Here is a 69,717-nt window from a genome sequence, read left to right on the forward strand (position 1 = left end):
TTACAAAACCTCCATAGGAACGACACCCTTCAAACTCGTTTACGGTAAGGCATGTCATCTACCAGTAGAATTGAAACACAAAGCCTACTGGGCCCTCAGAGTAGTAAATTTTGATCTAACATCCACCGGCATAAACCGGGAAGATCAAATCCGTGAGCTCGAGGAACTAAGAACATTGGCCTATGAAAATTCATTGTCCTACAAGGAAAAGACTAAACGCCTACACGACGCCCATTTAAAAGGAGACACAAAATTTCAAACCGGCGACCGTGTACTGTTATACAACGCTCGTCTACGTTTTTTTCTAGGAAAATTGAAATCTTGATGGACAGGTCCATACATAGTTGAATCAGTTTTTGACTATGGGACAATTAAAATTTCAAATTCAAATGGCCAAAAGTTCAAAGTAAATGGACATCGATTAAAACCATACATCGATGGTCCATTTGAAGAAGTTCTGGAGGTATTAACCCTCCAACTCCCTGAATAGAAAATCAAAGAAAACAAGGTTTGGCCAAGACCTTCACAAAACTCGGCCTTGTAAATAATTGTTTTTTAAAAAAAATTAAAAAACTAAAAAGCTAAAACCACGGGGGCGTGCTTCCAAAAGCACGGTCCCGTGCCACAAATCGCGGACCGGCATCTTTGCTGCAAAAATTTCAGTCAGACTTGTTTGTAACAGAATTGTCAGAACAAAAAACACGGGCCGTGCTTGGGATACTGGTTGGCTATAAAAGACACCTTGTGTCATTGCATTCCTTGCACCAACCAAAACCAAACCAATAGCCTCTGAAATTCAACATGCCAACTGAGATGAGTGAGGCAATCCCCGTTTCCCGACACCCGAGAAACGATGTCCACCATGTTTCCAAGACCGAGCTTCTCTTGAAACTTTAAGAACTCGTAAAGGAGCTCACTGAAATGAACGTCCTTGCTGAGATGCGCCTCGTTAAACTCACTGAATCGGTGGAAAATATGAAAATGGAACTTCGAGACATCAACGAGCAACTCCAGTTTCAAGTTCTCGGTTTCACGTACTTTCCACCACCTGGACCATTCGGAGGAGGAGAGCCTTTTGGAAACATCTAGGAAACTTAATTTTCTCTTTTTATGTGTAAACAAGTGCATTATGCACAATGTGTTAGGATTTCGGGCTTATCCCGTAATTGTTTTAGGACCTTTTTAATGGAAAGTAATTTTTAGATGACCAAACTTCTAAATTATCATTCTAAATGCCATTCTAAAAAATTCCAGCTCTCGCGTTTTGCTAAATTTTACAAGAAAAACATCTGTGACAATAAGCACGGGCCGTGCTTCTCTAAGCATGAGGCCGTGGTCACCCCAGAATCTTTAGCATGATACGCGCTGACTCCGTACAATTCTCTGAATCAGAAACATTTATTCCCCTAGCAGCACGGGGCCGTGCTTCTATAAGCACGGGGCCGTGTTCAACTTTCCAGTCTCTATATAATGCATGCATAAACTCACTATTCCATTCAAACCAAACACAATATTACTGAAATGGAAAGCAAGAAGGTTGAATGGAGACCGGTGAGGAAGGGCAAGCAACATGAATCTTCCTCAAATCTTGAGGAAGAGGACATGAGGCTACAATGCATCATGAGAGACCAAGTTGAAAGCAACATTCAGACCGAAACTCGCTTAATCGAGCTAATCAACAAAGTCGAACTACTGAGGTTCGAAAACTTCCATGTTGTGGATGGCCACCACAAAGATGTGGCCTCCAAGCTTAACTTTCTCAACCGAGAAATCGTTAAGCTCAACAACAAGCTCTCCGAGCTTTTGGAAGCAAAACGAGCACCACCACACATCCAGGACTTGTTCAGGAATGGTGGTCGTTGAAGTTCTAACTTTGTCTATTGTTGAAGTTGCTCCCGCTAGTGTTATGTTTTAGAATCAAGAATTGTTGTTATACTTTCATTTCCTCTATGCTTAATTATGTTTTTATGTTTTATGTTTTATGTTTTAATGAAGTTTAGAATTTTAATCACTATCTCAAACTAACCAGAAAATAAAACCAGTTAAAAAAACGAACCAGCTTTAAAAATAAACGAAAAATCAAAAGGATACTGTCTTCATCATGCAGCACGGTACCGTGCTTCCAAAAAGCACGGCGCCGTGCTTTTGGTCCCATTACAGTTACGAGTTTTAACTTATTAAAATAATCTTTTCCAACCACTAACCCTAACATTCACTACGTTTCTTGACAAAAAAAGCCGCTGACCATCAAATAATTCACTAGTTTCTTCATCCTAAGGTATGTTAATTTAACAATTGCCTTGTTCAAATTCATCATTATAGGTTTAGTTTAACCCTAAATCTCTCGAATCAATCAAATCGGGTCTAAACCAGAAAAGGATATGGGTTATTTTGCTAGTACAAGATAAATAGATTGTTTAATGTTTGATGGTTAAGGTTTAATTGAAAGGGACAATTCGGGTTTTGGGTTTTGGCATAAACACCCGACAACCCAATAAACCTAATTGTTATAACCGGTTAGAAACACGGGTTCAAATCAGAATAGGACGTATTAAAAACACGAGCCGTGCCCAAAACATCACGATCCGTGGTAAACCAAAAGTCAAAATCAAAATAAACTGAACCAGTGGCAACAGCACGGGGCCGTGATTTTTAAGAGCACACCGCCATGCTCTGCTCTCTGTTCCAGGAAATTGAGAATTTTTCAAAAATTTTGACTAATTCAGGTGTAAATTGCACATGGCTGAGTTTGGAGAGGATGTTCATGCGTTTCTAGTCTTTCCAAACCGCAAAACAAGGGACAGACAAGCTAATGCAAGATTAACTTATCTTAACCAAAGGTATCCAGAAGCTAACTTCTATGCATGCGAAGACACTCTAAGACACGTCAACCAATGGAACCGTTATGAGAACATTGTAAGAGGACCATGGAGACGGGTTTTTGGTCAAACGGGGGAAGTGGTGACAGAACTAACAAAGAAATTCTTGGCCTCATTTAATATAAAAAAGAAGTTCGACATGTGGGATGAAGAGGCAATTGAGTTTCGATGTGGAGGAACATGGCATACAACTTCTGTCACCCAACTAGGAGTTGATCTGGGCATTTACACGACCGAGGAAACTGACTCAGACATCTGGTTTGAAGCCAAAACAACATTTACAGATGAAGGTGATGATGATGAAGCTGAAGCAGGTGACACAAGGGCAGAGGCTTGGGAACAGTTGAGTTATGGTACAACAGAGTATAAGGCAAGCGTTTCAAAAAGCACAGCACTGCGTGACCCACTCATGAGGTACATCCACCATTTGTTCAGTCACACCATCACGGCTCGAGGTCAGAGTGAAGGGGTTGTCAATCTGAGGGATCTTTGGGCATTGTACTGCATGAAAAACAACATAGCATGCAATATCACGATGCTATTCTGCAAACTATTTGTGACAAATGCAAGTGCTCGAGGAAACACCCCAATCTTGGGTGGTCCTTGGATCCGCAACCTTTATGAGGCCTATGGTGTGGATACAGAAGGAACTCCAAGCCCAGGCCCGATAGCTCTCAACCTTGATTACTGTGAAAGCATGCAAATGGTTCAGCAAATTGACCCGAATGTGTGGAGATTTTGTGATAAGTACAACCAGGTTTGGGATCCGGAAGACCCAACAGAGATGATGATACAGGACGTGCCTGAGAGAAGAAGGACATCACCACCCCAGATAGAGCCGCCGCCGCACTTACCGTCAGAGATGAGGCCCATCTTCATCAGGGGCCGACCCCAACTCGTCACACAATAGCCGATACTCATTGGAGGGTATATATGGACTAATTGATCAATTCTCAGCTAACACTACCGCCTCATTTAACAGGGTTACAGAGCAGATGGCTGCTTCAGAAGCACAGCGAGCAGTCGAATACGCAGAGACGAGGCGAGAGATTGAACGATTAGGCTATCGCATGGATAGGCAGTGGGGACCATTTGACCCAGACACGGGTAACTGATGATTGGCAGCACAGGTAGGTTGGGCATGGGCATGGTTTGGTAGTACTTCAAGACATTATTATGTGTTTTTAAACAATTTACTTTCTGTCATATTTGTTTGTTTATTTATTTGCTGGTTCGGATACTTTTATGGCCATATGTGCCAAGACATTATGGTAGGAACTAATTTAACCCGATAGGGCAAGGGATGGATGATTTCATACCCAATTTTCAGCAGTTTATGCTTGTGGTTGTTTGCAATTTTATATTATACAGGTACAAAAACAGGTTAACGGACGATAAACAGGGGACGCTCTGTCGAAATTTCGTTAACCCGTAGGGAAGTAACTCTCCATTTTAACCCATAATACTCAATAGAATTTTTATATTTTCATGAATCTTTTCACATTGAGGACAATGTGAGATTCAAGTGTGGGGAGGGGAATTACTTGACCAATTGTTTGTTCAATTAATTTTTGCAGCAAACAAAGATTAATTTAAAACCTGAAGAGAAAACCAAGAAATTTTTTTCGCAAATAACCAATCATTACTAAAAAGTGAAAAAGTAAAAAGAAATTTTGTAATTGAGAATAATTTTATGCAAAATATGTCGTTAATACCCAATTCCTCCGTTACAGTGAGATAAACCTCATGCCATATAAATACTTTTTTCGGAAGCTTTGAGTGAGTCATATGTTTCATGTGATTTAAAACTTGTCACAATTATTCATTTCAAAACCGCACGAAGCGTTGTATAAGGAAGAAGGTAATATTATCACAATTCCATCAAACCATTCTCCAAATTACAAAACCCAAAAGCCTAAACCCTACCACTTTATTTATGTCACCGGTAAAATACAACACTGGTCTTTTACCAGCAGACCCTAAACAACTGGAAATGCATTATTTCGATTTCAATTTCCTTTGCTGCATACACTTCACAAAACCTAGGTTGCCTCCAGAACTTAGGGAGAGAATCTTTCTCTTTAGCAATGAGGTGAGGAAAAAGTGACGCCAAGATGAACAAAGGCCACCATTATGTGGAATCTCCAAAAACGCAATAAAGAGAAGAGCAAAAAGATATGAACGATGCTTAGGTTGCGGAAACTGGTCCCACGAAGGAAGATGTAGAAAAAGTCAAACTCAGTCTCAGCATGAATATACCGAACTAATGAGGGTGGGGGCTATTACGCTCAAAGCCGAACGATCCATTAGAATTGGGAGTTATGTTCATAACAGGATTGAGGAAGAACTGATCCACATCCTCGACAAAACCGGTCTTGACGATCTGACCTTAAAAGAGTCACTAGGTACATCTTAAAAAAAACCAATGAAGACATCTCAAGATTCCCGACAATCAGCAAAAGTTGTATTTACCATCCTCAATAACTCAAACCCTTGAACCACCACAAAATACCACATCCATACTCACACAAAAACCAACCCATTTTACCTTCTGATCTATACAACCCTTCAAAAAGGTGGAGATTTGAATTTGTTACAAGCTTATTTATCACAGGTTGCATTTTGACTAAGAGCGTTCACATACATACATCACAGGTATGATCAAATATAAAACCGAGTGTGAGTGAACATTGTGAGAACGTGACGTTTTGCATAAACAGGAGCTCATAGAAACAAAAATTCCTTCTTATTTATCACTAACACAAAATTGGTTACTTTGTTTCATCTTCTTGGAGCTCACTTGAGGAATGGTTATAATCTAAACTTACTGTTTTTAGAGGATATTTATAAGAAGATTGCTTGAGGACAAGCAATGTTTAAGTGTGGGGATGTTTGATGTACATAGAAATATACATCTTTTGGGCATCAAATAATCTCTAAAAACTGCAATTTCTATCAAATAACATAGCATAAAAGGCTACTTATCATAATAAAATATAATTTCAGGTGAAACCAAGCCCCAAACGAAGAAACAAGCGAAAAGACGAAGAAAAACAGAAGAAAACATAAGAAAAACAAGAAACACGCCCCCCATGCCTCAAGAAACATGCCCCCATGCTTCTAAACATAAGAAAAGACAAAATCTGGAAACAGAAGCACGGGGCCGTGCCTTTTAACCAAGGGGCCGTGGACGTCTACACAGAAAGACAAAAAGAATTAGCACATGTCACTAAAAACCACGGGGCTGTGTCTCTCAACCACAGGGCCGTGGTCACCTTTCAGAAAAGACAAAACAAATCTGGCACATGTCATAAAAATGCACAGGGGCGTGCCCACTAAGCACGGGGCCGTGCTTCATACTCCAGATTTCTTATAAATAGTGGCTCTTGTGCCATTTGAAGAGTGTGCCTTGAAAAGACTTCTATCCGATTCTCTCTTATAAAAACACATACTAACACTCACATAGAAGGTTTAGTAAAGAGTTTGAAGGTTTGAAGATCATCACCATCAACCATCATCATCATCCATCATCACCATCATTAAGAAGGAAGATTCATCTACATTTGGTTAGATCATTCTAAGTTTAATCATGTATTTGGTATCATCATTCATCTTAATGTTTATCATTATGCTCATTATGAGCTAAACTCCTTTTATCATCTAAAATCTATGAAGAAGCTTTGTTTTGCTTGATAAATATACAAAACATATGGGTTAGTCTAGTAAAGTACATGGTTATATTACAATTATCTTTTGACGAGAAATGTTTCACCATCTTAAATCACTAATTCAAAGTTGGTGGTTGTCAATTCTATTGGCAATCGTTCATGATCGATTCATGTTCTTGAAAGATAGAAATACTTTGATACATTATCTAAACACGGATCCTTATATTGTACTTAGAAATGATGAGATATAAGTTATGATGTATTTATCTAAATCTTGGTAATCTGAAAATGGCTTTACTTAGGATATCAAGCTAGTTAAAGAAATCATATGTTAATGGAATGTGTAATTATAACCTACACAAATCAACCAAGGGGAGGTTGTGTGATGAACTACAACCACTCGAAGTTGTTAGAATTGGTATTTGAGAAATCGAAGTCAATCCTAATCTTTCTACTTTACGAAACTACTTGCCAACTTAAATTGACATCATTGAGATGGCATGACATTAGGAAATGGTGGACTTTAAAATGCGTACGCTATCTCCTTAGTTCCAAAGATGCTCACTTAAGGTTTAAGGAGCTATCTATCATATATTACTACGACAAGTTTACCACATGTTTAAATATTATTTATCAATACTAAAATGGAGTGGATTCTTGATCTTAGATGGTAACCTTCGCATAATTGAACAACTCGTTTAGAATCTATTGTCTTGGTCACCTATATATTATATATAAGTATTTATATTTTATAAAAAGTTCAAAAATTAACCCCAAAATGATTAAAACCTCCGATTAAAGTAAAACATCGATTTATGATTAGAAACATTTGTGTCCATCGATCGATACTTGGTTCTTACCAATACTATTCTACATATACGATAGGTACACTTGCCTATTTTGTGTGTGTTTAGTCTTTGTAGAAATCACTTTTATAAATTTAAAACACGATCTTGTGCAAAAGCAAACCATTCAACCTTTCATATTTTACAAGCCGCACGCGCACGCATCACATACGCCTAGGCCCTAAGCTGAGGTGTGACATAGGTGGACGAGTATGAGGTTGTAAAGATGCAGTAGGAGTGGAAGAATAGTCGGTGGAACTAAAGGAACTGACGGTTTGGCAGATGTAGAGGCCGGGGCCATAGTTGTTGGTTCAGAAGTAGAGAGCTGATTTGGTATATGTTCAGGAGTGGCAGGTTGATTAGAGGGTTCGATTAAGGAGCTAGCCAAGGATTGTGGAACGGAGTTGGGTGTGGTGAGGTAAATAGGATACCATGAGAAATATGGAGATGGCTGTTCATTTAAAGTGGGGGTAGTGGTGGGGTAAACTGAAAAGGATGCTCATTAAGCGTACATGGCGTTCTACGTATACACGATCGGTTTGTAAGTCCAGACAACGATACCCATGATAAAGTGGGACGTACCCTAGGAAAACACACGAGGTAGATTGAAAGTCCATTTTGTGACGATTGTATGGACGCAAGTAATGGAAACATTGACATCCGAAGGCCCGGAGGAAAGAATAATCAGGAGGTTGTTTAAACACGTGTTCAAATGGTGATTTGTTGGAATAAGCTCTTAAGGGCATTCGATTTATTTATTAAACGGCTGTTTCGAAAGCAAAGTTCCAAACACGATGAGGAGTGTGGGAATGAGCAAGAAGGGCAAGACCCGTTTCAACCACATGATGGTTCATGCACTTAAAGATACCGTTTTGTTCACTTGTGTGGGGACACGAGCGCCTGTGAATAATGCCAAGTGAAGAGAAAATTGTTGTAAGATTACGAACTTCACCCCCACCCCCAATCAGATTGGGCGTTTTTAAGTTTAGTGTTAAATTGGCGTTCAACCGTTAAGAGAAATGATTTAATATTTGAGTAAAAATTATATTTCTGAGCTAAGGGTTAAATCCACATATATCATGAGTGATAATCAACACATAATAAGAAAACATGTGGCCATTGAAAGAAGGGGAAGGTGTTGGACCCCATACATCACAATAAATCAAATCCAAAATATTATTACTATGAAAATTTGAAACATTCAAAGACGATTTGGAGGATTTCCCCATTTGACAAGAAGAAAATAAAGATGGAAACAATTTTGATGAAACAGGTAAAGAACTATTAGAAATAATAGATTGGAAAACAAGTGCATGAGTATGCCCTAGACAGTGATATCAAGTTGTAGACGATGTTTGGGTTGGTATGAAGGATACATGTCGGAGAGACTTCAAGTGAGGAAGACGAAGCGAATAAAGACCTTGATTATTTGGACCCATGAGTAGGATGGAATGTGTAGACTCGTCCTTCACAACAAAATAAAAAAAGTGAAATTCAAAGAAAATGTTATTATCCATGCAAAACTGTTGAATAGATAAGAGATACTTTTTAATTTCAGATACGTGAAGAATATTAGATAAATTAAATGTTTTGGTAGGAGCATAGAATTTAAAAGATCCGACATGAAAAATAGGAAGAGGATTACCGTCGCCAACACGAAGTGAGTTGTTACTATGGTAGGCTTCAGAGTTATCCAAACTTGTTAGGTCAGGGATGACATGGTTGTTCGACCTTGTGTATAGGCACCACCTTGAGCCTACTGCTGATCTATTCTCAGAAAAGGCTGCAAAGTTTGCTTGAAGTGAGTCACGAGTGGAAGAACCAGGCTGATTGGGGCATTGCGCGGGTATATAACTTATACCATACTGGCCATAATGACCATAAACGGTGTTCTGAGTGGATGCCCAAGCAAATTATGGTTAACGGTTTTGTCCACCAGTATCATGGGAATTATCACGATTCATGGTATTAGTACCACGTGAGTGTCCACGACGATTGCCACGATAATTGTTTTGGAAGCGATTGGAATAGAACGCTTGAGGCTGAATATTATTTTGAGAAATAAGTGGGCAAGTTGGTACCCAAGTTGAGTCGCATGTTGTTGCAAGGATGTTATTAAAGCAGTGGAGGAAGGGACATGCTGATTTGTTGGACCTGCTGTAGAAACCATGAAAGCCTGAAGTGTAGGTGGAGCATGACGCTGAATCATGTAATCATGGTCGTTAATTAAACTGTGCAATTCATTGAAGGTGACTGGTGGTGAGCGGGCCACTAGGGTTGCTTTCAGACCATTATATTCATCCTGAAGGCTGAAGATAGCTAACACAGTCAAGTCCTTGTTTTTGAATGGTTCGCCAATATTGGCTAAAGCTATGGCATATTCTTGTGCACGGCTAAGCTATGGCATAACTGAGTTTTTAAGATATATTCCTTGGAGGAGTTGTTTGGTGCTAAGCATGCTCCAGCGAGAGCCATAATTCCCGAGAGGTTTCGCCTTGAACATGTTGAAAAGATGATTAAGAGATTGTGGAAACCATGCGTACACGATCATCATTAGCAATCCAATACAGGTAACATGTTTAAGTATACTTGTGCACTTTTGGGATTTCGTGGGGTATTCCATATGTTAAGGGTTAGTTTAGGCTAGAGATGAACAAATTCGGGACTGATATCGAAATCGGTATCGATTTGGTATCAAAGTTTTGAGTTTCGGTATCGGTACCGGCATTTTCTGATTTTTTTACCTTCAATACTGGTACCGGTACAAAAAATTTGCGATTTTCGAGACCGGACCCGGTACCGATCTCATCCCTAGTTTAGGCCATACAAACATTAGATTCTCTTTGGAGGGGCTATTTATGGAATTAAGCAAAAGTGGGACATTTTGGACGCTCTTTTCTAAAATGAGTCATTTTGAAAATTTTAAAAAACATTGATGGCTCGAGACCCTGATATAAACTATGTCGTCCGCCAGAATAACTCATTTCAGAAAATATCACCCTTAACCCTGTTACACAAATCATATCACCAAAAAACCACTGTTGATACATATGTTTTCTCAACATAAACGCGTTTACTATTTTTGTATCTATCCTTAAAACCAAAAATGATATAATAATTAATAAAAAATAATAATAAATGATACCACTCACCGACACACCCTTTTGCCAGAACAGTATAGGGCTTTTATCCCCTTAGATTTGGGATCCCGTTACTAGATAATAATAATATATAAATCCATGCTTCCATCACACTTCAAACACAGATTTTTATTGTAAAGATCTTTGCTTTCTGGTCCACTCTTTTTCCATTCACACACTCTCATCAGATCAAGATCCAAATCAATAACAATGGAGTTGTTTTACTTGATTGTGTTTGGTGGTCTTGCTGCTGTTGTTGCAACAATGGAGCTCAGCAAGAGCAACAAAGATCGGATCAATACTCCCTCTGCTTTCAATTCCTTCAAGAACAATTACCTTCTGGTTTACTCCCTCATGATGGGTATTATGTTTTCTTTATTTTTACATTTTTGTTTACATTGTTTGTGAATGTTTGGTGTTAATTAGATCTGGGTTGTTAAAGATTTGATGTAAATGTTGATAAAGTTGATAGCTTTTGTAGATCTATGGTACTTTAAGCTCAATTGAGTGTTGTATAGTACTATAGTTTGATGTGTTGTTTGATCCATAATGTGTGCTTAGAATAGATTGATCTTGATGACCATATAAAGTTATAAACTCATTGCTTGATTAAGTACATAATTGAATCAATGTAACAAATACGACTATCGCTCAAATTCTGATTTATGTAAAATGGACATTGAAGTTTTTTTTATGGAAGTATTAAGCTTATTTAGATGAATTTCCATTGTGGTTGCAGCTGGTGATTGGTTGCAGGGGCCGTACGTGTACTACCTTTACACCACCTATGGTTTCGGTAAAGGAGATATCGGGCAGCTGTTTATTGCAGGATTTGGATCTTCCATGCTGTTTGGAACCATTGTTGGATCGTTAGCCGATAAACAGTAATTTTGCATCTCTTCATAAAGATCATTAGTTTTCATATCAAAATAATAATATTAGATGTAACAAAATTTGACATGAAATATTTCTTTGTATATAGTGGTCGAAAACGAGCTTCGGTTACTTACTGCATAACCTATATTCTGAGTTGCATCACCAAGCATTCACCTCAGTATAGAATTCTGATGGTGGGAAGAATATTGGGAGGGATTGCAACTTCTCTATTGTTTTCGGCTTTTGAATCATGGCTAGTTGCTGAACACAACAAGGTGAGGGTTTTTGGATGTGTGTTTAAAAGTCAATTGTGTGACAAATTGAATAATCAGAATCAGTAAACTAGATTTAACAAAATCCACAATAGAAGATCATGGTTGGGTGCACTTTTTCTATTTAAATATTTATTAAAATAAAAAATAAAATGACCAAAAAATGCAGTTTTCTGAAGAAAAAAGGTTAAAAGTTAGTGAACTTTGTGTAATTTAAGTGGTTTTGTTACCCTTGGATAGTGAATTATGTTGCAGTTGGTATAAAGTTAGAATTATTTTAATACATTTTTAGGTATTTGGTATAAATTACACATTCTGTTCTTTAGGTGTGAAAATACAAATTTTGTCATTTAGGTGTAAGGGCAAAACAGACATTTTGTTAAAAAGCTGATGGAATTTTAAACATCAGTTAGTCGAAACGACGTATGTGTTAGAATTTTCAGATAAAGGATGGTTTTTTGTAATTACCTTTGCTTAAAATCACAACCTGCAAATTGAAAAGTGTAATATACTCTAATTAAAAACTTATGTGTTTGATTCTAATGTTATATTGTAGAGGGGTTTTGAGCAACAATGGCTATCAATAACATTCTCCAAAGCAATATTTCTTGGAAACGGGCTCGTTGCTATATTGGCTGGTTTATTTGGGAATCTGTTAGTCGGATCGTTGGCTCTGGGGCCCGTGGCTCCTTTTGATGCGGCTTCAATCTTTCTTGCCATTGGCATGGCTGTTATTCTATCAACTTGGACCGAAAACTACGGTGACCCGTCAGAAAGCAAGGATTTAATGACCCAGTTTAGGGGAGCTGCTGTAGCAATTGCATCTGGTCTCTCTCGCACTCTGACTCTCCCTCTCTCTCTTCTCTCTCTTTCTATATATATATGTGTGTGTGTGTGTGTGTGTGTGTATGCTTATGTACATAGGGGAGGGTCTATGCAGAATACTATTGTGAGAACATGCAGAACAAAATCAGTTGTTCAGTTTTTCAAATCTTAAAAACTTTTAAAATATAAGAAAATGGTTGAAAGGCAGTGTTTATATATCTCTTGAATCTGAAAAGTAAATTGAAAATATTCCATCTATGTATAGAACCTATTCATGTGTAAATCATGTGTAAGTGTGTAACAGTTAAAATTAAAAAGAAAAAGAACAAATTAATTTAATGGTTTTTATGTAAAAAAACATGTGCATTTGTAAGGTCATGTATAGGTTATATTGCCTACATATGTGTAGGTGAACGATTAAAAATTATAAAGATACATTAACACATTAATATAGTGGTTTTTATGTTAAAAATATTTGCATTTGTATGTAAGAAGTAAAAACATTTAAAAGTTTGGACCATTGATTAAAAGTTTTTTTAAATGGTTTAGGTTTGCCGTTTTAGTTCTTACAATAGTTTAGCGTTCTGTGATGTATCTTACCCTGTGGATATATATTATATGTGTCTTAAGTTAGTTTATGGTTGTTTGTTCATATAATAATTTCTATATGTTTTGTTAAATCAGATGAAAAGATAGCATTATTGGGCGCGATTCAATCTCTATTTGAAGGTTCAATGTACACTTTTGTGTTCTTGTGGACTCCTGCTTTGAGCCCAAATGGTGAAGATATTCCACATGGTTTTATTTTCTCTATTTTCATGTTATCCTCTATGTTGGGAAGTTCTTTGGCTTCTCGGCTCTTGGCCCGTGCATCAGTTAAAGTCGAAAGCTACATGCAAATCGTTTTTGTCATCTCTTCAGCATCCCTCTTGCTTCCTGTCATCACCAGTGTATGTGACACCCTTCATGTTTACCTTATTTTACTCTAATGGATGTATAAATGTATGTTCAATCTCATTATATTTTTCAACAGTTTTTGGTGGCTCCTTCTAAAGAGAAGGGTGGAAGCATAACATTTGCAGGGTGTATCCAACTGCTTGGATTCTGTGTGTTTGAAGCATGTGTTGGTTTATTTTGGCCATCTATTATGAAAATGAGGTCCCAATACATTCCCGAAGAGGCTAGAAGCACAATTATGAACTTTTTCCGAATTCCACTTAATATCTTTGTATGCATCGTGCTTTATAACGTGAGTACTCTCTTTCTCTCTCTCTCTCTATATATATATATATATACACACGCACACACGCACACATTTGTTTGTATGTATATGTACAAGCACATATATAAGTGGTGGCAGTTCCTGACATGACTCGAAACACGACAATAAGCAAATTCTGGATCATCATTTTTAACCCTGTTAGCCCGGTCGTATTTCGGTTTACCTATTCAGTTTACAACTATTACAGCCTGTTTGACTCATTTAGATCAATGAGTTACACCATTTTAAGTATGTTTCATGTTAACGTTGGTGTTTTTAAACAAATCAGTATACAGTGTCAACCTGACACGATTGACATCTTTATTTCACATATACAATCGAACCAACATTAATGGTTTTTTTTATTCCTGTAGGTTGATGCATTCCCTATCGCTATGATGTTTGGAATGTGCTCCGGTTTCCTGTTCCTTGCCTCGATGTTGCAAAGGCGCCTTTTGGGGGTTGCAGAAAGATCAAGTATGTTGTATTATTTCCATTAAGTTCTACCATTATTTCATTTCAAAATTCGGTTTTGTTAAATTTGTATGTAATGGTGTTTCAGGGCAAGATAAAGTGAGGGAATTGGAGGCTGAACCACTTAATATTTGATATGTTAAAGAAATGGTCAAAGTCAACAAGTCAATTCTTATTTAAAGGTGTGTGCAATATATTTTGTCTCTTGGAAATCAGATGATTTGAGGGACGTAGGTGGTGGTGATGAAGAACAAGAACATGGATGACAGATTTAGAAGTTGTTTTTAAAAATAAGGAATTTTGTATACCATTATAGTAGAGTATGTTGCAGTTTTCATAGTTGGATTAAAACATTAACAATGGTTTTTCCCTAACCTAAGTGTTTTCTACATTTTATTATGTATTTTGTCAACAACATTAATGATGTTTTTTAAGAAGGAAGCATTTGATCTAGTGTTATAGTACCCAACTTCACAACTCATAGTTGAAACCTTTGTCACATGTATAAATAAGTAAGACTTGGGTGTATTTTATTAAGGCATGGAAAGTAGTTAAAGAGGTAGGTAAGTCAAACTTGCTCATGTCCATGTCTACCACTGAAGTGTGAAGAGATACCTCCCATGTGCTTGTTCAAGGCCTTCTGGAATCACATTTACCTAACTTAATTATTCCATTCTTAATACTGTGTTGCACTATTGTCATTTCTGTTAGCCTATGTGTAGTGGAGGGGTTACAAAATTGGGCGTTTTGTGTCATGTGACGTCCAGTCAGTAAGGGGTGAGTTTTTGTTTTAAGGTTGTAAAGGTGTTGTAGCCCATATACATATATATATATATATCACATAGACACAACAATAAAATAATATTATTTTCCCAAACATCGCCGGCGAGAAAATTCCATCGTCCGCCCCTTTTCGCCCAGGGGGCGGTGTTGTCGCCCCCTATCGTCCCTTTTCGCCCCTTTGTGTTGCCCACTACAGGTAGCCTTAGGAAACACAAAAACTTCTCATACGATTGAAAAACTCAAAACTCAAGAACACTTAAAGCTATTGCCACATTATTACAATCTTTTAATTAGTAACTAACTATCTTTATAGCTATAACATAAAAAAACAAATGGCCCAATCAACCTTCTGATCTTCGCGTCCACGGTAATAACCGGTGCCCCAAAGCGGGTCTCTCCCCCAATACTTAAAAGGAATATTCTTTTGAGGGTTGAAAGTGTTAGCGCGGCTAATTTGAAGGATTATTCGTATTGGCTTTTATTTTGCAGTTGTGGCTTGGAGTACTAAAACTCGTCACATACCCGCGAATATTTTTAAAGCCAATCGGGCATGGAGTTGGGACCAGGCAGTGGCATATCCATAATTTTTTATCAATGGAGATAAAAAAATGGGTCGTTCGAAACAAATCAGTTGTGTAAAAATAAAAGGTGAAAAAAACAAGTTAAATAATAATAATTTATACATGTAATTTCTAAAAGCAGTAAAAAAAACTTCACATTTGGCGTTGGGCCCCTTTAATTAGTTGAAATTAATTATTCTCTAATTTGCAATACAACTATTACAACTATACCCTATCTTCAGACTTAAGGTGGGATAACTTGATCAGTTAATCAAACAACCTAACTAAAAGTCTAAAACAACCAAACATCAAAACCCTAAACCTCCAAACTTCACTTCTATCCGCCCTTGGACCGGGTATGGGATTTGAAGATATATTTGTTCACCCGATAACATATACATGTTTACTCGACTATATAGCGACATGATTTTCTTTCTTTTTTTCTATTTATCTGTTTTAAGTGTTTAGGTACATAATTTTATAGTATGTTTGTTTGATTGATGTTGAAAGAGTTGTCATGTAAAAACGGTGTATTGTAATTGTCACGCTATTGGTTGGCGGTTATGCCTAATAAGTCATACTAGAGCCTCATAATTGAAGTGAGTGTTTGAATGTTAGGCTTAGGCATGTTGGATTTTGACGGCATGCTGTCTTGTGAGTTTGGGCCTACTAATGTAGACTACATTACTGACTATTTGACTTAGGCCTTTTGCAACAACGAGTTGTGGATGTACTATAGACTGTGCCACTCAGGGGCGGACCCATCCTAGTCAGATCAGGGTCCCAAGACTCCAATTAAGTATGTTTAGTGTAGTGGTAAATCCCTTGCTTGCAAACCTAGTTATTAAAAATCTCATATCTAAATAACAAACTAAAAAAAAATCCCATGCAGAGTTAGAAGAAAGTTTGGGCACTCATCTTCTCTAAACAATACTCGCCCCGCCCCCCGAACGGCTACCGACCATAAATACTAACGTTGTATGTAAATAATCTACACTGAAACCCTATTGGGAAAAAATCACATGTCTGCCACTAATGCCACTGTGGTAGTGTGGTGGCTTTGAACTAAATATTTTAGGTCCGGTTTGGGGTGTCATCCTTGCCACATAGATGAGATGACGTCATGAACACCGCATCGCCCCAAACAACACCTGGAGTGCAATCCACATAACGGGTTTTTTTCCTTGTCTTTGTGGTTTCCTCTCTACACATAGCACCTAGTTATACCAAAAACAGTGATTAACCCACAACGCTTAAATTAGGGAGTGTGTAATTAAAGTCTTACTGCCTACGTGACAATGACGTGATGCTTTAACTAGCCTTTGCTAATTAAACCACAAGACACAATCTTAATATATGCATGTGATTATTAAAGTATTTTCTTGAGAATTGAGATATACATAGTAAAACAAACGGATAAAACGACACAATGACGTATTTTGGGTCGGTATATAGATCTATCTGATAATTGATCAATAATTATCCGACATATACACAACACGTTTTAAACCAGGTATATGACAAACTTTTATATGACTCAAACTCGTCTCATTATCATCCATGAACCACTAAAATCAAGTTTTTAATCGTTTTTCGCTGGTTTTGGATGATCCAAAGGAAAACAAAATTTTGATTAGGCTGAGAGCCCACCTAAAATCCGACACAGCCAAAAAACAAACCCTAGGGGGTGTTTGGTAGAGAGAGTTGTGGGTGGAGAATTGAATTTCTCTTGTTTGGGAGAATTGAGAGGAGAATTGGGTAGAGAATTTCAATTCTCTGGGAATTGGGTTTAGTGTAAAATTGGAGAATTGGATTTCTCTCCATTTGGAAGAGAAATGGATTTCTCTACTCCCTTCTTCATCCCTTCCTCCCGCCGGCCATCACAGATTCGCCGCCGCCACTTCCGGCCAACTCAGGAAACCCACTTCTGCGATGAGGATGATGATGATGCCGACCGGCGATGAGCCGCCACTTCTGCGTTCGCGTCCGTTCATAACCCACGTCCCTAAATCGGAACCCTAAATCACGATTAGGGTGTTGCGAGGATGATGATGATGCCGACCGGCGATTAGAGCCACCACTTCCGGCCACTTCCGACCTGCGATGAGCCACCGGTGATTAGGGTCTCTGCTCCCGTTTCTCCGCCATTTCTCCACCCATTTCTCTATTGTACCAAATAAAGGAAATGATTTTCAAATCTCCACCCATTTCCATTTCTCACCAATTCCATTTCTCTCCCATTTCCATTTCCATTTCTTTTCATTTTTTTTCTCTGTACCAAACACCCCCTGATCCTAACAATCATAATTCTGAAATTCAGAACATCCACGTCACCGATTTGAAAGCTTCCGTGTAAATTACCTTTAATCAATCAAAAGTCATCATTTCTGCCATAAATTATTATTTAAATTAAATATAACACGATATACATATACACTCAACTTCAATGAATCATCCATCCTGCTTTCAGCTACTTCGGTTACTGGGTAAGCTTCTCTGATCCTAACTTCTGTTCTTTTTCAGCTTTCTTTAACTTATCTTATAATAATAATAATATTATTATTATTATTATTTTCAATTACCCATTTCAATTTGCACCCTTTTGTACTGTTAAAATTAAAAAGCACTTTAATCAAAGAACAAAAAGAAGCTAAAGTATCAATCTTTCTTGTTGGTAGGAAAAAAAAGATTGCTTTTTTAGCTTTCTTTGAGTCTGGATTATGATCATCTGATTTGGGTATTTAGGGTTTACTCTGTTTTCAATTTACCCATTTTAATTTGCACCCTTTTGTACTGTAAAAATTAAAAACCATTCTAATTAAAGAATAAAAAGAAGTTAAGTATCAATCTTTCTTGTTGGTATGATATTATGAAAAAAGATTGCTTTTTTGGTTTTCTTTGTTTCTTGATTATGATTAATCTGATTTGGGTATTTAGGGTTTACTCTGTTTTCAATTACCCATTTCAATTTGCACCCTTTTGTACTGTTTAAATTAAAAAGCACTTTAATCAAAGAACAAAAAGAAGTTAAAGTATCAATCTTTCTTGTTGGTAGGATATTAGGAAAAAAGATTGCTTTTTTTTTTTCTATATATAATTTTATTTGTTTCTTGATTATGATCATCTGATTTGGGTATTTAGGTTTTATCTGATTGTGGCAACCGATTCGAACATCAATGGCGGAAATAGTGGGTCCGAGGTTATACGGCTGCTGTAATTGTCGAAATCATGTTGCCCTTCATGATGATATCATTTCTAAAGCTTTTCAGGTGAGAAATAAACTTGAATATTTTGTTGAGAATTGTGATTATTCAAAGTACTATTTCTTGATTTTTTATGCTCAAGAAGTTGTAGTTTTGATGTGTGTTTAAGAACTGGTTATCTGATAACTTAAAAAGGGGTGTTTAGAGATGGTTATTTGATAACTTAAAGGTGGTGTTTGGATGTGTGTTTTAGAAATTCTTATTTGGCAACGTAAAGGGGGTGCTGAGAAATGATTATTTGATAGCTTAAAGGGGTGTTTCAATGTGTGTTTGCGTCTTTTAGAAATAGTTATTGTTTGGATGTATATTTTAGTAGTGATTATCTAGTAACTTAAAGGGGTGTTTCAACGTGTGTTTAAGTAGTGATTATCTGATAACTTAAAGGGAGTGTTTGGATGTGTGCTTTAGTAGTGATTATCTGATAACCTTAAAGGGGATGTTTGGATGTATGTTTTAGTAGTGATTATGTGATAACTTAGAGGGGGGTGTTTGCCTGTTTGGATGTATGTGTTTTAGAAGTGATTATATGATAACTTAAAAGGGGGTGTTTGGATGTGTGTTTTAGACGTTATTATCTGATAATTTAACAGGAGTGTCTGGATGTGTCTTTTAGAAGTGATTATCTGATGTTGAATAATCATGATCAGATAATCAGCTGTAATAAAAATGGTTATATAAAATAGTATTTGGATGTGCTTTTGCTGTGATTAGTAATAGTGTAATACATAACCGGACTAAAAGGACATTTTTGTGAAGTAAAAACTTCATATTGTGAAATGAAAATGAAAGCCTTCAACTTAAAGATAACAGTGTCGTGAAACTAATCAATTAAAATTGTTAGTTAACCTCAACATAATCAAATAGAAGTTTATTTAAACACTAAAAACTTGTTATCCCAACTTCAAGTTGAAATAATAGTGTCTTGAGAGCTCTACTTTTTAACAAAAGATTTGCATTTTGGATCTTGTTATCGCGACTTGAAGTTGGGATAGCGAGTGTTTAATGTTTGGATAAAAATATTCAGCTTCTATTTGGTTATTGAGGTTAAACTACCAATTCGAATTGGTTAGTCTCCATACATTGTTATCTTTTATCTGAATTTCAAAGACTTTTATTTTCATTTCAAATGTTTGTTTTCTTAACAAAAATGTTTTTTGGGTTCATGTTGTGTATTACTAATCACTTGCTTTAAACAGCACAATGATATCCAAATAACTATTCTAGATAACCCGTTTTTATTACAGCTTATTATCTTAAATTGATTATTTAACATCAAATAATCACTTTTATAACACGAATCCGAACACCCTTAAGTTATAGATATACGTTTGCTCTTGATCCGTTTGAAGGAACGAAATTCCTTGTTGACTGGTTTCTTAGTGAAAGGATGATTCTTGAAATAAATCTAATTTTGCAGATGTGACGTGACGAGATTACTAACTTCTCTAAATTCTAATTTTAATAATATTTTTGCAATTTCATATATACCCCTACAAACTTGAAAAATATCATATATACCCATGCAAAACTAAAGTTATCATATATATGGCCTTACAAAGTGGTAAAAATATCAAATATACCCAATTCATTATAACCATTCAATAAATCATCATTTTACTCTTATTTTTCTAAAACTTTTATAAAATTTCATACACGCCCATCTTTAACTTTAAATTTTGATTTTTTACAGATTTATAGCTTGTTTATTGTCAATGTCGAATTGTCGATCGCAATTCAAATAAAAAATAGTGGTCGCTAAGTAAAAATTCTCAAAAGTTACCAGTATATGATATTTTTAGTTTTGGTTGTGTATATATACGGAAATTTTCAAGTTTGTGACGGCATATATGAAATTAATCTTTTCATCTCGAATCAAAATTGTTTTTTTTTTATATGTTAGGGGAGGAATGGCAGGGCCTTTTTGTTTTCTCATGCAATGAATGTTTCAATGGGGCCGAAAGAAGATAGGAACTTGATGACCGGGCTCCACACGGTTGCTGACGTGTACTGCTTGGATTGTCGTGAGGTGTTGGGCTGGAAATACGAACGGGCTTATGAGGAATCACAAAAGTATAAGGAAGGCAAGTTTATTCTTGAGAAGTCCAAAATTGTCAAGGAGAATTGGTAGTAGTAATTGATGATTTAATGGTTTATATGTTTATATTATGTCTTGGTAAGTGTATGAAATGTGGTGGTGTTCAGTAAGTGATTGTTTGTTGTTTTTGGCCCGATTGGTTGGCGATTCGTCTGTTCCATTGAAGCATGTGTTTAAGATGGAAGGTTGTAAATCAAATGGTGTATATAAGGTTAAACATTTGGTATTTGTGATGTTGTATATACATGTATGTGATCTTTCATGGTGATGTTCACTTGATTTGAGATTTTTTATTTTTATTTATTAATTTTATGTTACAAGTTATGATTTTAAAGCGATCTTATGATTGTAATACATCTAAATCTATAAATGAAACATTTTTATGCAGTTAGAAAAACATTTAAAAAATAATAATCAAATGTTTATACGACGACTAGGGGGTGTTTGGCCTAGCTTTTTTAATCAAGTTTATAGCTTTTTTAGTTTTTTTATAAAATAAGCTTAAATTTAGTGTTTGGTTAGCTTTTTAAGTTTATGTTTATTAGCTTATATTGGCTAATGTGAAGAAGCTTATTTGAAGATGTTTTTTTTTTACTCATTTGCCCCTCAAATGATGGTGGATTATTGAAGCAAGATTTAACAATTTATTAAGATGCATAATCAATAAGAGACAAATTGTAGATAATTAATAAGAAGCAAATGATAGATTTTCAGAAAAGAGACAAGTTGGTGGATTATACGTTGGTGGAGATTTAACATTCAACCATAACGTCGCTCAACCATACGTTGGTCAAGATTTAACAGTACATTTTTTGATCCCTATTTAATAAGTTGGTGGATTACTATTAATACACAAAGACTTTAATGCCTACATATTGTGCAGAACCAACTTGTGCAGATTTATTGAAGCAACCTATGCATTTTTTATATATATTAAATACGTGGGTTGGTGGAAGATCAACTATATTAAATATCCATCTACATTTTTTTCCCTATTTAATAAGTTGGTAGATTAATATTAATACACAAAGGCTTCTCGTGAAACTTGCAGAACCAACTTGAAATTTGTTGGATATTAATGTATTTTTGTAGAAGCTTTACGTCTTCGTTGATATAAATGTATCCAAAAATGATGGTATAACTCATATAAACAAAGTATAGACATATAAAATATAAGATATGTGATAATATGTAGCCATGCCCCTTTTGGTCATTTTACTAACATAAGCTAAATAAAAAAAAGCTAACACAAACATTTAAAAAGAGCTTATCAAATTGTAGAATATAAGCTAATTCAAACACTTAAAAAGAGCTTATCAAAAGATATAAAATAAGCTATAAGCTTTAAAAGGATATAAGCATAAGCACAAAAATATAAGCTAGGCATAGATGACTTTCACCTTGTTAAACTCTTCTAATAAAATCTTATAACCTATTTTTCAGTTTCATGTGCTGTAACTAGCTAAAATAAAATATTTGACTGGCTTCTTGTTAAACTCTTAGGGGGTGTTTGGCTAAGCTTTTTGTTTTTGCTTTTTTTGCTTTTGGAGTGGTAAAATGTCCAAAATGCCCCTCCAAAAAACAAAAAAGTTTTTGGAGGGGCATTTTGGACATTTTACCCCTCCAAAAGCAAAAAAAGCAAAAACAAAAGGCTTAGCCAAACACCCCCTTATTCAGCAATACTCTGTACTTGGACCGTGTCATCTTGTTTAACCAATTCTTTTGGTTTAAAATCTTAGTTTGATCCATTTCACCTCGTGTAACTCTTCTTTTAGCTAAAATTGTTTTATGTTGTTTAACTCATTCTTTTGCTGAAAATCTTGTTCAACCCGTCTTACCTTGTTTAACTCTTGCCAAAATCTGTATTCGACTTGTTTTCCCTATACTAACCCTTGAGTTAGCTAAAAACTTTATTTGGCTCGTTTCACCTTGTTTAGCTTAAAATCGTCATTAAACCTGTTTCGCTTGTTTAACTCTTCTTTTTATGCGACCCGTTTTACCTCCAACCGTTCTTTTATCTAATATCTTTCATTTGACTCGTTTTCTTTTGCATTGAATCTTTGTTCACCCGCTTCACATATCTGTATTCAAATCATTTCACATTGTTTAACCGACAAGAGTAATATTCGACCCTCTGCATCTTGTATAACTCTTCTCTTAGCTATAATATATATTCGACCTGTTTAATATTTAGCACGACCCAAAACTAATAACAGATATAAAACCAACACTTGTATAGTCTGTACCTATTATTATCATTGACCCGGGAAAAAAAATTCAAACAATGTACCTTACAATCAAATCAATCATCAACAAATTGATAAGCATTCACAAATTCTAAAACAAAACCATCTAAAGCCAACTGTAAAAAAATTCAAAACCAACACACGAATCAAAAAACAAACCAAATCATTTATTGTGTGCCAAACTCAAAAACCCGACTCTTTCTTCTTGGACACCCATCTCCTCTTTGCTTCTTCAATCGCAGCTTCACGAGACTTCTGCAACTCACTATACCAATGATGATACCGCGCTTCAATCGCATCAAGTTCTTGCTTCAAGTCTTCGCACACGTCTTTCTCTTCTTCACACAGTACTGAAGAATCACTGGTTATTGTTCCTGAGCTTTTCATCCAATCACCAGAATACGTAGATGAAGAATAATCCGACCCAACATTATTATTATTTTCAGTCTTTGTGGGCCGACTTGCAGTTTGATCATTTTGAACAATTACAGAACCGCCACTAGAACCAGACTTCTTGAAAGAGGGTTTCCATGTTGGCACGAACTTCAAGATCATGTCATCAATCAGTTCTGCTATGACAGCAACGTCTTCGTGCAGTAGGTCGAGTTGTTCAACCATTTCTTGAGCAATTGTATGTGCAGTGTCGGAATCCAGATAAAATGGGAAATGGATGTTCCTCACACTACCTGTTAACATAAAATAAAGAACTTAGAATATATATAACAAAAAACAGCATCAAAGATTGGTTATTAGGGTTAGTTAAAAATCATTTTTTTTTAACATAAAACAAAATCATTTGTTAATTTTCTTATAATTTACTTTAGACTTTGTCTTTTTTTGTTGTATTGTTCAGTCTGATTTTTGGCTGTAGCAAAACTGTATGAAATATTGTTTTTTTTTTCAAAACATAAAAAACCAAAGTGTTTGCTAATTTATCTTAGACAGAATTACAAATTTTGTCCTTTAAACATATTCAATTTTTGGATCAAGTCCTTTAAAATGTTTCTTTTCACTCTTTATCCTTTAAGTTGCAACTTACCTTGTTTTTTGTCCTTTAACTTAACATCCATCCAATATATCAGTTAAATCATAACATCCATCCAATATATCAGTTAAATCATAACATGTGCCATACATACATGTGAGGGTAAAACAGTAATTTAGTCCTATAAATTAAAAGAGACTAATTTAATTAATTATATATAAAAATAAATAAACTGGGAACCACACAGGCACACACCATCATCTTCATCTAAACCTCTTCACTCCCCATCTCCATTACCACCACCACCCACCTCCATATCGAGATCTTTTAAAAAACGGCCGAATCTGGATACGACCACAACCAACACCACCACCACCGATAGTTTTAGGGCGGCCTGAAGCCACAACCACCTCGTTGGCACTCCAACGCCACCGCCTCGCCGGAAGCACCACCATCTCCTACCCCTTTAACTGAATCTCTGGGTTTTGACAGTTGGATTCGAAGATCTGGAAAAACTCGACAGTTTGATCCAAAATCAGGGTTTTATTGATATATGTTACTACTAGTTAGGGCTAACAGAGGGGTAATGAAGGAAACCCTAAATTAGAGTGCAGATGTATGATTTATGGGTTGATTTGATGATTATTGTGGTATAGTGGAAAGGGTAGGTAAGGGAGGAGGGTGTTTCAGATCTATAAGAGATGCTGGGGAATCTGAGAAGATGAAGACGCCGGAAGTTTCAGTTATGTTCAGATCCGTTAGGTGAAGTGGACTCTGTCATCGAACGAGAAAAATTTTTTGATATTGAGAGTGGTGCAATAGTGGATTTTGATGTGTTAATATGTTAAAGTTGATGACGAAAATCATGAATTGATGTGATGAAGATGATGACAAATTTTCTTTGTTGATTTGGCAATTTTAGTTATTAGTTATCTATTTTGGCAATTTTAGAGTTGGGTATGTTAAAATTATTACTTAACATAATAAGTGAAAATTACCATTTTATCCTCACATGTATGGCCACATGTTATGAGTTACCTGACATTTTGGATGGACGTTAAGTTAAAGGACAAACAACGAGGTAAGTTATCACTTAAAGGATAAAGAGTGAAAGGAAACATTTTAAAGGACTTCATCCAAAATTGAATATGTTTAAAGGATAAAATTTGTAATCTGCTTTTGAGTTCTGATTTCGGTTTCTTATAGTTAATCTGCTTTTGAGTTCTGCTTTTGAGTTCTGATTTCGGTTTCTTAAGCACTTTTAGATTTTACAAAGAATGATTAAAAGCGGCAAGCAAACCGACCCATGTTGGTCAGAACAAAAAAAACGACCGAAACCCATTTTACCACACTTAAGATAAACAAATCTTACCACTAAAATCAGCAATTCTCAAAGTTAACATGACGGAGTTATCTTCGTTCTTTTCGCCTTTCAATCGGATATCATTTCTCTCAGTGAGACACTGAAGCTCAAGTATGCTTGTGTTGCTCTTCATGCCTGAGCTACCAGATGAAATCTTATTATCATTACGGTCAATGTCCATGGCAGAATCGTTGGGTGTTGGCAGGTTGACCAAGTCAAAGTTGACCGACTCGTGCACATGCTCTTTTACACTCTCAAGGTCAAGAAATGGGTCTTTCAGAAGCTCTTTTGCGGACAATCTTTGAGGCAGTGGGACCAAACACTTCTCTATGAACTCTTTCACTTGTGGATCTTTGACTTTCAAAAGACCAGCAGGCTTTATACCCTGCAACAATCAAAAACCAAGATTACACATCCACATTCTGGAATAACACATTATGTATGTTTGAACCAGCTATAACAGTTTATAGTTGTAACAAGCATATAACTGTTTATAGCTTTAACAACCAGACAAACGGATGCTACATGTTTGACAGATTCTGAATTTATAATACTAATAATGACCAAAAAGGACTTTTTTGGCAAAAGTATAGAAGTAGTAAACAGGTTTGTTACAGTTTGTAATTGGCATGAAACAGATAATTTGGCCATTAAAAATCAGATAACTAGAAGCAAAATCTGTTTATCCAAACATTAGAACTGATTATTGCAACTTCAATTCACATAATGAAAACACAAGGTAGGAAACTTACAGAAGTAACTTTTTTGTATATCTGTGCTTGATTTCTGCATTCACTGTACGGATATTCACAAGCAATCAGCTCCAGTATGCACATTCCAAACGAATAAATGTCGACTAGTTCATTATATTCCTCTTCATATAGTTCTGGAGCCATGAACTCGGGTGTTCCTGAAAACCAATTAATCAATTACAAATAAATAACATTTATCAACTTTACAAAAAATCAAAACAAGTGTCAATCTTCAGTTACCAATCAAGCTTTTGGCAGTGGGACGTAGCATCAGAGTTGCAAGTCCTAGATCTCCAATCTTCACTTCACCATGATTTCCATTGACAAATATATTGTCACATTTTAAATCTCTATGAATAATAGGGGGTTCATGACTGTGAAGATAAGCCAACCCTTTAAGGATCTGTCTAGCCCAATTCTTGATCGCCTTCAAATCAACACTCTTATGCTTCTTTCGGTATCTAAAAGCATATAAAACATAATTTCTAACCTTATTCGAATAGAATTTAAATAAAGTGTATAACAAGAGAAACAGAACTTAAACTTACTGCCTCAAATTCCCAGAAGTGAACAATTCGGTAATCATGTTAATAGTTTTCTTTTCATCATCCACCCATGAAACATATGACTTGATTATGTTTTCGTGTTTAAGTGTCTTTAACAAGTGAACCTCTGAGTAAACTCTCTCCAAATGTTCGGGAGATTGCATAGCATCGTCTAGCATCACTTGGTTCCAAGCAACTTCAATTCCTTCAACTTCATCAAAACCCTTATATCTGTCAATACCAAACAAATAAAACAAAAAAGTAAGTATAGTTATTTAAATACACAAAAGAAAACAGACTTACATTAGCAAAAATAAAGTTATATCTACAAGTACGATGTACAAACTTATACATAAGGAAAATAGAGTATAAGTCTAGAAGTCATACACAGTCTTGAATGCTCCTCTCCCCAGCATTTCATTATACTGAATAAAGGACACAAGAAACACTAAGAAACTGGTAAATAAACAAAACAATAAAAAAACGTAACAATTCATGGCAGTGTTGTAGAACTCGCTAGTCGGGCGGTGGGGTACCGACTAGGATAATCGGATTGGAATTTTTATATTAATTTCTAGTTTTATATTATACACATCTTTATGTGTAACATTTTGTAGTAGACTGATTTTAACCCCTCCTAGACCCATTCAGAATCCGGATTTAAAGCGTTTGACTCATTTGGCCAAAATGGCTGGGCCTGACCGCCTAGCCATTAGTTGTCCGATTAGATGAAAATTTTAAAGAAAAAGAATAATTACAAAAAACATTTTAAAGAACTATTTATTAAAAATATTTCGGATATCCGAAAAGTATCTGAAATTTATAAATAATACTTATTATTTAATAACTAAAAAAATGTTTCTGATAATTCGGATATCCGAAAGTTTTCAAAATCACTAATTCACTATCCAAGTCCTAAATTCAAATATCCAAATTTCCGTACAATTCGGATTCGGATTTTCGAATTCGTATTTTTTTGAACACCCCTACCAATTAGTGATTAGCCGTGATTTTTACAACCATAACTCATGGTCAAATTCTGGTTCATATCATACGTTTTAAACCCAATTTTATACTACTTCAACAAAGCTTATAAACACCTTGAAACATAACCACAAACACATGTTAACATAAACATAACAAACAACTTATTACTCATTTTTCTTACTTTTAAACTTTAATAACTCACACCAAACACATAGAAACAGTAACAAAAAATAAAATGAAACATTAATCATACCCTCACGTATCGATTATTCGGGCACCTTTCAACAACATCAGGATCCTCAACCTCCGGTCTCACTTTCAAATCCAACCCCAAATTCAACTTCTTAACCAAACCATTATTATTACCAGCACCCAAAAACCCTAATTCAGAACCCATTAATAACACCAACAACAATTAAACCGTAAAAGATCCAGAAACAACGAAGAAAGAGGAACACAACCCTAATTAGAGCTGGTGGGTGTGTTCAGAGAACGCTTCGCATGCAACGGAGAACGAATCAATTGACGATCGGATCATGAAATAATTGCCGCCAAAACTCATAGGCAATAATAATAATAATGCGTGTGTACGATTCGTGGGTCGAATCTGGATTCTGGAAACCAGCCGTGAATCGTCTTGTTGTTGGGATAATAACAATCTAGCCATACCGGAAAACCTTCAGATCCCTAATCATTTATGTATGCAATTGCACGAATTGAAGCAGTGATTGAGGGATTTGAACGCACGAATTGAAGAGAATTGAAACGAATTTGATTGATTGGTGATTGAAATGCAGGCGTGAATGATTATTATAAAACCCTAATCCCCAAATTTTCAATTTCTAGCGATTTCAACGCGAGATAATGTTTTTTAATCTAAAGTTTAAACTTCAAACTTTCTTTCCTATTTGTTGGGGATGACTGGATTAGTGAGGTCCTTATACTATTCGACATATTTCATATTTAACCCTAACAACTTTTTATTTTTCACAATTTTCAAAAAGGTTGCATGCTCTTTAGTTTGATGACTAGTCTAGGGATGTTATTCCATTATACTTAGCCTTAGTTAAAGTTAAAGTTAAATCTTCATTTACCATAAAAAAATCATTTTTTTACAACAACCTTGCTTTTATTCTTTGAATATATAGAGAGAAAATGTCACATTAGATGGGTTGGTAAGTTGATCATATATGCGTGTAATAAATTGATATAGAAGGTTCACATTAAATTGCTTAATCGATATTTCTTTGTATAGATGCCTCAAAAGCATATTGAATGACTTGATCATTGAACATAAATGCAAGCAAGAGGACGTTGGTTATGGTCTCCATTTCATACTATAGTTGACTTAGTGGTTTTTAGTTTTTACTTTAATCAAAACAAAATATTTAAGAACATGATTTTGTTTCCGATGCTACTCAATCACTTGGGTAGAAAAATGTCAGAAAAAGGAAGACAGAGACAACGACCACGTTATATGATAAAAATATAATTATTTATTAATTTTAAGAAACAAACTATGGTATATTGGTACTATCTTATTTCTCTCTTTTATACAACTTAAAATAAATTATAGAAGTGTTATCATATTCATATAATAGTAGTCATTTAACCTTTCGAGTCTCTTTAATCGAGTTCCAATTTAGTCCTAGGCTTAGCTCAAGTCTTTGTACTTGACTTGATTCTCATTTTTTAACGACTCAATGTTTAGTAGTTTGGCTAGTTTAGAACTTATAGACTACATAATTCTTGAAAATTACAAAAGCTTGCTTTCTTGTTCGGCCATTGAAGAAGTAGCCTCATTCTACTCCTTTCATTTCTAGATGCAAAAACTAAAAACAATCGGATCCATTAAAACCTATAAAGAAATTTGAAGTAGCTTAGCTCAAGTCTTTACACCAAATTGCTCATATTTTTGTGATATATACTATAAACCTCAGAGAACAAATTTGAAGAAGCTATACAAATATTTTATAAAATTCGAATACATTTACTAGTGAAACTAATAAAAAAAATGTATGTAAATTCATGGGTATGTTAAAGCCTATAAAAAAACCCTTTTGACATGTGATTTTATGAAATAAATGTTATTTAAAGTTGTGTTTCCTTGAGTTAAATAAAGAAGAAACCCCATAAAACCTAAATAACACAAGCAAATGAAAGTTTGGTTTGTTCTTGTAAGTTTTAGCAGTTATGCAACTAGATTAAACTTGAAGGTGGATTTTGTAAATATACATATCCAGTTATCTGTTGAATGCACATCCACAATATGGCTTGTGGTTAGTGGAGAACAGCCATCGGACCGGATTTGTCATAAAATTGATATTCTTTCGTTTTCTTCCTTATCAGAGAGGGGCCCCTTGTTGGGTGGGGCTTCTTTTTGAAAAAAGGGAAAAGAGAGTCCGACTTGCGTGTGTTAAGCATCTAATCCTAGTCTTTATGTTCTCTGTGTTAGAGGAGTTAGATGTCCCTCATGTTGAACAGTCTGACATCAAGTTGTTAGGACCCGAGTCGCTATGCGAACACTTAACACAAGACTGAAATCAAGCTAGAGTGGTTTATGAATCAGTCATCAAGGATCTTAGCCAAACGGTGACCGGCTACGTAAGCACTTTGGGCGCAGGTTTCTCGATCGGACTTGACGAATTGTCATAAAGACATCACTCTGCTTTATATATATATATATATATATATATATATATATATATATATAATTGGATTCTAAAATAAGATTCAATGAATTAGAAGCATTCGCAGTTTTCAGTTCGTTTGTCATCATCTTTTCTCCTCATCGCTAGCCTGTTTCCAAGAGGGGGAAGAGAAGGTCTTTCAAGTTGGAGAGCATATGAGATTTCTCCATCGCAGCATTGCATCTATCGACTGAACAAAGTAACTTTCGAAATGGACTGGGAAGGAATGCGAATAGGTATTTCAATTGTTGGACTAAATGAATAGGCAAGGAAGGCAAGGCACTTGACTGAAAGGTCCTACCCGACTCATACTTAGGACAGGCTTAGCTCTAGCCATCTAAAATGAAGAAATTGTACAAGGGAGCAATCCTATTTCACAAAGTAACTTCTCAAAGGGCGTAGGCGTAGTATCGATTACTTGTGTTGGACTACCTTTACATTTATACAGGACAGTTGCTTTTACTCTTCTAACAAACTTTAAAATAGTTTATTGGTATAAAGTTGGTACATGTGAATATATATATATGTTATTTTTTAACCTGTTTACTCTTGATAAAAGACGATATCAAATTTATTTTATTATTTTAAATCAAATTGGCATATTCTATTCTATTCTATTCATCATGTTTTCAGTCTGAATGGATTCAAATACACAACCGGAGTGGTTCAATGAAAGACAGTTCAAATACACAACCAGACCAGTTGTGTGTTTTAGGCAGTTATTTCCATTACCCCCTCCGCCCGGGATAACCACCGCCAAAACAAAAATATGGCATCCACCAAAGGTCGGTACAAAACTGAGCATGTCATTATGTATGTCGGACAGGTTTATTTATTACTAGGTTAATACATTCGGTAAAATCTTAATCTGCATGATACACAATCAACAATGTCCTAAGCACAGAATTAGTCCAGTGAAAGAAAAAAAGAAATCTATATCACAAAGGGCCCTGAGTACGAACTAGACTCGTCACTCCTGCAACAAGTCTCATGAGTTCATCTCAACAAAAAGACTGGCTTGAGGATGTAATCCAACTTCTTTGAGTGTTAAAGATAGTTTGTCTTGACCATATAAAACACGTGGGAAATTGGTGACAAGAGTGTAGCTTCCCATTTCCAAGGTCCCGGAAGAATCAACAAAGTCATATAGAGATTGTATTGTTGCAGTAGAATGGAATCTCCTTCCCTTTCGCTCTCCGTTTGGCAATCTCACCAATACCTGCCTCACCCAATAATAATTATAACTTTATCTTAATTGGCTGATTAACTTTCCCTAAATAGGTCAAACCATAAGACAACTAAAAGGTAAAATTTATTCTTATTCGAAACTTTAGTTTTAAAATGTAATAATGTTGTTTTTGTTATTATTTTAACACAAAAATTATTTGTAAGGGATAATCTATAGATAGACTACGACAACTATTCAATACATTACACTAAGGCCACCTAAATATCAGTGTGTCATGTACGACTAAAAAAGTACAGCTTTTCAAAAATAATATAATTTTACAAAATTAATCACTTGGGGGGTTTTAAGAACTAAATATGCACTGTGGATGTCCAATAATAAGACCTTTCGTTCACAAGTTGCATAAAAATTATCTCTGAAGCTACTTTTTATCAGTCAGATATTTCTCAGCAAAGACTCAGGCCATTTACAAATTTTATATACACTTCTTAAAATCTAACATGGCACTTATATTAGCATGAGTAATGAGAATAATACAAGAGTATAGAACACCATACCTGAGTAACATCAGGCCCCTTTTCAGGTTCAGGGCCCAAAGACAAAGATTTATCCTCTCTTAGTTTGATTAATGCAGCTTCTCTTTCTGCAGCCTCACGTGCGGTTCTTTCACGAGCCTCTTCTTCTTCCTTTTGTTTTCTCTCAGCTTCAGCAGCTTCCCTTTCTAGTTTTTCTTGCTCTTCCCTCCTCTCACGTTCTCTAGCCTGATTTTGCATCAAGAAATTAATAAATCACAGCCAATAAAATATTGAATTAGGCAAGATTAGAGGTGTAAACAAGTCACACTCCTTGAGATCGTCTTGCTAAAAGCTCGTTTAATTCTATGCATATGTATTTGCCTTTAAATGTAATAAATCAAGTCCTGATCATCTAATGATTGATGGGTAAGTGGTTAACAAAACATACTTGATCTGCTTCAAGTGCAGCTTGATATGCAGCATCTTGTTCCTCTCTCAATCGCATATTGTTTCTACGCTCCTCAGCATCAAGTCTAGCTGGCACAAGGACAGATGCACTTTCTTCAACAACCCTCTGTAACATTGTAAGCATTTCTTCTGGTGATTTAGGACCCTCAACCTACAGCATATACAAAATGATGATATACCTTGTTACCCTTGTAAATTTCATAAAATAGTCACATAGTTTAAAGACTGTAATCAGATTCAAGATAAATATACAACTCATGTTTGTTTCACTGAGAGGTAACACCCCTGTTCATACAAGATCATAAAAGAAAAGAAAATAACCATGAAAAAGGAAACTGAATAACCTACAAGGCTACAGCTAACCAAGAAAAGTTACTAAACCTAAAGTGTTGTATATCAGATTAACACATACCAGTGATTGTGATGAGAAACTTGTTAAGAAAATATGTAATTATGCAATGACAAACTTTGTTGCAAACTTTTCTTATTTGGTTTCTTACTTTCTTACTATAGGAACTATTATCATAAACAAACTCGCATAACATGAGGGACGTAATTATTTAAGTTCTGAATTACAACGCAGTCAAACATTCATAGCTTCTGGTACATCTTTTGAGTTACTTGGCATTTGGTTTCATAGATATGAACGTACATGATTTTCGCTACAGCTTTGAGTGACTTAACATGCATGACTCCAATAAGTGCATCTCCCATATTAAGCAAGTATAAGACATGCATGACATTAGTTACAATAATACACAACCAAATAAGTAAAAATTTCAACTAAGTATGTGGTTTATACGATTACATTTTTCAACAAAAAGTTTCTCACTACATCTAAGTCTTAAAAATCTTAATCTGTAATACAACTACAAGTTTATTGTTTAATTATTGTTTAATCAAAACATAAGTTAAACTACCTGCTCAAGCAAAGCAATTCTCTGATTACTAGCAGCCATAACAACCGCACAAAACGGAAACCTCGAAGCCTTCAAGCTATTACTCATCTTAAACCCTTCACTCGCCCTAATACTCGCCCCCCACGCCACAAAATTCTCATTCACAAACTCTAACAAAACCTCATTACACAGAGTCCCCTCACAAAACACCGACGTATCCGGATGCTCGGGCGAGTGCAAATACACAAACAACAACTTAAACTCCCTCCGCGACCGCTCCAACGCGTCCATAAACCCCTCGGTAACAAAATTCGGCCTTCTATCCCCATACTCCCTCTCAAACTCACTCACAAAATCCCTCGCCTCGGTCACCGACGCCGACACCGAAACTAAAGACCTCGACGCCGATCCACCTCCTCCACCGTCGCCGGAGTTAGTTAATCCGATCATGTTAAGCGAGTACGATAGAACGCCGCCAACGGCCCATAAGCCGAGTCCAACGGCACCGGAGACTAACCCTAGGCTACCGGAAACGATGGAGATTGGAAGCGTGATGAGCTTCCATGCTAAACCTGGTGGAGCTGGTTCATCAGTGGTGGTTGGAGGAGTGACGTGTTGGAAGTCTGATGGTGACGTAATGGTGGAAATGGCTTGTTGAAGGTCCCAATTGTGAGCGGAGAGGATCTCGGTGCATAAATCGGTGTCTTGGAGGCCCGTGATGGATTGGAATTGAGCTAGTTTGTCTCCTGTGTTGCTCATTTGGTTAATCTGTACAAGAATTGAGTGGGTTCTGTTGATTGATGATTGATTTATTGGATTAGGGTTTGGGTTTGAAAGAGAAGTGAATGAAGAGTGTCTTGGGCGATAATTTTTTCAGCTAAAAAGGAAGCCTTCTCAACGACAGGCCCGATATACTTGTTTTTTGATGAGTAGGGGGAAACATGCTTGTGTCGATCTCACAGGAGTGTCCCCTCTTGTTGGGATTAGGGACACTGGATTTGTAGCAGGCCAGGCAGCATTGAAGGCGGCATCGGGCAAGGTTGCTAAACACGAGAGAGCTTGTTTGGAGAATCAACACGTGTTTATCCCCTTCTCCTTTGACACTTTTGGTTTCTTAGCTCCGGATGTTGTGGACCTTTTGAATAGGGTTCAGAAAGTTGTATATAGTAACGTATCAGCCCATAAGAATCAAAACTTTGTTTTTAGTCGAATTGGGTTTGCTATCCAAAAGGGGGTTGCGGCGCAGCTTGTTGCCCGCTTACCTGCCACTTTATTGTAAATCGTTTGGATGTTTCTATGAAATATAATCTGTGAATTGAAACGGAGTGATGAGTTATTTATTTTTTTAAATATTTTTGTTATTGTTTAATCTAGAGTTAGTTATCCAAATAAATAAATTTGATTAGAATTAAATCACGTTATTATTAACTTAAAATAAAATAGTAGATTATCTATCAATCTATAATATATAAAAACGAAAACATGAAAATCCTACGTGTCGTGAAGTGGTCGCTTCCCCCTTTTTTAGAGTCACCAGATTGAGGCTTCTCATGCATTTTATCTGAATTCACGGGTATAGGTCTTATCAAACCCAAATATTTTTTAAACAAGTTATAACATTTCATTAAATTAAAAACTAATCTTACCAAATATTTGATATAAAAATCCTATAAAGTAGGGATATGCTAAAAATTAATATATGATTTATTTAAAAAAATATATATATATATTATTTATAATTAAAAAAAACAATTTTATTGTAAAAAATATAAACTGGTCTTGGGTCTCCTCAAACCCATATAGCTTTTAAACCGTGTTATAACATCTCATTTATTTGTGAAACAATTTATCATCAAACCATAAATATATTATTAACTTTCATAAAATAAAAAAATAAAAGTTCAAAAAATAAATAAATATCAGAAACAAATAATATAAAACAACCCCCGTAATACGGGGGATAAAAACTAGTATGGATTTAAAGAAAGCTTTTAGAGTTGCATACAACATTACGAGCCTCGTTTTGGGTTTCGTATCAAACAACTTGTGATTGTGACTGGTATTAGGTTGGTTGTGGGATTTTAACGTATTTATAGAGGTGATGAATGAGTTTGTTGACAGTCTTAAATGCATGTTTTTGTGGGTGTTAGCCGAAATTGTTTATTGTGTTTAAAGATAAGAGATATAGAATATTATGATAATTTGGTGCATTTTTAAGTGATGCTAGTGTCGAGAATTGTTGTGTATTCAAGGGTTTGATTATAATTGGGTTTGGAATGACTTCAAGATGTGAAAGATAAAGTTTGTTTTAGTTTAATTTTTGAGGTTTAGGATAATTATTAGTATTATCCTAGTAAGTTTGGGATTAGGTCTTTATAAATAAGGTTTTATGTAATTATTTTGTTTGGGCATGATTTTCCAACATGTATATCACACTAACTATAGTTATGTAGTGTGAACTAATTTCAAACAAGACATGTAAAATGATTTAATAAAACCAAAACCCAAGACATAAGATTATCCGAATAAAACCACACATGCATGAAGATCTATACATGTTATTTACATGGCTTTGGGTGTATGGAATGATCTTGATATGCTTTTCTTTTTCAAACGACAACAAAGCCCGACCACCTGGGTATACCCATTAACAAAATGTCATAATATCATAAGGTATTACTTTGGATGTATGGAATGTTCTTTTTTTTCTCATATTTCAAACGACAACAAAGCCCGACCACGTGGGTATACCCATTGACAAAAGTTTATAATATCATATTACCTATTAATACATGTTAGTATGTAAGCAACTCAATTGTACAGTTCTTGTCTTATTGATGTGTTATGTTTTCATCATTACCTCAACTGTTAAATAATATAATATAAATACATAACAATGAACATTAAAAAAAATCATAAAGATAATAACAAAATGAAGTATATAATATAGCTGAAACCCAACTTAAAAAGCAATATCATTAACCATAACCACTAGCCAGCACTTCTCCTGTTTCAGTTCTTTGGTTTCATAGATACGCGCCAGTTCGGTTTGTCTTTCCTCAAAACTATAGTTAGCAGTCCGGCCCAAAATTTTAGTCAAAACAAGTCAAAACGGGACCGTAAACACCCATTGCTTACAAGACCTCTTCAATCATAACCTTCCCCTTCCTATCTTCTTTCTTCTGGTCTTTCCATCCACCCTTTGTATTATTATTACTGTTGCCTACATAAGCCATGGTTGCATTTTTCTCAGCCATCACCAAACCCGCCAATGACGACCATGCCTCGTGTGGCTGCTCATGCACCCAACACATCAAAAAATAAACCTTTCTCTCACCCGATTTAAGCTTCGCCTTCATTTCCGACCGTTTCACATCCCGAGCCTTCTCCATCTTTAACCCTTCCAAACCCGCTTTCAACATCCTATGCAAATCACAAAGCCCACAAACCAACGTATCACCGCCAAGGCCCAACATGCTCGCCACGTCATCAACCACCACCAACCCGAATTGTGGCCCGCCCACGTGCCGGTAAGCAGGAGTACACGCTTGTTCTAGACAGTACGATAAGGCTTCGGTAACGGTTTCAGGTTGATCGCTTTGACCCAAAACTGAGGAGAGGGTCAAAACAACCATTGCTGAGTCAACCGGGTCTGATTTCCAATCGCCATTGTATAACCTAAGTGTGAAACAGTAGCTGTATAAAATGTCCACAAGATGGACAGCTAAAAGTGGGGACGGTTCGGTTGAGGTGAGTCTATTGACTGGGGGTAATGCGGTCTCCGGACCAGGTGGGACTTCGTAGGTGTGGTCTGAAGGATCTGGTTCGGTTTTTGTTATGGGTTGAACACGTTGGGTTCCTTCACGGCTCAGAGATAGGGTTTTAGCTGAGGGCTTTAACCACCACGGTTCCCATGGCTCAATCAGCTTGCTTAGCTCACCAGAAGCCACGGCTCTTTGAAAACGTTTCTTTTCTTTGGTGGTTAAATCATCAAAGCTGATTTCAAGTCCTGTTGACCAAGATTCCAGGAAGTTGACTTAAATTGAGAACACATGTGTTTTATAGTGATAATGAGAATAACTGAATTATTTCCAAACGTACCTGACATGATTTTTTGAATGGTTTCCTCTGATAAAGCTGACTCTGCTGAGCCTAAAAACGCATATTATTAAGTCATCTTTTAAAAAATATTTATGATACAAAATTAATAACCTACCATCATCATCATCATCCATGCTTTCAGCTTCTTCCTCTGAATGAAACCGTTTAAGAATATCCAACATCTTCTGTTTAGTGTCACCACCAGGTTCTAACTGTTGCATCTCCTCCATTACATTGTCTCTCATAAACGATTCTGTGCATCTGAGACTGTGTGACTACAAAGATTATTAAACAAAAGTTAATGAACATGAATTTAATGTACAAAATTTAGACTACCATTTATAGCAGGATTCAACAATACAACTAAACAACATAAACAAAATCATCTCAATCAGTGTTGTAAATATCGCTAGGCGGTAGTCAGGTGGTCAGGTACAGACTAGCGATTGATAGGGATTAGTCGTATTCGAATTTTTATATGTAATTTTTCAAACTTACACACGCACATCAAACCCCCGTTTGATCATTTTTGTTGCTTTTTTTCTTACTAAGCTCAGCATTTTTAAGCTGTTAGGTCATCTTTTGTTGCATAAAACCTGAACATGACGGCCTACCAATTTTCAAAACCGATTACATGAAATCGCACCGGTAGAGCACTAATTAATCGGCCAATTTTTACAACACTGATGACAATTAGCAGTGGCATAAATCATAAACTGAGCTTAACTTATGAATTCGAACAAAAAAAAAGTAATTATTTTGCTTGAAAAAAATGCTAATTGTTGACTCTATGATTCAATTCAAGATGTAAATCAGTTAAACATAAATTCTGAGAGTGAACACCAATTCGCAATACACAGAACAATAAACAATATATATAATAAGGTCGGTTATTAGTTATTACCTTGTAACATGGAAGAGAACAATAACGAGTGTTACATCTAGGGCATGTATATTGGGAAAACTGTTTCTGACATCTGCAATAAAACATTAAAGTTATGTATAAAGTGAATGATTGTATTATGTAGTTGTGAAATTGAATTAGAGAGATTGGAAGAGCATACACACGACAAATGGTACGAGATGGAGGATTCAGCTGGGATGAATTGGAGGATGATTCTGAAGTGATGATTGTATCGGCCATTGTTTGTTAGTTGTACCTGATGAAGGAGCAATAGTTTAACCAATACAGACGGAGATAGATACACGATATAGATACAGTTAACTGATTGAAAAGAAACCCCTAAAACCCTGTAGAGGAAAACGCTAGAACTAACTATTTTATTATATTGAAATTGAATATTACTTTTTGGTTATTTACAAGTAAAGTCCGTTAAGTTTTTGTTATTGTGAAACGAACCTTTCAACTTGTATGGCGTTTGAAAGACGATCAGTTCGGTTCGATTTGTAAACGAGCCAAGCATGAGCAGATCCTCACTCGGTTCTAATCAGCTCGTGAACACCCCTAGTTGTATGCGTGAAACTTCACAATTTTAGATAGACTCGGCCTTTTAGTTTGGTTTTTTATGATTTCGATTTTCACTGATCACACTCAACTAACTTTTGGTTCCTCTATTGGAGGCAGGAAACTACCTTTGTTAGAAATAATTGTTATAGATCATTTGAGTAACCTTACCAATATGATCTCCGGCAATTATTTGATGGTAGTAATTGTAAATATTGATTAGTTTAAGGGAACATCTAAGATTTCCCATTAGACTATGTGTTGTCATTGAAGTCGGCTTCTGAATTCATTCAATCATATTGTGCCATGTGGCGTTGACTGGACCCAACCCTTCCACCCTTGTCGGTCGCGACATCGTTGAATTCATCATGTTGTCGTCCACGCCCGCTGAATTCATCCATTCACGAGCCAACCCATCAATTTTCCTCCTTTAGCCCAAGCGAGCATGGAGTCGTGGCGCCCGCTTGCGGCGAGTGATGAAGCGAGGGCGTTGTGGTGTTTTTGGCCAACGTGCCTTGCGCCAGGCCACTCGCGGATGGGGTGACAGACCACAACGGATAGTCTAATAAAGAATACATGTTTAAATCAGGTGTACAAATTTGTCATTTGTAATTCTTTTACATTCTGATTTCTTCAACAATCTAACTTGTTAAACATACATACATACATACAACAAATAGATTAAAATGCAATATCAGAAAAATCAAATGGGGTTTGAACAACACAGAGAATGAGCATACATTTGGTGTTATTGATAATTGAGATACTAAATTAAACAGAAAGCTTGGTAGCAACATGCTCTGCAATGGCCATACTTGAAGTCAAACCAGGAGATTCAATCCCAAACAGGTTTACAAGTCCCGGTATCCCATGACACTCCTCTCCCTACAACACAAATTCCGTACTCATCAATCAGTTAATAAAAAACAGGAAAACCCAAAATCCATATCAATTATGAAGCCAGAATGTGGTGTGTGTTAGGCAATTGGATAACATATTTATTTAACAAAATTACCTGAATAATAAAATCAGCAAAGCCCTCTCCTGGGCCAGAAATCTTTGGTCTGATGCCAGAATAACCGGGCTGCAGAGAATCGTCTTTCAGTAAAGGGTAATACTTCCTGATTTCTGGATAAAATTTCTTCGCCCGATCACCACATACTGTATAGTCAAACCTGGAATTCACCATGCAAGAATCATACATGTGTCACACTTTATGAACAAAGTTCCAACTAGGGGGTGTAAATGAACAAAGCCGCCTATTTGAGATCAGCTCACTAAAAGCTGAATCGTGCCAAGCTTAAATGAGTTCGAGCTAAGCTTGTGAAACAAACAGGCTTGGGCTTCACTTATAGAGCTCGAGCTGGCTCGCAAGCCTGAACAAGCCTATTATTTATATAATTTTTATTTAATACATTATATATAAAATGTTCTAATAATTACTTTTATATATAATATTATAATAAAAACAACTGAAATACTGATTAATATGTATTGTGTTATATATAAAAACTATATTTAAAAAAGATAATTATAAACGTATAGAAACTAATTAATATAAAATAAACGAGCAGAGCCCAAATCAAACTTGAAAAACTACTCACAAGCCGAGCTAGGCTAATTTACATCCCTAGTTCCAAGTATATAAACTTACTTGTTTTGTAAGCTCGAGACATCATCGATAGGACCCAACCATTCAACATCCGGCCCAAATTTGACTTGACCATCTAGATCCAAAGTAAATTGCCCCACCCCGAGCCCACCGTCCTCGGGTATAGGATATATTAAATGTTTGAATGGTGGAACCCTAGTATTTGATAACGAGAAGTAGCATCCGCGGGCATAATAATATGAAGGGATTACACGGGGATTTATGCCACTGAAACACCTGGCAACGGCTGCAGAACTCAAGCCTGCAGAGTTCACTACAAGCTTAGGGACAAGTATTATATCAGGGTGTTGTTGGTCCCGATTAATAAAAGATTCGGTTTCAGAAATGTGAAGATGAATTTGGTTTCCTTCAAGATGAGCGCCTATTACAGTGTTATTGTAACAGAATGTTGTTCCGTGGCTTTCGGCTTCACCCTAAACACACAGTGGATAATATTCCTGTCAATGTATATAAACTTTGAACATGAAAATTTTTAAGTATGGCTAAGAAAATTAGATTTAGCTAAAGCTGTCAATTTGAACCAATTTAATATGAATTAGTTGATTTGAATTACGTTACACCTCTAAATTCTAATAACCAAGTGCCAATTCAGAATACAATAATTAAAAAGAAACTGGTCCAAAATAGGGTTGTTCAAAAAGCTCGCAGCTCGCTCTTGATTGGAATGAATGCAAACACGCAGTGCCAGCTGGGTCTGTAAACGAGCCAAGGTCGGCTCCGGTGGCTCGCTTGTTGGCTCGTTTGAACTAAAGAGCATATATCTGTTCGGATGTTGGTTGATTCGGTTTTGATTTTTTTAGGCCCTATCCGAAAACCAACCAATCTAGATTAGAAATGTGTCTAGCCGAACCAAATTTCACCGATATATTCGGTTTATTCTGCTTGGTTATCCAAATAAGCAAGATTTATGGAACCGATAACCGAATGGAAAACCACATTCACAGTTTGGTTTGGTTTATTCTGATTATACATACGGTTCGGTATGTGACTATGTTAATATAAATAAAAATTTGCAGAATTTGTAAAAATAAACAATCCAGCTCGACAAGCCACGAGCTAGCTTGAGCTTTTGACGAGTCGAGCTCGAGCACAACATTTCAGCTCGCTAAGATAGACGAGTCGAGCTCGAGCACAACATTTCAGCTCGCTAAGATAAACGAGCCGAGTCTAAACCCACCCTGGATCGGGCTCAGCTCATTTAAAGCCCTGGTCAAAAGTTGCCTAAATTTTTTGTTCAATGCGTAGGACCTCCCAAAGCGCTTTATGCAAAAAAAATGAAGCAAAATATCAACATTGTAATAATAGTTTTGTAATCATATCTAAAACCATAATTTGTTAACCACATAGAGAGTGATACCAGTTGTGAGAGCATTAACGAATGTGTATCGATTATCCCAGAAGTAGGTGACCATAAAGCTCTAATGCACTGCAACTGAGGCTCTATTGCCATTGCTTCAGAAGCTTCCATCATTTTCAGCCCTTCAACTCCATTTTCATTACCGCGATTCAACAAATAACTCAGCTTTGGAACCTCTTCATTCCTAGTAGCCACAATCAACTTCCCAATTTGCTTATGCGGAATCCCGTGTTCTTTACAGTAATCATAAAGTAACCGTCTTCCTCTAACACAAAAACGAGCCTGTAATATGTATATTATTGGAATCAGAAATCAAACATTTCTCTTGTTTTTGTTCATCATCTTGACAAAAAGTGTCCAAAATTTATAGTTAGTTGATAAAATAAAATCAACTCCATATTCCAAAAGTTATTGCCACTAATGATTGTTTTGTTTATAATTTGTGTATTGCACATGTCAAAAATAATAATTTAAATAAATAAAAGGTTTTAGGAGCCTGGGTCTCACTGGGGCACCGAGCAGAACTTGTTTTTACCCGAACCTAATTGATACTTTCTATAAAACAACATGTTTTGACTTGTACTTATTTCGCTCATAACTTGATTTTACCTGAACTTGTTTTTCCTTGCTCATAAAGTGTTTTTTACCTGAACTCGTTTTTCCCATGATACGTTTTGACCCGAACCTAACCGTTACTTTTTTAAGATGACCCATTTTGACCTGATCTTATTTTGCTCAGAACTCGTTTTTACCCGAACCAAATTGTAACTTTCTTGAAAACGACCTTTTTTTTGTTTCGGTTCGGGTTTTTTTGGGTTTCGGATCGGTATTTTCGGTTTCTTGATGAGAGAGAGAGAGAGAGAGAGCAAGGTTACCTTGAGGGAATTGGGAGGATAATAAATACCCGCATGAACAACTTGACTGTTACGAGAACTGATTCCGGTGCCGAAAGTGGGACCCGAGTCGATGACCAACACATTTCTTCCGTAATTCAAAGACAGTTCTCTGGCCACGGCTATTCCCACAACACCTGCACCGATGACAACACAGTCCGCTGTCTCCTTCGCCACTCCTGAGCTGATCAGGTTTTGTGCCAAATTCTTGATTGAATTTTGAAGGAACTTGTTTAATTTCATTCTTGTTTAAGCAGAAAACGAAACACCCATTTCAACAACATATCCCTCTTTTTTTATTTTAGTTACCATGTCGTGGAATCTTTTACAATCTTTTCCCGAAGGAGAATGAAAAGTAAAAGATGTTATTTCAGTCCCCGTATTTTTTGGTTTTTTGGAGAAGCAAAACGTCTAAAATGTCTCACCAAAAACAACTAGGTGCTTTTTGTTGTTTTTGGTGAGACATTTTGACTCTCCAAAAAACAAAAGGCAAAAAAGATAAAGCAATCCAAAACACTCACTAATTCTACCATCAAAACTACCTCCTTTTAAATAAAATTAAAATAAAAAAAAATACATTACTTTCCATGCTTTATTAACTAGTTTCTCTGCTTTGTGGGCTGTGGTTAAGCTCTCTAACCTTTGTCTTCTCAAACTAGTCTTCATACAATTCAATTCAATCCGCTAACCTTCAAGTACTGTCTTCAACCACTAACCAACTTTGATGATCTAGGTTGGATTGGTCACTAATAAGACAAAAGTTAAAGTAATTAAAAGAATTAAAAAAAAAAAGAAATTTACACCAATCTAAGTTGACAACCTCATTGGTGGAGCAACCTGGGTTGCGACTCAGACTTGAGTGGTTCTCATGCCACGTGTTATAAAATAACTTGTTGCAACCTTAAACTTTTCTAAAATCCCCCAATAATTTAATTACTTGCATAACTTGTAATATTTAATTTTAAAATAAAATATAAATACATAGTATATCTTAACTTTCTTTTTAACATCTCTATATAAATTTTTTAAAATCTTACTTATTTCAAAATATGTATGATTATTTTAATATGGTTTTGATACAAAACTATTGGTTCGTAAACTTATTATTTTTAAAATGTATTTTTTTTATATCTTAAAGAATCACAAATCATATTTATTTAATAAAAAATGGTTTAGATGATGAGAGTGGAAATTTAGATTGAGCTGAGATATGTAGGTTGAGGAGAGAAAAATTAACTTTTCATTAAAGTCTGAGTTGGGTTAGGTTAGATTGGGTTGTGAATAAATATAGTCTTATAACTGATTAATAAGCCAACATACACATCTCAGCTCAATCTAAATTAATTTGTGATGTGTATTTATATTTTTATACTTGCCAATGATCTCTTCCTTACAAGTTGTCTCAGAGAATTTTTTTCAATTGGTCCGAGTATAAAAAAAAGTCTTTTAAATCACGTGTTTAATTATGTGATAAATAATTGACAAGTTTACCAGTAGCATTTTCAAAGCACAATGCAGACCAAAGCAGATAATAAAAATAAGTTACTAAAATAGCATATATAAAACACAAAAGAAAAGCTTTGAAAAGCTATTTGTTGTTGTTGTGTGTATAAAAATAAAATACCACCAATAGAAGAATTAAACCCATAATCGTTAATTTCATAGGCTATCACTCTTTCCATTGTGCAAAGGAATAAATTTGTTTACCAATGTTTAAAAACAAAATTATATTAAAAAAATTATATATATTTTTTAACGTTTATGAGCTTCTTGGGAGAATGAGCCCGGATTCATCAACCTCCTCGACCTCTCTTTGGGCCATGCCTGCTTCCTTACACCCCCCCCCCCCCCACGTGATTGAGGTGAGGTATCCAAAAATACCAATATGAAAATGAGAAGGTATTGGATTCATATCCCACCCGTGATAAAAATTTGAAGGACTTATGTTAAGTCAGAGAGCTTCTCACATGCTATAAGTTTATTTTTATGCTGAAATAATGATGATCGAGTAGGTTATCCGCTTTATTTTTATACACATGATACAAATATCAAATATTGTATCGGCCATTGTTTGTTAGTTGTACCTGATGAAGGAGCAATAGTTTAACCAATACAGATGGAGATAGATACACGATATAGATACAGTTAACTGATTGAAAAGAAACCCCTAAAACCCTGTAGATTGAAATTGAATATTACTTTTTGGTTATTTACAAGTAAAGTCCGTTAAGTTTTGGTTATTGTGAAACGAACCTTTCAACTTGTATGGCGTTTGAAAGACGATCAGTTCGGTTCGATTTGTAAACGAGCCAAGCATGAGCAGATCCTCACTCGGTTCTAATCAGCTCGTGAACACCCCTAGTTGTATGCGTGAAACTTCACAATTTTAGATAGACTCGGCCTTTTAGTTTGGTTTTTTATGATTTCGATTTTCACTGATCACACTCAACTAACTTTTGGTTCCTCTATTGGAGGCAGGAAACTACCTTTGTTATAGATCATTTGAGTAACCTTATCAATATGATCTCCGGCAATTATTTGATGATAGTAATTGTAAATATTGATTAGTTTAAGGGAACATCTAAGATTTCCCATTAGACTATGTGTTGTCATTGAAGTCGGCTTCTGAATTCATTCAATCATATTGTGCCATGTGGCGTTGACTGGACCCAACCCTTCCACCCTTGTCGGTCGCGACATCGTTGAATTCATCATGTTGTCGTCCACGCCCGCTGAATTCATCCATTCACGAGCCAACCCATCAATTTTCCTCCTTTAGCCCAAGCGAGCATGCTCGCACGGAGTCGTGGCGCCCGCTTGCGGCGAGTGATGAAGCGAGGGCGTTGTGGTGTTTTTGGCCAACGTGCCTTGCGCCAGGCCACTCGCGGATGGGGTGACAGACCACAACGGATAGTCTAATAAAGAATACATGTTTAAATCAGGTGTACAAATTTGTCATTTGTAATTCTTTTACATTCTGATTTCTTCAACAATCTAACTTGTTAAACATACATACATACATACAACAAATAGATTAAAATGCAATATCAGAAAAATCAAATGGGGTTTGAACAACACAGAGAATGAGCATACATTTGGTGTTATTGATAATTGAGATACTAAATTAAACAGAAAGCTTGGTAGCAACATGCTCTGCAATGGCCATACTTGAAGTCAAACCAGGAGATTCAATCCCAAACAGGTTTACAAGTCCCGGTATCCCATGACACTCCTCTCCCTACAACACAAATTCCGTACTCATCAATCAGTTAATAAAAAACAGGAAAACCCAAAATCCATATCAATTATGAAGCCAGAATGTGGTGTGTGTTAGGCAATTGGATAACATATTTATTTAACAAAATTACCTGAATAATAAAATCAGCAAAGCCCTCTCCTGGGCCAGAAATCTTTGGTCTGATGCCAGAATAACCGGGCTGCAGAGAATCGTCTTTCAGTAAAGGGTAATACTTCCTGATTTCTGGATAAAATTTCTTCGCCCGATCACCACATACTGTATAGTCAAACCTGGAATTCACCATGCAAGAATCATACATGTGTCACACTTTATGAACAAAGTTCCAACTAGGGGGTGTAAATGAACAAAGCCGCCTATTTGAGATCAGCTCACTAAAAGCTGAATCGTGCCAAGCTTAAATGAGTTCGAGCTAAGCTTGTGAAACAAACAGGCTTGGGCTTCACTTATAGAGCTCGAGCTGGCTCGCAAGCCTGAACAAGCCTATTATTTATATAATTTTTATTTAATACATTATATATAAAATGTTCTAATAATTACTTTTATATATAATATTATAATAAAAACAACTGAAATACTGATTAATATGTATTGTGTTATATATAAAAACTATATTTAAAAAAGATAATTATAAACGTATAGAAACTAATTAATATAAAATAAACGAGCAGAGCCCAAATCAAACTTGAAAAACTACTCACAAGCCGAGCTAGGCTAATTTACATCCCTAGTTCCAAGTATATAAACTTACTTGTTTTGTAAGCTCGAGACATCATCGATAGGACCCAACCATTCAACATCCGGCCCAAATTTGACTTGACCATCTAGATCCAAAGTAACATGCACCCCGAGCCCACCGTCCTCGGGTATAGGATATATTAAATGTTTGAATGGTGGAACCCTAGTATTTGATAACGAGAAGTAGCATCCGCGGGCATAATAATATGAAGGGATTACACGGGGATTTATGCCACTGAAACACCTGGCAACGGCTGCAGAACTCAAGCCTGCAGAGTTCACTACAAGCTTAGGGACAAGTATTATATCAGGGTGTTGTTGGTCCCGATTAATAAAAGATTCGGTTTCAGAAATGTGAAGATGAATTTGGTTTCCTTCAAGATGAGCGCCTATTACAGTGTTATTGTAACAGAATGTTGTTCCGTGGCTTTCGGCTTCACCCTAAACACACAGTGGATAATATTCCTGTCAATGTATATAAACTTTGAACATGAAAATTTTTAAGTATGGCTAAGAAAATTAGATTTAGCTAAAGCTGTCAATTTGAACCAATTTAATATGAATTAGTTGATTTGAATTACGTTACACCTCTAAATTCTAATAACCAAGTGCCAATTCAGAATACAATAATTAAAAAGAAACTGGTCCAAAATAGGGTTGTTCAAAAAGCTCGCAGCTCGCTCTTGATTGGAATGAATGCAAACACGCAGTGCCAGCTGGGTCTGTAAACGAGCCAAGGTCGGCTCCGGTGGCTCGCTTGTTGGCTTGTTTGAACTAAAGAGCATATATCTGTTCGGATGTTGCTTGATTCGGTTTTGATTTTTTTTAGGCCCTATCCGAAAACCAACCAATCTAGATTAGAAATGTGTCTAGCCGAACCAAATTTCACCGATATATTCGGTTTATTCTGCTTGGTTATCCAAATAAGCAAGATTTATGGAACCGATAACCGAATGGAAAACCACATTCACAGTTTGGTTTGGTTTATTCTGATTATACATACGGTTCGGTATGTGACTATGTTAATATAAATAAAAATTTGCAGAATTTGTAAAAATAAACAATCCAGCTCGACAAGCCACGAGCTAGCTTGAGCTTTTGACGAGTCGAGCTCGAGCACAACATTTCAGCTCGCTAAGATAGACGAGTCGAGCTCGAGCACAACATTTCAGCTCGCTAAGATAAACGAGCCGAGTCTAAACCCACCCTGGATCAGGCTCAGCTCATTTAAAGCCCTGGTCAAAAGTTGCCTAAATTTTTTGTTCAATGCGTAGGACCTCCCAAAGCGCTTTATGCAAAAAAAATGAAGCAAAATATCAACATTGTAATAATAGTTTTGTAATCATATCTAAAACCATAATTTGTTAACCACATAGAGAGTGATACCAGTTGTGAGAGCATTAACGAATGTGTATCGATTATCCCAGAAGTAGGTGACCATAAAGCTCTAATGCACTGCAACTGAGGCTCTATTGCCATTGCTTCAGAAGCTTCCATCATTTTCAGCCCTTCAACTCCATTTTCATTACCGCGATTCAACAAATAACTCAGCTTTGGAACCTCTTCATTCCTAGTAGCCACAATCAACTTCCCAATTTGCTTATGCGGAATCCCGTGTTCTTTACAGTAATCATAAAGTAACCGTCTTCCTCTAACACAAAAACGAGCCTGTAATATGTATATTATTGGAATCAGAAATCAAACATTTCTCTTGTTTTTGTTCATCATCTTGACAAAAAGTGTCCAAAATTTATAGTTAGTTGATAAAATAAAATCAACTCCATATTTCAAAAGTTATTGCCACTAATGATTGTTTTGTTTATAATTTGTGTATTGCACATGTCAAAAATAATAATTTAAATAAATAAAAGGTTTTAGGAGCCTGGGTCTCACTGGGAGCACCGAGCAGAACTTGTTTTTACCCGAACCTAATTGATACTTTTTTTAAAACAACATGTTTTGACTTGTACTTATTTCGCTCATAACTTGATTTTACCTGAACTTGTTTTTCCTTGCTCATAAAGTGTTTTTTACCTGAACTCGTTTTTCCCATGATACGTTTTGACCCGAACCTAACCGTTACTTTTTTAAGATGACCCATTTTGACCCGATCTTATTTTGCTCAGAACTCGTTTTTACCCGAACCAAATTGTAACTTTCTTGAAAACGACCTTTTTTTTGTTTCGGTTCGGGTTTTTTTGGGTTTCGGATCGGTATTTTCGGTTTCTTGATGAGAGAGAGAGAGAGAGAGAGAGAGCAAGGTTACCTTGAGGGAATTGGGAGGATAATAAATACCCGCATGAACAACTTGACTGTTACGAGAACTGATTCCGGTGCCGAAAGTGGGACCCGAGTCGATGACCAACACATTTCTTCCGTAATTCAAAGACAGTTCTCTGGCCACGGCTATTCCCACAACACCTGCACCGATGACAACACAGTCCGCTGTCTCCTTCGCCACTCCTGAGCTGATCAGGTTTTGTGCCAAATTCTTGATTGAATTTTGAAGGAACTTGTTTAATTTCATTCTTGTTTAAGCAGAAAACGAAACACCCATTTCAACAACATATCCCTCTTTTTTTATTTTAGTTACCATGTCGTGGAATCTTTTACAATCTTTTCCCGAAGGAGAATGAAAAGTAAAAGATGTTATTTCAGTCCCCGTATTTTTTGGTTTTTTGGAGAAGCAAAACGTCTAAAATGTCTCACCAAAAACAACTAGGTGCTTTTTGTTGTTTTTGGTGAGACATTTTGATTCTCTAAAAAACAAAAAGGCAAAAAAGATAAAGCAATCCCAAACACTCACTAATTCTACCATCAAAACTACCTCCTTTTAAATCCGCTAACCTTCAAGTAATGTCTTCAACCACCAACCAACTTTGATGATCTAGGTTAGATTGGTCAAGTTAAAGTAATTAAAAGAATTAAAAAAAAAGAAATTTACACCAATCTAAGTTGACAACCTGATTGGTGGAGCAACCTGGGTTGCGACTCAGACTTGAGTGGTTCTCATGCCACGTGTTATAAAATAATTTGTTGCAACCTTAAACTTTTCTAAAATCCCCCAATAATTTAATTACTTGCATAACTTGTAATATTTAATTTTAAAATAAAATAAAACAAAATATAAATACATAGTATATCTTAACTTTCTTTTTAACATCTCTATATAAATTTTTTAAAATCTTACTTATTTCAAAATATGTATGATTATTTTAATATGGTTTTTATACAAAACTATTGGTTCGTAAACTTATTATTTTTAAAATGTATTTTTTTTATATCTTAAAGAATCACAAATCATATTTATTTAATAAAAAATGGTTTAGATGATGGGAGTGGAAATTTAGATTGAGCTGAGATATGTAGGTTGAGGAGAGAAAAATTAACTTTTCATTAAAGCCTGAGTTGGGTTAGGTTAGATTGGGTTGTGGTTTTTGGTGAGACATTTTGACTATCCAAAAAACAAAAAGCGAAAAAGATAAAGCAATCCCAAACACTCACTAATTCTACCATCAAAACTACCTCCTTTTAAATAAAATTAAAATAAAAAAAAAATACATTACTTTCCATGCTTTATTAACTAGTTTCTCTGTTTTGTGGGCTGTGGTTGGGCTGTGGTTAAGCTCTCTAACCTTTGTCTTCTCAAACTAGTCTTCATACAATTCAATTCAATCCGCTAACCTTCAAGTACTGTTGAAGAAACGTGGATCGACTCACTGGTAGACGATCTACTTTCCTCGGGTGTGATTATGCTTTTTCACCGATGGATCTCTGGGATCTGGGTTCTTCCACCTACAAAATGAACAGCACCGTCAACTTACCCCTCAGAAAGGGACAGAGGGGTCCTCTTTGGGGTAACCCTCCGGTGTGAGAATAAGTGTTTGTAGGAGAAGATAATAATATGAGAGTAAGGAAATTGGAGAGTATTGCTTAATGTAGCTGAATACTGTGTGATTGTGTGTGTCCCTCCTTGTGGAGTTGATGTGGTATTTATAGTGCTAGGGTTTCCACTGATTGGGCTCAGACCCAGTTAGGGCCTTGTTGGCCTCCTCCAATTGCTTTGCGCCACGTGTCCTTGGGGACACCTGGTGCTTTTTCATTGGTTATAATCCCGTGGTAGCACATGGGTTATCCTGAGTTGTCCACCTTTCATTGGCAGCTGTCAACATCAGCATATTCTTATTCCTTAAAAAGATACCTTCTGGATGGTTGTCTGACGTGCACAATCAAGGTTGCCCTAATCCTGATTTGGATAAGGACGAGGTTGATTATGTGCATGTGTGATATGCGCCTATCCTGAGGATGCGCGAGGTCTTCTCTTTATTCTCACGCGCAGATGTTTCATGCGCAGATGTGATATGCACAAGCATGTGATATGCGCCACGCACGGATGCGCCACGCGCAGATGTGATATGCGTGAGCATGTGATATGCGTGAGCATATGTGATGCGTGAGCATATGTGATGCATGAGCATATGTGATGCCTGAGCATGTGATGCATGAGCATATGTGATATGCGTGAGCATATGTGATATGCGCCATGCGCATAGGTTTTGGCTTTGTGCCCTCATAATATCTTGATTTCAAGTCTCTTGTCTGTATCTTGTGGGTTGACCCGCCTCGCTCGGTGTTGAGGCGGGTACATACCTCTTCAAGCCCCCCCAGTCTAATGTGTGTCTTGTCTCGCGCGAGCGAGGTAAGATAGATATTAGACTTAAAAGTTTGCTCTTTTAGTAGGGTTTTGTCTTTTTCTTCTTATTACTCATCGGTGCGCGAAATTCTATCCTTTTGGTTGAAAACGAATCGTCCATGTACATGGTTGGTTGTTGTTGACATGCGTCAGTGATGGAGACGTGTCAGACTTTTCGTGTGCTCGAGGTGCTACAGTTGCCTTTCATGTCCCTTCACATAGTGTCAGGAACACGTGTCGCGCTCGCGTTGGTCCGTACCTGCGAGTGGTGGCGAATGAACTCTGGCAGCACCTGTATCGTTTCTTTTCGTGTCCCCTCACACAGTGTCAGGGACACGTGTCGCGCTCGCGTTGGCTTACACCTGCGAGTGGGGGCGCGTGAAGTCCGATCAGTACCAAAATTTCTCTCTCCTGGGCCTATAAAAGCAAGCCCTTGGAGTTTTTATTCTTCATCTTCTTTGTTGTTTATTCGAAGCTTTCCTTTCTTTCATTCTATTCCGATTAACTGTCTTCTGCTTCCAGATCTCTGTTCTTCAGAAGCATCCTTTGTCCGATTTTACAGTTGTATATCTGATAGCTCAGACAACACAATCTCCCCCAACAATCGCCGTGTTAAATCGCTAGTAATGTCAACTTTGAAGAAGACCGGCAAGGGGAAGAGGGCTGCTGAGGCCTCATCGGAGGAGGTAGGGAGGACTAAGGTAGTGAAGAAGTGGGATGAGATCCCCTGCAAACTGAGGCAGGCCGATTTCGACAGCCTTATCGCCTCTCAGGGTTTTCTACCTGAGTATGGCTGCATGCTGCAGACGGCCGGGCAAACGGCGGCGGACCCGCCTACCGGCTATATATCCCTTTACTGCCATTTTTTCACCCACTGCAACCTTCGTCTCCCGATGACAAGGTTTGTGGGTGCGGTGCTTAGGTTTTATGGGATTCATATATCCCAAGTCCATCCGTTTGGACTCGTGCGCATGACTCATTTTGAGTTCATGTGCAAATCTCAGCGCGAGGAGCCCACCCCTCGGCGCTTTCAGTTTTTTTATAAGCCCAAGATCCAAGATTCTTGGTTTTCATTTATTCCTCGCAGTCAGAAGGTCAAGTGCTGCACTGTTTCATTCAAGAGCCTTCATGACTGGTCTGAGAGGTTTTTCTATATCAGGGCCGGTGTGATCCCCATCCGCATGACCATGCGCGCGATCTCTTCTGCGCCTGCGGATGTGGGTGTCTTCAAGAACCCGACTGGCGCCTGGGTTAAAAAGTTGACTGCCGAACCATCCCCCGCCAAGAACATTTGCGAGGAGGCGTTGGTGGGGGTTGGTATGAGCAGGAGGTGGGCCGACAGCGCGACTGAGCCCGTTATCCAAGTTGACGGCTTGTGTAAGTTAATCTTATTGCCTTACTTCTGCGCGAATATAATTCGTTTTGCTGATATCATTTGACTTGTTTTGTGCAGTCAGCAAGGAGTATGTCCACGCCGCCTATGATGAGCATATGGAGGGTGGCTCCGTCGCGCTGGGCGCTGGGGAGGTTGGCTTCCCCGATCGCTTCGATGACATGTTCATCCCTGTTGATCTGGGATTTCTCTTTGACAGCGATGCGCCTGGTAAGCCTTTGTACTTATGCTTATGCCTTTATAATACCAGATTTGGCTAATATTTCCGTTGCACGTATTGTAGATGCGCTTGAGAACTACGAGCTGGAGCTCGCGGAAGAGGAGGAGGAAGAGGAGGCGCCCCAACTAAAGCGTAAAGCTAAAGGGAAAACTGGCGCAGGGGCCAGTAAAAAACAGAAGAAAGATGATGCCCCTGTTGTTCAGGATCCTCCTACTCAGGCGAAGGGACCTGAGAAAACCCAGGTGTTTACCACCAAGTTTTCCTTGTCTTCCCTGCCTCAAAAAGTGGGCAGACCTCCTGTCCACATGAGGTATGGTGCCACTAACTCCTCCCTTCGCGCGGCGGAAAAGGGGAGCGGCGTTGCGCCTGCCGTTTCCTCTCCGACAGGTATACTTTGCTTATCCTTTATGGTTCTATGTGCGCGATTCTGATAAAATTGCTAATGAATCTTTGCTCACTCAAATGTTTGTAGAGCCGGCGACCTTGGTGGATCAACCTCAGGCGCAACAAGGTGCCGAGCCTGCGCCGGAGGTCGCTTCGAAGTCCCCTGTTTTACCCTCAAAAAAGGGGAGAATGGACTTCATGGCGATGTTTGCCTCGCGAACGGAGTTGCGCCAAGGTATGTATTGCGCTATTATTTTCTGACTTTTTTCTTTTAGATCAAGTCATGAACCATATCTTTTTGTTGATTTTTTCATAGGAGTCATAGCTGGCGTACAAGCTGCTGGCGGCACTCCGGGCGCCGGTGCCAGCGCCGTTGGTTCTGCTCCTGCTCCTGCAAGCGCTGAATCTCCCCTCATCGGGATTACTAAGGAGCAGGAGGCCGTTTTACGCGCCGATCTGGCGGCGTCGAGACCTCCCTCACCTCCTCCTGCGCGCAGCCCTCCTCGCGAGACTGATTTTGGTTCTAGGTCGCAGGAGAAAAGGCCTGTTTCAGAGGAGGATGAGGAGGTTCAAGCTGAAGGCTCCGACAGCGGCCGCGCCAGCCCTGCAGCGCCACGAGGTTTCGCGGCGCCGTCTTCTCGTGGGCCTGGCGCTGACTTTTCTGCTTCGTCCCCGCAGGTATTAGTTCGTTTTTGCTCCGCTGCACGGACTTCCATATTAGTGTATTGATGACTTAGATCCTTACTTTGTGTTTGCAGGAAGCCGATCACATTTACCGCCCGAGATGGAACATTACTGAGGACAGCTCATTTCATCCATGGGTGTGTGTGAGGATTTCTGGGCTCATTCTGTGCCTCCAGCTGAAAGGAGGTTTCAGGAGGGCCGCGCTCGCGATGACTTGCTCAACGATCATCTGTTTGCTGGGTCGGCTTTCTTTGCTGCCTCCCAAGAGCTTCGCTATGATTACGTAAAGGTACGTGATGCTCTTGCGGAGGCCAAGCAAGAGGCTAAAGTGTCTGCTTGGCATCTTTCTGATGCTCGAGAGAGAGCTGAAAAGCTCCAAGCAGAGCTCAGTGAGAACAGAGCAAGTGCCAACACCGCCTTCGTGAAGCGCGGGCATGAGCTACAGGCTGCGCGGGAGAAGCTACAGGCTTCCGAGGCGGACGCGGCCAAGTACGCGCGTAGAGTGCGCGACTTGGAGCTGGACGCGGAGGCGCGTGACCAAGCTCTTGTCCAGTCTATAACTGACAAATCATCACTGGAGAGTGAGGTTGCGCGCCTGAAGAAGGAGCTGGCGGCCGCGCAGGCCGAGAAAGATGAAGCCTTGGCGACGGCAGCGTCTAGCCAGGAAGCACTCGAGCTTGCGCGAGTGGAAAAGGAAGAAGCCTTGGCGGCAGCAGCGTCCGACAAAGAGGAGCTGAAACAGACTAAGGAAACTGTTGAGTTGTTAAACTCTCAGATTCCTGCTCTTGAGACGTCTGTTGCTTCCCTCGCGCAGGATCGCCAATGGCTAATCTCACAGGGTATGACTCGTTGCGCTTTCGCGATGAAATACTCAGACGAGTTTCAGGCCCTTGTGATGGATTGCAACGCTGCCGCGCGCTTGGTGGGTCGAGCTGAAGGGTTTACGGATGGCTATGAATATGGCATGCTAAAGAAGAACCCATCCGACTACCCTTATCAGAGCGACGTTGCCTGCGCGGACATGGCCGCGATGGGGGAGAAGTATTTGAACACTCCCATTCCCATCCTTGCGCAGGTATTTTAACCTTAATGAGATTACCTTGACTTATTTTCCAAGTCTTTTTGTACTCATATTTTTCCTTATGATTTGCAGATATCCGCGCTTGCTGACCAGCCCGATCTCGGCGCGCTAAAGGAATTACTTGACGAGTGCGAAGGGGCTGGTGGCGGCGATGATGGCGCGGGGAATGCTGCCCCTGCTAGCGGCTCTGGCGTGGCCAAAGGATCCACTCCTGACACTATTGTGATAGAAGAATCCATTCAGGATGAACAACTTGACTATGGTCAGTTTGGAGATGACGAGGAGCGGGCTGCGCCGGGTGCTGAGGGCGGTGATGAGGACTATGAAGAGGCTGACGTCGACGTGGAGACTTGAGAAGCCTTCATGTTTTTTATTTTTATTTGTAATTTGTATCTCATCATCTTGTAAACTTGTAAATTTCAATGCTTTGGAATGAAATTTTGTTTTTCCCTTCTTCGCATCTTGCGCATTCCCCATTCATCTCTTTATATTGCATGTTTGCTTGTTGAATATAAGATATGCTTGCACGTTGAAATAAGAACAAGGTTGTAAGGAAATTATTATACTTAATCCTTGTCATATTGTATGTGATTTTGCCATATCTTGATTATGTTGACACGTGCCTTGGCGTTTTCACTATTCCTCTTTTGCGCGACGTTATCTCGCATTTATTATATGGAATTATGAGTTTTTTAGCCTTTACGTGTCAGTATGTGTTACTCAGATATCCATTACAATTTCATGTGCGACCTCGACCTGAGACCTTAACAACTATGTTTTGGCATTTGCTTTGCCTTAGTTGTACTTAGGTATTTTTATGGTCAGGCTGCGCAGTATGTAGGATGGATGTTGTGAGTGATTTGAGCTAAGGCTCACATTATTGGGCTAAGGCCCTGAGCTAAGGCTCATATTATCGGGCTAAGGCCCTGACGTTTTAGAGTTAAGACTCGTTAACGCGTTTGAGCTTGAAGCTCGCGCATGTATGTTTTACTTCGTTTTATTTCGTTTTGATGTCAATACAATGTTGTCATATTGCTCAAAATTAATAAAGGGAAGTGTGAAACATGTATGCAAAAGGTAATAGAATCCACATTAAGAGAAGATAGCGCGTATCATTAATCATAATGGCTTAAAAAGCCTTGATTACAAACTTGACAATTTTTACATGAAACATTTTCTTAGCTGTGCCGCGTTCCATGCGCGCGGGATCTTCTTTCCATTCAAATCTTTTAAAGCGTATGCGCCTTTTCCCAATTCTTCCAAGACTTGATAAGGTCCCTCCCAATTGGGGGACATCTTTCCCGGTGGTATCGCGCGGCTAGCTTCATTGTTTCGAAGGACAAAATCATTTTTCTTGAAGTGGCATTCTTTCACGCGCTGGTTGTAATATTTTTCCAGTTTTTTCTTGTATTTGGCTTCACTGATGATAGCCGCCTCTCTGCGCCCTTCTAGTAAGTTGAGATCCAACCTCCTTTCGCGCTCGTTATCAATCTTGTTCATCATGAGCACTCTATGGGATGGGCATCCAATTTCTGCTGGAATCATAGCCTCCGTTCCATAGGTTAGGCTAAACGGGGATTCGCCATTGCTGGTTTTGCTTAATGTCCTGTGTGCCCACAGGACATTAGGTAGCTCTTCGACCCAAGAATGGGATTCTCCCTCCAACCTTTTCTTCAGCCCATTTAACAAGCTTTGATTCGCGCGCTCCACTTGGCCATTCCCCTGAGGGTGGTATACTGAAGTGAAGATTTGGTTGATGCGCAATTCCTTGAGCCAGTTGGATATCTTCCTGTCAGTGAATTGTTTGCCATTATCGCTCACAATTTCCATGGGCAAGCCAAAACGGCATATGATGTGGCTCCAGATAAACTGCTTCATCGCTTCGGCTGTGATTTTTGCTAGTGGCTTGGCTTCAACCCATTTTGTAAAATAGTCTACTGCCACTACCAAAAATTTTACTCGCCCTTGCGCTTGCGGTAGGGGACCCACAATATCGATTGCCCATTTGTGGAAAGGCCATGCGGAGGTCACCGGAATCAAGTTGTTCTTTGGCCGCATGGTGTTTGGCGCATAGCTCTGACATGCTTTGCATTTTTGGATCTCTTTTAAAGCGTCCAAGTACACGCCTGGCCAATAGTAACCTGCGCTCATTGCCTTGGCAACCACCATGCGGGGGCCAGCATGTATTCCACAGATTCCTTCGTGTATCTCTCTGATCACATAGCTTGCTTCCTCAGCATCTAGGCATTTCATGAGCGGTCCAAGATAAGAGCGTCGATATAATGTACCATCAAGCAGTTCATAGTTCTGCGACTTGTGTCTTATCTTCCTCGCCTGTGCGCGATCGTCCGGTACTTTTCCCTCCTTCAAGAATTCCATTACTGGAGTTATCCATGATGAAGGGGTTGTATGAGTTACAAGGAAAGACTTCGCTCCCACCGACGGGTTGCTTATTACTTCTACCCTGACATCTTTGCCAAAGTGATCGAAGCTAGTTGATGCCATCTTGCTCAGCGCGTCAGCAGATTTGTTTTCACTGCGCGGAATATGAATGATTCTGAAGCCGTCAAATTGCTCGATGAGCTTTTCGCCTGCTCTAGATACAGAGGCATGGTGTTCTCCTTGGCATCGTAAAGGCCATTGACCTGTGCTGCTACCAAGTATGAATCAACATGGGCCTCTAGCTTTTTAACTCCGAATTTGTGCGCGATGCGCAGGCCAGCTAGCAGGGCTTCATACTCAGCTTCGTTGTTGGTGCTCTTGAAGTCCAACCTGATGGCGTAAGTATATTCCTGATTCTCTGGATCCACCAGCTTGAGGCCTGCGCCGGATCCTTCGTTGTTTGAAGCTCCGTCGGTGAATAATCTCCACACATTTTCTTCATCATTGGCTCGCGGAGGGTCTACCTCGCGCTGAGCCTCTTCAATTTTTCCTTCGGGGACTTCTGCAATGAAATCAGCCAAGACTTGTCCCTTTATTGCTGGACGGGGCTTATAGGCGATCGTGTGCTCTCCTAATTCCAGCGCCCATTTTGTTAGCCTTCCCGAGAGCGCGGGGCGCCGCAAGACTTGCTGGATGTTGTAACCAGTTAGAACTTCAATAAGATGACCATTGAAATATCTATGAAGCTTGCGCGACGCATGTGTTAGTGATAAAACTAACTTTTCCATGATGGAGTAGCGCGTCTCAGGATCTGTCAGCACCCGACTCACATAGTATATTGGCGTTTGGATTCCCTTGCGATCCACCAACAATACTGCGCCAATGGCGCGCTCTCCTGCTGATAGGTACAATGTCAAAATTTCACCAGGAAGTGGAGCTGTGAGCGCGGGCAGATTTATTAAACATTCTTTTATCTCACTGAAAGCTTGCTCGGCCTCAGGAGTCCATTTGAATTGACTTTTCTTTAAACAATTTCTCAATGTGTTGACAAATGGGGTAGATTTGCTTGCATGGTTCGCAAGGAACCTGTTGATTGATACCAATCTACCATTCAGCTTCTGGACTTCTTTCATGGTGGATGGCGAGGGCATGTCAAGGATGGCCTCCACCTTCTCAGGGTTCACCTTGAAACCATCCTTGGTGACCATTACACCTAGAAATTTTCCCTCTTGTACGCCGAAAGTGCATTTGCTCGGATTGAGCTTCATGTTAACTTCCTTCAGGCGCCCAAGGGTTTCTTCGATGTCTTTGAGCATTTGTTTTTCCTCCCTGCTTTTGATCACCAAATCATCCACGTAGACTTCTAGGTTTCTCCCAATTTGCTCGCTGAAAACGGCATCCATAAGTCTTTGGTAGGTGGCTCCCGCATTTTTCAAACCAAAGGGCATTTTTGTGTAACAAAAAACACCCTTGTCGGTTCTGAATGCGGTCTTGTCCTCATCTTGTGGTGCCATTTGAATCTGGTGATAGCCCTTGTAGGCATCCAGGAAACATTTGAGCTTGAATGGCGCCACGGAGTCCACCTTTGCGTCGATGTTTGGGAGGGGGTAACAATCTTTTGGGCATGCTTTTTTGAGGTCCTTGAAGTCAATGCACATCCTCCACGACCCGTTACTTTTCTTTACCATCACAGGATTGGCTACCCATGTCTGGTATCGTATCGGGCGGATGATGTTTGCGCGCAGTAGATCCTCAACCTGCTCATTCATGGCCTTCGCCTTCTCATCCCCCATGACTCTCTTCTTTTGAGCAATTGGCTCTACAGACTTGAAAGTGTTGAGAGAATGTTGTGCCAGGTCTCGCGGAACCCCAGTCATATCGGAGTGTTGCCACGCGAAGACCGACATATATGCTGTGAGCAATCTTTTCATTCTCAACCTCGTGTCGTCTGATATCGTTGCGCCAATTGTGATTGTCTGCTCCGGGAATTTTGGGTTGAGAATCCATTCCTCTGGCGCGTTGTCTGCCATTGGAAGTTTCATTCTCCCTTCCCGCGGAGTACTTTTCACTGCACACAAATGATCTCGGTATACAAAAGTTACACCTGTTGGTGTTGGGAACCCTAACGCGCCGTGCGCTGGCGACGGTATGGCGTTGAATTGGGCAATCGTTCCCCTACCCAAGATCATATTGTGGCATGAAGTTGTGGGCAAGACCAAGAAGTTGACAACTTCGGCTCGCTTGTGTTTTTCATCCCCCATGGTTAGTTCAAATTGTATTTGACCTAGGGGGTGAATGATTTCATTTGAAACACCAGAGATTGGTGCATTCACAATTTCAAGCTTTGCTTGGTATGCCGGATCCAGTTTCCTAAAACATTGCTCATACATGATGTCTGATTCGCTGCCAGTGTCCACCAGGACTTTTGACACTTCATAATGAGCAATGTGTGTAGTGATGACAAGAGGACTGCTGATAGAAGGGCCTCCCCTGATTCTTGGGAAGATTACTTGTTGCTCGCGCCAATCTCCTTGGATTTGCGCGCTTCTCTTTCTTGATCTTTGCCCTTGCGTTCCTCCCTCGGCTACACAGATTCTTTTGAACTTTTTACTGGCAGAGGCTCCTTCTGGTTGTTCATTTTCTGGTCTTGAGTTTTTCACCAGGTGAGCCAGCTTGCCTGATTTCACATCTTTTTCAATTGCATCCTTCAAGTGGTGGCATGCATCAGTGTTGTGTCCTGTGGACTTGTGAAACTCACAGTACTTGCCACTGTTTGATGGTCCCTGGCGGTGTAGTGGCTTGGGGCTTTTGAATTGGACATTCTCAGTGCTTAACACCTGTGAAGGTGTTTTAGTGAGGGGAGTCCATATTCTTGGCAGAGGTCTGTTAGGATCTCTGCCGCCTTCCGTCTTGTCACCCTCCCCGCGATTACGAACGTCTTTTTGGGGCTGGGGTGAGCTTGGTTGCGCCTGTTTTTCTGCGGAAGAAAAACTGGTTGGTTGCAACCTGGACCATACAGAGTTCTGTTTGCCCCTTCTTTCGTTGTTGCGCGGTGCCTCTGCTTGATGCCCTCTTTCTCTCGCTCTATCTTGGGCAATTTGTTTTTCATTTCTCGCGAAGACTCGCGATGCTTCCATTAGCTTGGCCCAAGTGGTGGGCATGCCATCTCTGCTCACGAGAGCTCGGCGGAGTTGATCACTGCGCGCGCCCTGTATAAAGGCCACGCGCAATAGTTGCTCAGTGATACCTCCGATTGTCAGAGACTCCTGATTGAAACGAGTTATGTAGTCTTCAATCGTTTCATCATTCCTGCGCACGCAGTGCATGATGTCATCAGGGTCGCGCGTGTGTCTGCGCTGCTGTACGAAGTGAGCTTGGAACTTTTCCAAAAGTTCCTCGAACCCATCGATTTGCCCAGTCGGCAAGCTTTCGAACCAGACACGCGCCGCGCCCGTGAGGCAGCGAGCAAACATGTGACACCATGTTGGCATCGTCCAGCTTTCTAGGTTTCCCGTGTTGTAAAAACCTTGCAAGAAATCGTCTGAATCTGTTGTGCCGTCATATTTGCCCAAACCACTTGGCATCTTGGTTTTGTGCTGAATGGGGGCCTTCGCGATGCGCTCAGTGAATTTTGAATGTTTCACTAAGATGGCTGGCCTGTAGGGTGTGGTTACGTCCACTTGCCCTCTCACTGGTGGGCTGTACGGTGCGTGCAGATCCAGATCGGCTCTGGCTCCAGGCGCCATGTTCATTTGCGCGCGGGGCTGTGAGCCTCCTGCATGAGTATCTCGCGTCCTCCTGACGCTGTGCACTTCTTCATCACTAAACTCAGCGTGTTCAGTGAGAACAGAGTGACCCTCTTCCGGCGCGCGCCCCCTTCTTGTTCCATGAACAGTTTGCTTATCAAACGCTTGACTTTGTGTTTTGTGTTTGACTAGCTCATTGTACTTGTCCATTAGACGCCGTTGCTCGTTTATGAGCCATTCTTTAGGGTCATTTGTTTCATCTTCTGGACCCATTGGTCCTTTTTGTTTCGCGCCGGCAAGATTTTGTAACGTGAGATCGTCTGGAGGAGTTTCAGTCTGGCCATGAGGAGTTGTGATGAAGGGACGGTTACTGGTGGTGCGCGTAGAATCACGCGGCACCCTCAGAAACTGCTGTCCCTCATTAACATCCTCACGTTCAATATCTTCCAGAACTTGATCAACGTTACGAACGCCAGAAACCATGGTGAAATTTTTTTTTTAATAGATCTGATGAGATCTTGTTGCCGTTTTAACAGGTGATGGCGCCAATGAAGAAACGTGGATCGACTCACTGGTAGACGATCTACTTTCCTCGGGTGTGATTATGCTTTTTCACCGATGGATCTCTGGGATCTGGGTTCTTCCACCTACAAAATGAACAGCACCGTCAACTTACCCCTCAGAAAGGGACAGAGGGGTCCTCTTTGGGGTAACCCTCCGGTGTGAGAATAAGTGTTTGTAGGAGAAGATAATAATATGAGAGTAAGGAAATTGGAGAGTATTGCTTAATGTAGCTGAATACTGTGTGATTGTGTGTGTCCCTCCTTGTGGAGTTGATGTGGTATTTATAGTGCTAGGGTTTCCACTGATTGGGCTCAGACCCAGTTAGGGCCTTGTTGGCCTCCTCCAATTGCTTTGCGCCACGTGTCCTTGGGGACACCTGGTGCTTTTTCATTGGTTATAATCACGTGGTAGCACATGGGTTATGCTGAGTTGTCCACCTTTCATTGGCAGCTGTCAACATCAGCATATTCTTATTCCTTAAAAAGATACCTTCTGGAAGGTTGTCTGACGTGCACAATCAAGGTTGCCCTAATCCTGATTTGGATAAGGACGAGGTTGATTATGTGCATGTGTGATATGCGCCTATCCTGAGGATGCGCGAGGTCTTCTCTTTATTCTCACGCGCAGATGTTTCATGCGCAGATGTGATATGCACAAGCATGTGATATGCGCCACGCACGGATGCGCCACGCGCAGATGTGATATGCGTGAGCATGTGATGCGTGAGCATATGTGATGCGTGAGCATATGTGATGCCTGAGCATGTGATGCATGAGCATATGTGATATGCGTGAGCATATGTGATATGCGCCATGCGCATAGGTTATGGCTTTGTGCCCTCATAATATCTTGATTTCAAGTCTCTTGTCTGTATCTTGTGGGTTGACCCGCCTCGCTCGGTGTTGAGGCGGGTACATACCTCTTCAACTGTCTTCAACCACTAACCAACTTTGATGATCTAGGTTGGATTGGTCACTAATAAGACAAAAGTTAAAGTAATTAAAAGAATTAAAAAAAAAGAAATTTACACCAATCTAAGTTGACAACCTCATTGGTGGAGCAACCTGGGTTGCGACTCAGACTTGAGTGGTTCTCATGCCACGTGTTATAAAATAATTTGTTGCCACCTAAAACTTTTCTAAAATCCCCCAATAATTTAATTACTTGCATAACTTGTAATATTTAATTTTAAAATAAAATATAAATACATAGTATATCTTAACTTTCTTTTTAACATCTCTATATAAATTTTTTAAAATCTTACTTATTTCAAAATATGTATGATTATTTTAATATGGTTTTGATACAAAACTATTGGTTCGTAAACTTATTATTTTTAAAATGTATTTTTTTTATATCTTAAAGAATCACAAATCATATTTATTTAATAAAAAATGGTTTAGATGATGAGAGTGGAAATTTAGATTGAGCTGAGATATGTAGGTTGAGGAGAGAAAAATTAACTTTTCATTAAAGCCTGAGTTGGGTTAGGTTAGATTGGGTTGTGAATAAATATAGTCTTATAACTGATTAATAAGCCAACATACACATCTCAGCTCAATCTAAATTGATTTGTGATGTGTATTTATATTTTTATACTTGCCAATGATCTCTTCCTTACAAGTTGTCTCAGAGAATTTTTTCAATTGGTCAGAGTATAAAAAAAAGTCTTTTAAATCACGTGTTTAATTATGTGATAAATAATTGACAAGTTTACCAGTAGCATTTTCAAAGCACAATGCAGACCAAAGCAAATAATAAAAATAAGTTACTAAAATAGCATATATAAAACACAAAAGAAAAGCTTTGAAAAGCTATTTGTTGTTGTTGTGTGTATAAAAATAAAAATACCACCAATAGAAGAATTAAACCCATAATCGTTAATTTCATAGGCTATCACTCTTTCCATTGTGCAAAGGAATAAATTTGTTTACCAATGTTTAAAAACAAAATTATATTAAAAAAATTATATATTTTTTTTAACGTTTATGAGCTTCTTGGGAGAATGAGCCCGGATTCATCAACCTCCTCGACCTCTCTTTGGGCCATGCCTGCTTCCTTACACCCCCCCCCCCACGTAGAGGTGTTCAAAAAAACCGGTTACGGAACCGGTTTGGCCGGTTCAACCGGAAACCGGTTTTTTAAAAACCGGTTTTTTTAAAAACCGGTTTGACCGGTTTACGTAACCGGTTTACGTATCGGTTATACGTTTTGGAGCCAAAACCGGTTTTATAACCGGTTTTTTTTATAACCGGTTTTTTTTAATAACCGGTTATTAAAAAACCGGTTAACCGGTTTTTAAAATAACCGGTTTATTACCGTTATAAAAAAAACCGGTTAACCGGTTTTTTAATAACCGGTTAACCGGTTAAACCGGTTTTCGAACGTTACCAAACGGCTTTATAGCCGTTTTTTTTTTTTTTGACCGTTTTTTAGCCGTTTTTTTTTTTTTTTTTACCATTTTACCCCCACAAACATCTATATATAGTTTAGGTTGGGTATTGGTTAGATCACACTTGATTATACAACTCCAAACGCTCTAAACGTTTATTTCATACGCGATTATACAACTCCAAACGCTCTTCTTTCGTAGTCGTTTATTTCATACTCGAGTATACCACTCTTAATTCGTAGTCGATTATCATGGCCTCCCAAAGTGCTGCTTCATCGGTCAACATGGGTGCCTCGAACACGGGAGAAACCGTCGTTCGGGTCATCCCCACGAAACGAAACCAAGATATTTGGCAACATTTCGACCTATGCGAAATGTCTAACGGAACCCAAAAAGCTAGATGCAAACATTGTTTGAAGTTTTATAACAAAGAAGCAAACTCCAGTTTAAGAGCTCATGTAGAAAAGCCCTCTTGCAAGGTCTTGAAGGACGAATCCGGAAGTAGTTCGCAGCCGGAGATGACGAATCAAGGAACGGTGTTTACGTACGACCTTGAAGCGGTACGTCAACAGTTTGGCAACTTTGTGATTCAACAATCACTTCCTTTCAACCACTTCGACAACCCTCAATTCACGGAGATGATGCAAAAGTATGTTCAACCACGCTACCAACACGTAAGTCGTTCGACCCTTAGAAGAGATTGTCTTAAAGCATGGAAAAACGCTAAATCCGAACTAATTTCATACTTTTCAAACTTACAAACTGGTGTGAACTTAACAACGGATGTGTGGTCGGTACCTAATGGTTCGCCCGACTCATACATTTGTGTGACGGCTCATTGGGTTGACCCCCGGTCGTGGCAAATGATGAAACGAACCGTTGCGTTTCAATTGTTTGATTACCCGCACACGGGTAGAAATATTTTTAAACTCTTGGATAAAGTCATTCGACAATACAAGATTGAAGATAAAATCTTTTCAATATCGTTTGATAACGCGTCCAACAATACGGCCGCGGTTGGCCATTTAAAATTAAAGTATAAACCTATCTGTGATGGAGCGTTTTTTCATAGCCGATGCATTGCACATATTATCAACTTGGCCGTGCAAGATGGGTTAAACGTGATCGAAACGCAAAGAAACAATTTTAAAAGAATGTTACGAGATGTTTTTAGCAACAATTCAACATTTTCAAGATACAAAAAATTTTGTGAAGAAGCTAACTGTCAATGGTTGGGGCCTAATTGGGATTGTCCAACAAGATGGAACTCGACTTGTGAAATGTTTGAGAAAGCCATCCAACAAAAACAATCGTTAATTGCGTTTCATCAAATTTTGTCAAATAGGGGTAAATGTGCACCGTACGATCCTAGAAACTGGTTATTGATTGAGATCGTTACGGAGGTTCTTCAAATTTTTAAATCTTGCACAACTAGTTTATCCGGGGTTTACTATCCAACAAGCCCCATTGCTTTACCAAAAATTGCTGTCATGTGCACAAAGTTGACTGAAATTCATTGTAGGGGTGCACCTTATTTTGATATGGGTGCAAAAATGAAAGAAAAATTTAGAAAATATTTTCAACAACTACCCGCTGTTTTGACCTGTGCGGCTGCGTTAAACCCTTGCATCAATGTTGGTGGTGTTGAAGCTTTAATAGAAAAAATTTGTGATGAGCTAGAGTTAAACGACGATCAAAACCCCCATTATAACCAAACTTTAAAGAATGCTTTCAACACCACCTTGGCAAACATGTATGATGTTTACCTTACAAAACACGGGTCGTCTTCCCAAATTCATGACTCGTTAAGAGCTGTTGCCCAATCCCAATCCCAAACCGACCTTGAAATGGGGATGTACTACATGATTTGGGAAGACGCCGGTAAACGTCAAAGGGTAAACACCCCAAGCAGTGAACTTGGAAGGTATGGTGGTACCAACTTTGTGAAACACATGACTCCGGATGAATTTAGAAGTCTTGATATGCTGGCTTGGTGGAGAGGTAAGGAGGATGAGTTTCCGATCCTCGCCGCCATGGCCAAAGATTTACTAACGGTCCAAGCTTCCACGGTAGCTTCGGAGTCTGCTTTTTCTGTTTCTGGCAGGGTTATATCGATTAGGAGGACTCGACTCACTCCACCAGCTGTAGAGATGTCGATTTGCTACAAGGATTACTTGGACTCTTTAGATAGGGCACAACATCAACGCTCACTCGAGGGGGAAATGGAGTATGAGGCGGCCTTGTATGAAGACGAGGTCAATCAAGGACACACTCAACCAATGACCGATGAAGAAGCCGCGTACGACGATTACCTAAGGAATAGCTCGGGATCGGGTAGCGAAGAAAATGAGTAACAAACATCAACTTGTTAATGTAATCGTGTCTAAGCATTCTTTAATGTTTGTATTTTTGAGTTACGAATATGCGATAACGATTTAATGTTTGTATTTTTAATGTAAAAGCTATAAATGAAAGTTATGTGTTTTTAATCTTCCAAGCAAAGAATGCTAACAACGAAACCCTAAACCCTAAACCCTAAAGCAAAAAAAAAAAAAAAAAAAAAAAAAAAAAAAAAAAAAAAACGGTTAACCGGTTAGACCGGTTATTAAAAACCGGTTGTAAAAAAACCGGTTTAATAACCGGTTCTAACCGGTTTCTAAACCGGTCCAAACCGGTTTGGCCGGTTTGAGTTTTCATTGACAAAAACCGGTTAATAACCGGTCCGGTTATTAACCGAACCGGTTTTTTTCTGGATAAAAAAAACCGGTCCGGTTAATAACCGAACCGGTTTTTTCAAAAAAACCGATTTGTGCACCTCTACCCCCACGTGATTGAGGTGAGGTATCCAAAAATACCAATATGAAAATGAGAAGGTATTGGATTCATATCCCACCCGTGATAAAAATTTGAAGGACTTATGTTAAGTCAGAGAGCTTCTCACATGCTATAAGTTTATTTTTATGCTGAAATAACGATGATCGAGTAGGTTATCCGCTTTATTTTTATACACATGATACAAATATCAAATATGTATCCGATAAGTATATGTCATTTCATTTAATTTTGGTTGGTTAAGCAGCCTAGCCTTTATCGTCTAAGTTTGCGTGCTAATTATTATTGTCATCACCATCATCATTACCATCTCCATTACTAGTCACCAATCATCATCATCATCATCATCTCCTCCACTCCACACAACACACCCACCGTCCAACCCACTTCACCGGACCACACCAGTTAACCACAAATGGCTAACTTGTACGTCCAGGCGGTGCCGCCAACGGATCTCAACAGAAACACCGAGTGGTTTATGTATCCCGGCGTCTGGACCACCTACATACTCATCTTATTCTTCGCCTGGCTCGTTGTTCTCTCCGTCACCGGATGCTCTCCTGGCGTGGCTTGGACCACCGTTAATCTATGTCACGCTTTGGTATATGCTTATTATTGTGTTCAATTCGTTGGGGTTCATTTAGGTTTAATTATGTGATTACTTGGTTATGAATGTTTTGGATCTGATTTGTGTAAGTATTGAGAGAATTGATGTTAGGTTAGGTTATCTGATTTTTAGGGTTTATAGTGTGGACAATTTGTGGAGTGTGATTGATATGTGGTTATTAGGTATTTAGTGATAATTAGTATGTATGATTACTTGAAAATGGTAAAAAACAAGTTGTTGCAGTTGTGTGATTTGACTGGTTGGATCGAGTATAGGCATAGTCGTCGAAGGCGCAAGGCACACTCAAGGTTCGAGCCTAGGGCGAGGCGCTTTAAAAGCGGTGCATAGCATAAACGTACTATGTTTGGGGATTAAACCTGTTTTAGGCTTGTTTTTAAGGCTAGTTTAGGCTGGTTCCTGGCCATTTTTTTATGTTTCAGACCATTTTACCTGGAATTTGCGGAATTATGCTGGAATTTATAGGATTTGGTTGGAATCTCATTGGAATCTGACCAAAATCTGGCTGGAATCTTGCCCGAGGGTTGCCGGATCGCCTGGACAATCTTAGCGCCTTGCCTCACCTCACATGAGGGCGTAGGTGTGCACCCCAAGGGCTTTTTACAACATAGACTAGAGTATTGGTGCTTTTAAAGATCTATGATTTACACCTAGGGTTTGAACTATGTGATTTATACTTAGGCTTTTAAAGATCTGTAATTCACATGAAACTGACTGAGCTTGAATCATTGATATGAGTTATTGGAGATATAAACAATTTGAATCTATGCTAATCTTAGATTGTTATTTATTCCAGCTGTTTATGTAACGATTTAACATAATTACTATAAATGCAAAGTATTAATAATGCATAACAAGTTGTGACCTTTGCTTGTATTAGAACTTTCACGGTTTATACTTTTGAAGAATTGGGTGATATGGTGGACAGTATGCTGATACTGGTGCATATAGATGAGAGACTGCATTCATGTTTATATGCTACATTTTGATAAAGTTGATGTTTCTTCTAATTTTGTATCTTTTTTTGTTATATGATTATCAAAAAAATGATTTTTTTTCTGGATTGCACGGGGGAGTGATGTTTTGTTGGACTTGGGGTAGCTTCACTTGCATTTTGAAGATAGAAAAGGAACTTTATAGTGAACCTCAAAGTCTCTAAACGGATATGAATGTTTTAATTCTTAAAAAAACATAGATGTATTTATGTCATCTTTTTGCACACAAACACATTTTTCAACTGTTAGCTATCTATCTTCCAGTTTTGTAGAGCTCGCTAGGTGCTAGTTGGGCGGTGGGGCAGGGACTAGCCAGTTGGGATTAATAGGGATTTACCGGATTGGGATTTATATGTAGTTTTTCAAATATAAGTATATATACCAAATTGTATATATAATTTTTCAATTCTGATCGATTTTGACCAAGTAGCGATTAATTGGCGTCAAGTCGGTGGGGTATTGACTAGCGATTAATCGGCACCTGGTTGCGATTTTTCCAACCATGCTACTTCTGATAAGAATGTTAACCAGTTTATCATGATTTGTCATCTATTGCTTCCGTATTCGTTCAGCCTTTTCTTAAATTTACCTAACTCAAGTGTTGATTTTCTTTTTACATAATCAGATTACATATCACTTCTTTCACTGGAAAAAAGGAACGCCT

At 38.2% G+C, this 69,717-nt stretch overlaps 8 protein-coding genes across 9 annotated transcripts in view; 3 read left to right on the forward strand and 5 right to left on the reverse strand.

Moving 5' to 3' along the window:
• Nucleotides 1-10,611: 10,611 nt before the first annotated feature.
• Nucleotides 10,612-14,675, forward strand: LOC143619341 (uncharacterized). Its single transcript, XM_077091290.1, has 8 exons — nucleotides 10,612-10,893; nucleotides 11,272-11,416; nucleotides 11,515-11,683; nucleotides 12,237-12,507; nucleotides 13,190-13,455; nucleotides 13,539-13,754; nucleotides 14,141-14,243; nucleotides 14,329-14,675. The coding sequence occupies exons 1-8, from the start codon at nucleotides 10,743-10,745 to the stop codon at nucleotides 14,373-14,375; spliced, it is 1,368 nt and encodes a 455-aa protein (XP_076947405.1). The 5' UTR covers nucleotides 10,612-10,742; the 3' UTR covers nucleotides 14,376-14,675.
• A 3,209-nt stretch (nucleotides 14,676-17,884) lies between these two features.
• LOC143619343 (protein yippee-like At4g27745) lies at nucleotides 17,885-21,234 on the forward strand. 2 transcript variants are annotated; one of them, XM_077091292.1, is made up of 3 exons: nucleotides 17,885-18,069; nucleotides 18,725-18,852; nucleotides 20,747-21,234. In XM_077091292.1, the coding sequence occupies exons 2-3, from the start codon at nucleotides 18,760-18,762 to the stop codon at nucleotides 20,972-20,974; spliced, it is 321 nt and encodes a 106-aa protein (XP_076947407.1). In that variant the 5' UTR covers nucleotides 17,885-18,069; nucleotides 18,725-18,759; the 3' UTR covers nucleotides 20,975-21,234. The 2 variants fall into 2 exon arrangements, with proteins under 2 accessions (XP_076947407.1, XP_076947406.1); XM_077091291.1 differs by lacking the exon at nucleotides 17,885-18,069 and having other exon boundaries at nucleotides 18,657-18,852.
• Nucleotides 21,235-23,183: 1,949 nt separating this feature from the next.
• Nucleotides 23,184-28,620, reverse strand: LOC143619344 (putative serine/threonine-protein kinase WNK10). Its single transcript, XM_077091293.1, has 7 exons — nucleotides 28,073-28,620; nucleotides 27,220-27,257; nucleotides 26,836-27,063; nucleotides 26,528-26,748; nucleotides 26,288-26,445; nucleotides 25,545-25,920; nucleotides 23,184-23,873 (listed from the first exon to the last, which is right to left on the reverse strand). The coding sequence occupies exons 1-7, from the start codon at nucleotides 28,214-28,216 to the stop codon at nucleotides 23,371-23,373; spliced, it is 1,668 nt and encodes a 555-aa protein (XP_076947408.1). The 5' UTR covers nucleotides 28,217-28,620; the 3' UTR covers nucleotides 23,184-23,370.
• A 2,690-nt stretch (nucleotides 28,621-31,310) lies between these two features.
• LOC143619345 (plant UBX domain-containing protein 10-like) lies at nucleotides 31,311-34,447 on the reverse strand. Its single transcript, XM_077091295.1, has 4 exons — nucleotides 33,602-34,447; nucleotides 32,662-32,832; nucleotides 32,256-32,459; nucleotides 31,311-31,728 (listed from the first exon to the last, which is right to left on the reverse strand). The coding sequence occupies exons 1-4, from the start codon at nucleotides 34,337-34,339 to the stop codon at nucleotides 31,498-31,500; spliced, it is 1,344 nt and encodes a 447-aa protein (XP_076947410.1). The 5' UTR covers nucleotides 34,340-34,447; the 3' UTR covers nucleotides 31,311-31,497.
• Nucleotides 34,448-36,406: 1,959 nt separating this feature from the next.
• Nucleotides 36,407-39,002, reverse strand: LOC143619346 (uncharacterized). Its single transcript, XM_077091296.1, has 5 exons — nucleotides 38,746-39,002; nucleotides 38,586-38,658; nucleotides 37,797-37,956; nucleotides 37,682-37,732; nucleotides 36,407-37,589 (listed from the first exon to the last, which is right to left on the reverse strand). The coding sequence occupies exons 1-5, from the start codon at nucleotides 38,823-38,825 to the stop codon at nucleotides 36,715-36,717; spliced, it is 1,239 nt and encodes a 412-aa protein (XP_076947411.1). The 5' UTR covers nucleotides 38,826-39,002; the 3' UTR covers nucleotides 36,407-36,714.
• Nucleotides 39,003-39,732: 730 nt separating this feature from the next.
• LOC143619271 (L-2-hydroxyglutarate dehydrogenase, mitochondrial-like) lies at nucleotides 39,733-43,336 on the reverse strand. The gene is made up of 6 exons (XM_077091238.1): nucleotides 43,051-43,336; nucleotides 42,176-42,457; nucleotides 40,801-41,231; nucleotides 40,162-40,321; nucleotides 39,810-40,031; nucleotides 39,733-39,760 (listed from the first exon to the last, which is right to left on the reverse strand). The coding sequence occupies exons 1-5, from the start codon at nucleotides 43,309-43,311 to the stop codon at nucleotides 39,918-39,920; spliced, it is 1,248 nt and encodes a 415-aa protein (XP_076947353.1). The 5' UTR covers nucleotides 43,312-43,336; the 3' UTR covers nucleotides 39,733-39,760; nucleotides 39,810-39,917.
• A 2,679-nt stretch (nucleotides 43,337-46,015) lies between these two features.
• Nucleotides 46,016-49,614, reverse strand: LOC143619272 (L-2-hydroxyglutarate dehydrogenase, mitochondrial-like). Its single transcript, XM_077091240.1, has 6 exons — nucleotides 49,329-49,614; nucleotides 48,449-48,730; nucleotides 47,076-47,503; nucleotides 46,437-46,596; nucleotides 46,085-46,306; nucleotides 46,016-46,035 (listed from the first exon to the last, which is right to left on the reverse strand). Exons 1-5 carry the CDS (start codon nucleotides 49,587-49,589, stop codon nucleotides 46,193-46,195), a joined length of 1,245 nt encoding a protein of 414 aa, XP_076947355.1. The 5' UTR covers nucleotides 49,590-49,614; the 3' UTR covers nucleotides 46,016-46,035; nucleotides 46,085-46,192.
• Nucleotides 49,615-67,670: 18,056 nt separating this feature from the next.
• The window catches only part of LOC143619273 (uncharacterized), a 3,154-nt gene continuing 1,107 nt past the window's right edge, over nucleotides 67,671-69,717 (forward strand). The window contains exons 1-2 of the mRNA XM_077091241.1: nucleotides 67,671-68,034; nucleotides 69,679-69,717. The exon at nucleotides 69,679-69,717 is cut by the window's right edge and continues 110 nt beyond it. Coding sequence (XP_076947356.1) covers nucleotides 67,849-68,034; nucleotides 69,679-69,717 — 225 coding nt within the window. The 5' untranslated portion in view covers nucleotides 67,671-67,848. The remainder of the gene's footprint in view (nucleotides 68,035-69,678) is intronic.

The sequence above is a fragment of the Bidens hawaiensis genome, unplaced genomic scaffold (genome assembly GCF_021521415.1).
Source record: "Bidens hawaiensis isolate Kalapana, Puna unplaced genomic scaffold, B.hawaiensis_p1.1 tig00002423_1, whole genome shotgun sequence".
NCBI lineage: Eukaryota > Viridiplantae > Streptophyta > Magnoliopsida > Asterales > Asteraceae > Bidens > Bidens hawaiensis.

Excerpts from the sequence above, each read along its gene's own strand:
- LOC143619341 (XM_077091290.1), top strand. The coding sequence starts at position 10,743 with ATGGAGTTGTTTTACTTGATTGTGTTTGGTGGTCTTGCTGCTGTTGTT. Across the intron at positions 11,684-12,236 it reads TAGTTGCTGAACACAACAAG|AGGGGTTTTGAGCAACAATG; the intron begins GTGAGGGTTTTT and ends GTTATATTGTAG. Across the intron at positions 13,456-13,538 it reads TGCTTCCTGTCATCACCAGT|TTTTTGGTGGCTCCTTCTAA; the intron begins GTATGTGACACC and ends ATTTTTCAACAG.
- LOC143619343 (XM_077091292.1), top strand. The coding sequence starts at position 18,760 with ATGGCGGAAATAGTGGGTCCGAGGTTATACGGCTGCTGTAATTGTCGA. Across the intron at positions 18,853-20,746 it reads TCATTTCTAAAGCTTTTCAG|GGGAGGAATGGCAGGGCCTT; the intron begins GTGAGAAATAAA and ends TTTATATGTTAG.
- LOC143619344 (XM_077091293.1), bottom strand. The coding sequence starts at position 28,216 with ATGGGTTCTGAATTAGGGTTTTTGGGTGCTGGTAATAATAATGGTTTG. Across the intron at positions 26,749-26,835 it reads ACTTCTGGGAATTTGAGGCA|ATACCGAAAGAAGCATAAGA; the intron begins GTAAGTTTAAGT and ends ATATGCTTTTAG. Across the intron at positions 26,446-26,527 it reads CACTGCCAAAAGCTTGATTG|GAACACCCGAGTTCATGGCT; the intron begins GTAACTGAAGAT and ends ATTGGTTTTCAG.
- LOC143619345 (XM_077091295.1), bottom strand. The coding sequence starts at position 34,339 with ATGAGCAACACAGGAGACAAACTAGCTCAATTCCAATCCATCACGGGC. Across the intron at positions 32,833-33,601 it reads GAATTGCTTTGCTTGAGCAG|GTTGAGGGTCCTAAATCACC; the intron begins GTAGTTTAACTT and ends TATATGCTGTAG. Across the intron at positions 32,460-32,661 it reads CTGCACTTGAAGCAGATCAA|GCTAGAGAACGTGAGAGGAG; the intron begins GTATGTTTTGTT and ends ATGCAAAATCAG.
- LOC143619346 (XM_077091296.1), bottom strand. The coding sequence starts at position 38,825 with ATGGCCGATACAATCATCACTTCAGAATCATCCTCCAATTCATCCCAG. Across the intron at positions 37,733-37,796 it reads CATGGATGATGATGATGATG|GCTCAGCAGAGTCAGCTTTA; the intron begins GTAGGTTATTAA and ends ATGCGTTTTTAG. Across the intron at positions 37,590-37,681 it reads CATTCAAAAAATCATGTCAG|GACTTGAAATCAGCTTTGAT; the intron begins GTACGTTTGGAA and ends CTTGGTCAACAG.
- LOC143619271 (XM_077091238.1), bottom strand. The coding sequence starts at position 43,311 with ATGAAATTAAACAAGTTCCTTCAAAATTCAATCAAGAATTTGGCACAA. Across the intron at positions 42,458-43,050 it reads ATCCTCCCAATTCCCTCAAG|GCTCGTTTTTGTGTTAGAGG; the intron begins GTAACCTTGCTC and ends TACATATTACAG. Across the intron at positions 40,322-40,800 it reads GTCTCGAGCTTACAAAACAA|GTTTGACTATACAGTATGTG; the intron begins GTAAGTTTATAT and ends GGTGAATTCCAG.
- LOC143619272 (XM_077091240.1), bottom strand. The coding sequence starts at position 49,589 with ATGAAATTAAACAAGTTCCTTCAAAATTCAATCAAGAATTTGGCACAA. Across the intron at positions 48,731-49,328 it reads ATCCTCCCAATTCCCTCAAG|GCTCGTTTTTGTGTTAGAGG; the intron begins GTAACCTTGCTC and ends TACATATTACAG. Across the intron at positions 46,597-47,075 it reads GTCTCGAGCTTACAAAACAA|GTTTGACTATACAGTATGTG; the intron begins GTAAGTTTATAT and ends GGTGAATTCCAG.